Source organism: Mus musculus, chromosome 19 (assembly GCF_000001635.26).
Source record: "Mus musculus strain C57BL/6J chromosome 19, GRCm38.p6 C57BL/6J".
Classification (NCBI taxonomy): Eukaryota; Metazoa; Chordata; class Mammalia; order Rodentia; family Muridae; genus Mus; species Mus musculus.
Window position 1 is genome coordinate 7,660,108 of NC_000085.6, and position 72,089 is coordinate 7,732,196.

The 72,089-nt window shown below is 40.5% G+C and overlaps 1 protein-coding gene and 4 pseudogenes across 3 annotated transcripts; 2 read left to right on the forward strand and 3 right to left on the reverse strand.

The window, feature by feature from the left end:
- On the forward strand, positions 8,162-9,041 carry Gm16437 (predicted pseudogene 16437; annotated as a pseudogene).
- On the reverse strand, positions 12,968-51,203 carry Slc22a19 (solute carrier family 22 (organic anion transporter), member 19). Of its 3 annotated transcripts, none has more exons than NM_144785.2 (10): positions 50,685-51,203; positions 49,526-49,629; positions 33,579-33,733; positions 32,551-32,719; positions 30,956-31,079; positions 23,631-23,746; positions 22,652-22,866; positions 21,748-21,856; positions 14,136-14,339; positions 12,968-13,236 (listed from the first exon to the last, which is right to left on the reverse strand). In NM_144785.2, exons 1-10 carry the CDS (start codon positions 51,084-51,086, stop codon positions 13,179-13,181), a joined length of 1,656 nt encoding a protein of 551 aa, NP_659034.1. In that variant the 5' UTR covers positions 51,087-51,203; the 3' UTR covers positions 12,968-13,178. The 3 variants fall into 3 exon arrangements, with proteins under 3 accessions (NP_659034.1, XP_006526877.1, XP_006526878.1); XM_006526814.3 differs by having other exon boundaries at positions 12,981-13,236; positions 32,551-32,656; XM_006526815.1 differs by lacking the exons at positions 12,968-13,236; positions 21,748-21,856 and having other exon boundaries at positions 14,246-14,339.
- On the reverse strand, positions 35,732-36,908 carry Gm15967 (predicted gene 15967; annotated as a pseudogene).
- Gm15968 (predicted gene 15968) lies at positions 43,596-45,085 on the reverse strand (annotated as a pseudogene).
- Positions 69,263-69,846, forward strand: Gm18544 (predicted gene, 18544; annotated as a pseudogene).

Genomic DNA, 72,089 nt, shown 5'->3' on the forward strand with positions numbered 1-72,089 from the left:
TAGCTTTTACATTATTATACATTTTTCAGTGCAGCACTTAGCAGGTGTCTACACTATTATTTTTAATCTTTATATAAAATTAAACTAGTTTTTAAGGCATTTCACAAATCTGGTGTCATCAGTTATTCTATTCCACCAATTATTTTCTCCATAATAACTTGGAGAGAAGCTGTGTTTGTAACCAAGTCTACCCTCTTGTTGTAGATTAGCTCTAGAATGTCTCCCACAGTCTCATCAGTTGAAAAGGTTAGTATTATTTCAAAAGAACTGATAATTTTCAGGGGGCTCCTTCATGGAGGCAGAAGACTCATAGGTGTGATTTGCAGGTGTTTTATTTGTGAATTTATCTCACTTCTCTTCCTTTCTTTCTTTTCCTCATCTTGTACCCCTTTCCCCTGCTGTGTCTCTCTGCTTCTGTCTCTCTCTGTATTTCTCTATTTCTCTGTATCTCTGTCTGTTTCCCCACACCTGTCTTTTTAGCTGCCATAAAATGGGCAGATTCCCTTCAGCACGCCCTTCTCTTTCTCATCATGTTCTGCCTCACACAGGCACTGAAACAGTGGACTAAAGTGCCATGGAACTGAAGCCAATGGTACAGGATCCTGTCAGGAGCCATCAAGGAAAGGATAAAAGCTAACAGGTGATGTTGTTATCTCGTCTAGGCTCCACCCCACAGTTACCTGGCAACAGCCAGGTGTTTCTGACTCACTATAAAAGTGACTGCTTGCCCCTTTCTAACTCTTTTCTCCTCTTGTTCCCTTACCCTCTTCCCCCTCCCTCCACATGCTTATGGCTGGCCTGTATTCTTCTGCTCCTCTACTCCACCCCTTTGTTCCACACAATACCAGGCCTCTAGCAAACATATCCCTGCCTTCTGATCTTTTTTACAAAACACAAGTGATCTCCCTGAGATGATTTCACCATGGACTGTAGACTGAGGTGTCTTGAGGGTGAGGTAAAGGGACATTTTCAGGATTTCGTTTCTGCTATTGATATGTCTTTCTCATCATTATTCAATTAAATTAATAGACAAACCCCTGGCATTAGCCCACCCTATTGGACAGATTTCCAATTTTTAAAAATTAGGTATTTTCTTCATTTACATTTATGCTATCCCAAAAGTCCCCCATGCCCCCCACCCCCACTCCTCTACCCACCCACTCCCAATTCTTGGCCCTGGCATTCCCCTGTACTGGGGCATATAAAGTTTGCAAGACCAAGGGGTCTCTCTTCCCAGTGATGGCCAACTAGGCCATCTTCTGCTATATATGCAGCTAGAGACATGAGCTCCAGGGTACTGGTTAGTTCATAATGTTGTTCCACCTATAGGGTTGCAGATCCCTTTAGCTCCTTGGGTATTTTCTCTAGCTCCTCCATTGGGGGCCCTGTGTTCCATCCAATAGCTGACTGTGAGCATCCACTTCTGTGTTTGCCAGGCCCCGGCATAGCCTCACAAGAGACAGCTATATCAGGATTCTTTCAGCAAAATCTTGCTAGTGTATGCAATGGTGTCAGCGTTTGGAGGCTGATTATGGGATGGATCCCCGGGTGTGGCAGTCTCTAGATGGTCCATCCTTTTGTCTCAGCTCCAAACTTTGTCTCTGTAACTCCTTCCATGGGTGTTTTGTTCCCAATTCTAACACGGGGCAAAGTGTCCACACTTTGGTCTTTGTTCTTCTTGAGTTTCATGTGTTTTGCAACTTGTATTTGCAACTTGTATCTTGTATCTCAGGTATTCTAAGTTTCTGGGCTAATATCCACTTATCATTGAGTACATATCATGTGAGTTCTTTTGTGATTGGGTTAACTCACTCAGGATGATACCCTCCAGGTCCATCCATTTGCCTAGGAATTTAATAAATTCATTGTTTTTAATAGCTGTGTAGTGCTCCATTGTGTAAATGTACCACAATTTCTGTAACCATTCCTCTGTTGAGGGACAGCTGGGTTCTTTCCAGCTTCTGGCTATTATAAATAAGGCTGCTATGAACATAGTGAAGCATGTGTCCTTCTTACCAGTTGGAACATCTTCTGGATATATGCCCAGGAGAGGAATTGCAGGATCCTCCGGTAGTACCATGTCCAATTTTCTGAGGAACCGCCAGATTGATTTCCAGAGTGGTTGTACAAGCTTGCAATCCCCCCAACAATGGAGGAGTGTTCCTCTTTCTCCACATCCTCACCAGCATCTGCTATCACCTGAATTTTTGATCTTACCCATTCTGACTGGTGTGAGGTGGAATCTCAGGGTTGTTTTGATTTGCATTTCCCTGATGATTAAGGATGCTGAACATTTTTTCAGGTGCTTCTCAGCCATTTGGTATTCCTCAGGTGAGAATTCTTTGTTTAGCTCTGAACCCCATTTTTTAATGGGGTTATTTGATTTTCTGGAGTCCACCTTCTTGAGTTCTTTATATATATTGGATATTAGTACCATATCTGATTTAGGATTGGTAAAGATCCTTCCCAATCTGTTGGTGGCCTTTTTGTCTTGTTGACGGTGTCTTTTGCCTTGCAGAAGCTTTGCAATTTTATGAGGTCCCATTTATCGATTCTCGATCTTACAGCACAAGCCATTGCTGTTCTATTCAGGAATTTTTCCTCTGTACCCATATCTTCGAGGCTTTTCCCCACTTTCTCCTCTATAAGTTTCACTGTCTCTGGTTTTATGTGGAGTTCTTTGATCCACTTAGATTTGACCTTAGTACAAGGAGATAGAAATGGATCAATTCGCATTCTTCTACATGATAACCGCCAGTTGTGCCAGCACCATTTGTTGAAAATGCTGTCTTTTTTCCACTGGATGGTTTTAGCTCCCTTGTCAAAGATCAAGTGACCATAGGTGTGTGTGTTCATTTCTGGGTCTTCAATTCTATTCCATTGGTCTACTTGTCTGCCGCTATACCAGTACCAAGCAGTTTTTATCACAATTGCTCTGTAGTACAGCTTTAGGTCAGGCATGGTGATTCCACCAGAGGTTCTTTTATCATTGAGAATAGTTTTTGCTATACTAGGTTTTTTGTTATTCCAGATGAATTTGCAAATTGCCCTTTCTAAATCTTTGAAGAATTGAGGTGGAATTTTGATGGGGATTGCATTGAATCTGTAGATTGTTTTTGGCATGATAGCCATTTTTACTATATTGATCCTGCGAATCCATGAGCATGTGAGATCCTTCCATCTTCTGAGATCGTCTTTAATTTCTTTCTTCAGAGACTCGAACTTCTTATCATACAGGTCTTTCACTTCCTTGGTTAGAGTCACGCCAAGGTATTTTATATTATTTGTGACTATTGAGAAGGGTGTTGTTTCCCTAATTTCTTTCTCAGCCTGTTTATTCTTTGTGTAGAGAAAGGCCATTGACTTGTTTGAGTTAATTTTATATCCAGCTACTTCACTGAAGCTGTTTATCAGGTTTAGAGTTTTCTGGTGGAATTTTTAGGGTCACTTATGTATACTATCATATCATCTGCAAATAGTGATTGACTTCTACCTTTCCAATTTGTATCCCCTTGATCTCCTTTTGTTGTCAAATTGCTCTGGCTAGGACTTCAAGTACTATGTTGAAGAGGTAGGGAGAAAGTGGGCAGCCTTGTCTAGTCCCTGATTTTAGTGGGATTGCTTTCAGCTTCTCACCATTTACTTTGATGTTGGCTACTGGTTTGCTGTAGATTGCTTTTAGCATGTTTAGGTATGGGCCTTGAATTCCTGATCTTTCCAAGACTTTTATCATGAATGGGTGTTGGATTTTGTCAAATGCTTTCTCAGCATCTAACGAGATGATCATGTGGTTTTTGTCTTTGAGTTTGTTTATATAGTGGATTTCGTTGATGGATTTCCATATATTAAACCATCTCTGCATCCCTGGAATGATGCAACCAAGTAGGTTTACTTGGTCAGGATGGATGATTGTTTTGATGTGTTCTTGGATTTGGTTAGGGAGAAGTTTATTGAGTATTTTCGCATCGATATTAATAAGGGGAATTGGTCTGAAGTTCTCTATCTTTGTTGGGTCTTTCTGTGGTTTAGGTATCAGAAAATTGTGGCTTCATAGAATGAACTGGGTAGAGGACCTTCTGTTTCTATTTTGTGGAATAGTTTGAGAAGAACTGTAATTCGATCTTCTTTGAAGGTCTGATAGAACTCTACACTAAACCCATCTGGTCCTGGGCTTTTTTTGGCCTGCTTCTATTTCTTTAGGGTATATGGGACTGTTTAGGTCATTAATCTGATTCTGATTTAACTTTAGTACCTGGTATCTGTCAAGAAATTTGTCCATTTCATCCAGGTTTTCCAGTTTTGTTGAGTATAGCCTGTTGTAGAAGGATCTAATGGTGTTTTGGATTTCTTCAGGATCTGTTGTTATGTCTCCCTTTTCATTTCTGATCTTGTTAATTAGGATGCTGTTTCTGTGCCCTGTAGTGAGTCTGGCTAAGGGTTTATCTATTTTGTTGATTTTCTCAAAGAACCAGCTCCTCGTTTGGTTGATTCTTTGAATAGTTCTTCTTGCTTCCACTTGGTTGATTTCACCCCTGAGTTTGATTATTTCCTGCCATCTACTCCTCTTGGGTGAATTTGCTTCCTTTTGTTCTAGAGCTTTTAGGTGTGTTGTCAAGCTGCTAGTGTGTGCTCTCTCTAGTTTCTTTTTGGAGGCACTCAGAGCTATGAGTTTTCCTCTTAGAAATGCTTTCATAGTGTCCCATAAGTTTTGATATGTTGTGGCTTCATTTTCATTAAACTCTAAAAAGTCTTTAATTTCTTTCTTTATTCCTTCCTTGACCAAGGTATCATTGAGTAGAGTGTTGTTCAGTTTCCACTTGAATTTTGACTTTCTATTATTTATGTTGTTATTGAAGATCATCCTTAGTCCATGGTGGTCTGAAAGGATGCATGGGACAATTTCAATATTTTTGTATCTGTTGAGGCCTGTTTTGTGACCAATTATATGGTCAATTTTGGAGAAGGTACTATGAAATGCTGGGAAGAAGGTATATCCTTTTGTTTTAGGATAAAATGTTCTGTAGATATCTTTTAGATCCATTTGTTTCATCACTTCTGTTAGTTTCACTGTGTCCCTGTTTAGTTTCTGTTTCCACGATATGTCCATTGATGAAAGTGGAGTGTTAAAGTCTCCTACTATTATTGTGTGAGGTACAATGTATGCTTTGAGCCTTACTAAATTTTTTTTTAATGAATGTGGCTGCCCACATTTGTATTTGGAGCATAGATATTCAGAATTGAGAGTTCATCTTGGAAGATTTTACCTTTGATGAGTATGAAGTGCCTCTCCTGTCTTTTTTGATAACTTTGTTTGGAAGTCAATCTTATTCAATATTAGAATGGCTACTCCAGCTTGTTTCTTCAGACCAAGAAAATTGGAAAATTGTTTTCCAGCATTTCACTCTGAGGTAGTGTCTGTCTTTTTCCCTGAGATGGGTTTCCTGTAAACAGCAATATGTTGGGTCCTGTTTGTGTAGTCAGTCTGTTAGTCTATGCCTTTTTATTGGGGAAGTGAGTCCATTGATATTAAGAGATATTAAAGAAAAGTAATTGTTGCTTCCTATTATTTTTGTTGTTAGAGTTGGCATTCTGTTCTTGTGGTTGTCTTCTTTTAGGTTTGTTGAAGGATTACTTTCTTGCTTTTTCTAGGGTGTAGTTTTTGTCCTTGTATAGGTTTTTTTCTGTTATTATCCTTTGAAGGGCTGGATTCGTGGAAAGATATTGCGTGAATTTGGTTTTGGCATGGAATACTTTGGTTTCTCCATCTATGGTAATTGAAATTTTGGCTGGGTATAGTAGCCTGGGCTGATATTTGTGTTCTCTTAGTGTCTGTATAACATCTGTTCAGGATCTTCTGGCTTTCATAGTCTCTGATGAAACGTCTGGTGTAATTCTAATAGGCCTGCCTTTATATGTTACTTGACCTTTTTCCCTTACTGCTTTTAATAGTCTATCTTTATTTAGTGCATTTGTTGCTTTGATTATTATGTGTCAGGAGGAATTTTTTTCTGGTCTAGTCTATTTGGAGTTCTGTAGGCTTCTTGCAGGTTCATGGGCATCTCTTTCTTTAGGTTTGGGAAGTTTTCTTCTATAATTTTGTTGAAGATATTTGCTGGCCCTTTAAGTTGAAAATCTCCATCCTCATCTACTCCTATTATCTGTAGGTTTGGTCTTTTCATTGTGTCCTGGATTTCTTGGATGTTTTGAGTTAGGATCTTTTTGCATTTTGCATTTTCTTTGTTTGTTGTGCCCAGGTTCTCTATGGATTCTTCTGCACCTGAGATTCTCTCTTCCATCTCTAGTATTCTGTTGCTGATGCTCACATCTATGGTTCCAGATTTCTTTCCTAGGGTTTCTATCTCCAGCATTGTCTCACTTTGGGTTTTCTTTATTGTGTCTATTTCCCTTTTTAGGTCTTGTATGGTTTTGCTCAATTCCATCATCTGTTTGGTTGTGTTTTCCTTTTTTTCTTTAAGGACTTTTACCTGTTTGGTTGTGTTTTCCTGTTTTTCTTTAAGGACTTCTACCTCTTTAACAGTGTTCTCCCATATTTGTTTAAGTGAGTTATTAAAGTCCTTCTTGATGTCCTCTGCCATCATCATGAGATATGCTTTTAAATCCGGGTCTAGCTTTTCCGGTGTGTTGGGGTATCCAGGACTGGCTGAAGTGGGAGTGCTGGGTTCAGATGATGGTAAGTGGTCTTGGTTTCTGTTAGTAAGATTCTTACGTTTGTCTTTCACCATCTGGTAATCTCTGGAGTTAGTTGTTATAGTTGTCTCTGGTTGGAGCTTGCTCCTCCTGTGATTCTGTTAGCCTCCATCAGCACACCTGGGAGACTAGATCTAGTGGCTATTCCTGGTTGTCAACTTGACTATATTTGGAATGAACTACAATCCAGAATTGGAAGGCTCACCAGTGACCTTATCTGGAGGCTTGGAGATAGAAGTTTCTGATCTGGATCTTGGTATGGAGATCTTGAGGCATAGTGGCTATGGATTCCAGAAGATTAAACCTCTGAGTTCAAGGTCATCTGGGATTAAAGGTGTGGTGGAACAATACAAGGGCATTGTATTGTTCTGCTGGAGACAATATAAGGGCATTGGAAGAAGGCAGTCTGGCTCTAGCTCCTTTGCCTTCTTGCTGCGTGGGACTGAGTAACTCCTAGATCCTTGGACTTCCATTCACAGCTACCACTGAACTATTGTTGGGAATTGGGCTGCAGACTCTAAGTCATCAATAAATTCCTTTACTATATAGAGACTATCCATAACTTCTGTGACTCTAGAGAACCCTGACTAATACACTAGCTCTCTCTTGAGTTTCAGTGGTCAGAGTACTCTCTGTAGGCAAGCTATCCTCTTGCAGGGAAGGTGCACAGATATCTGGCATTCAGACCTGCCTCCTGGCAGAAGATGATGGCCTGAAATAGGGCCTGTCCCAGAAGCTGTGTCAATTCTGCCTGTCCCAGAAGCTGTGTAGCTTCTGTAGTCCACACTCTCACTTGTGCAGACTAGTCTCTGAGAGATCCAGGACCAAAGATGGCTCCCCCATGTGCTCCAGAAAAGCCCTCCCGGGCCGGGCAGACACCTCCTCTGGCAGGGAAGGTGCCTGGATGTCTGGAGTTCAAAACTGGGTCTGCCCCAGAAGCTTGATTTTTAAATTCTTAATCATGATTCTATAAGAATTCCTAAAATTATACTAGTAATTTATTAAGCCCTTTATAATAGAACTGCTATTGAAACCTTCTCTGATATGAAAAATGAAATTAGAACTCTGCCAGTCTTCTGTGTCAGGAGTTAATTGCTTCTGAGATATAAAGCTGGCATTTATAACTTAAAATGCATTCCTTAGAGCTGCAAAACTATTAACCAAAGGTCATAAAAAGGAACAAACAATATCTTGTAGGTTCTAGGACAGAAGATAAAATATTGACTAGGTTTATCTATACAAATTTCAATGTTAACTTAGACACAAAAAATTGTACTTTTAGACTTCTCAACAAACCTATGGAGCTAGTGACACATAATGTCTAGCTAAATAACTAGTCTTAATGGAAACACATGTAAATATCTCTGTTGTAAACTTCTTAATCACTTTATAACTTGAATTTATGTTTGAACTTTTAATGAACTTTTGTAAAAAAAAAAAAAAAAAAGGATGGGCAGCTCAAGCCGGCAGGATGGTGGCGGCCACGGGAGCGGGCCGTCTGAAGCGGGCGGCGTCGGCGCTGCTGCTGCGGAGCCCGCGCCTGCCCGCCCGGGAGCTGTCGGCTCCGGCCAGGTTCTACCACAAGAAGGTTGTGGATCATTATGAAAACCCTCGGAATGTGGGATCCCTTGACAAGACATCTAAAAATGTTGGAACCGGATTGGTGGGGGCTCCGGCATGTGGTGACATCATGAAACTGCAGATCCAGGTGGATGAAAAGGGGAAGATTGTGGACGCCAGATTCAAAACATTTGGCTGCGGCTCCGCCATTGCCTCCAGCTCCTTAGCCACGGAGTGGGTAAAGGGGAAAACGGTGGAGGAAGCCCTGACCATCAAAAACACCGACATCGCCAAGGAGCTCTGCCTGCCGCCTGTGAAACTGCACTGCTCCATGCTGGCAGAAGACGCCATCAAGGCCGCCCTGGCTGACTACAAACTGAAGCAAGAGTCCAAGAAGGAAGAGCCAGAGAAGCAGTGAACCCTGGAGACACTCCAGCCAGTCACAGTAGCTGCTTCCTGCCACCCTGCACATCAAAGAAGCTACGCAAAACGCACACTATTCACCACTTGCACAAAATGTGCCGTTGATTACGCCTGATCCCATGTTCCTTTCAGCTTACGTGTGTCCTTAGTGCAGTTAGTGTCTTGATTTAGTTTGTGGCCTGGGACTGAAATCAGCACCGAAGTCTTAAGCTCTGGAGAGTGACAAGGACTTGTACCTGACCTGAGGTAGATTGCCAGCAGAGCGCCTTATGCTGGCTATCTGATAGGATCTATTACTGAGTATTTAGCAGATCTGCATATATATATTATAATAAAAATGTGAGACAATGAAAAAAAAAGGATGGTTGGAACATGTGACCTTTTTTCTAGGAAAGGTACAAAAACCTAGAAATAATGACATTATGTAGCAGAAGGAGGGAGCAAAATTAGAGGAAGAAGGAGAAGACAACAGAGTAGAGTAACTTGAAATTAAAAGCCTTGGAAAGATCAGGAATTCAAGGCCCATACCTAAACATAGTAAAAACAATATACAGCAAACCAGTAGCCAACATTGCCCCCTTCTCACTCTCTTTCTCTAAATGGAGAGAAATTTGAGGCAATCCCACTAAAATCAGGGACTAGACAAGGTTGCCCACTCTCATCCTACTTATTCAATAGAATACTCGGAAGTTCTAGCTAGAGCAATTAGACAACAAAAGGAGGTCAAAGGGATACAAATTGGAAAGGAAGAAGTCGAAATATCATTCTTTGCAGATGACTGGTAGTATACTTAAGTGACCCCCCCAAAATTCCACCAAAGAACTCCTAAACTTGATATCCAGTAAAGTGGCTGGATATAAAATTAATTCAAACAAACCAGTAGCTTTCCTACACTCAAAGGATAAAAAGGATGAGAAAGAAATTAGGGCAATGACACCCTTCACAATAGTCACAAACAATATAAAATATCTTGGTGTGACTCTAACCAAACAAGTGAAAGATCTATATGACAAAAACTTCAAATCTCTGAAAAAAGAAATTGAAAAAGATCTCAGAAGATGGAAAGATCTCCCATGCTCATGGATTGACAGGATTAATACAGTAAAAATGGCCATCTTGCTGAAAGCAATCTGAAGATTCAATGCAATCCCCATCAAAATTCCAATTCAATTCTTTATGAGTTAGAAAGAGCAATTCTCAAATTCATTTGGAATAACAAAACCCAGGAGAGCAAAAACTATTCTCAACTATAAAAGAACTTCTGGGGAAATCACCATCCCTGACCTCAAGTTGTATTACAAAGCAATAGTGACAAAAACTGTATGGTACAGATACAGCGACAGACAGGTAGATCAATGGAATAGAATTGAAGACCCAGAAATGAACCCACACACCTATGGTCACTTGATCTTTGGCAAGGGAGCTAAAACCATCCAGTGGATAAAGGACAGCATTTTCAACAAATGGTGCTGGTTCAACTGGTGGTCAACATGTAGGAGAATGCAAATTGATCCATTCTTATCTCCTTGTACAAAGCTCAAGTTCAAGTGGATCAAGGACCTCCACATAAAACCAGATACACTGAATGTAATAGAAGAGAAAGTGGGGAAAAGCCTCAAAGATATGGGCACAGGGAAAATTTTCCTGAACAGAGCAGCAATGGTTTGTGCTGTAAGATCAAGAATTGTCAAATGAGACCTCATAAAATTGCAAAGCTTTTGTAAGGCAAAAGACACTGTCAATAGGACAAAACGGCAATCAACAGATTGGGAAAAGATCTTTACCTATCCTACAGCTAATAGAGGTCTAATATTTAATATATACAAAGAACTCAAGAAAGACTCCAGAAAACCAAATAAACCTATTTAAAAATGGGGAACAGAGCTAAAGAGAGAATTTGCACCTGAGGAATATTAAATGGCTGAGATGCACCTAAAGAAATGTTCAACATCCTTAGTCATCAGGGAAATGCAAATCCAAACAACCCTGAGATTCCACCTCACACCAATCAGAAGATAAAAACCTCAGGTGACAGAAGATGCTGGCTAGGATGTAAGAACATTCCGCCATTGCTGGTGGGATTGCAAGCTGGTACAACCACTCTGGAAATCAGTTTAATGATTCCTCAGAAAATTGGACATAGCACTGTCTTAGGACCCAGCTATACCACTCCTGGGTGTATACCCAGAAGATGCTCCAACATGTAATAAGGACACATGTTTCACTATGTTCATAGTAGCCTTATTTATAATAGCCAGAAGCTGTAAAGAACCCAGCTGTCCCTCAACAGAGGAATGGATACAGAAAATGTGGTACATTTACACAATGGAATACTGCTCGGCTATTAAAAACAATGATTTCATTAAATTCTTAGACAAATGGATGGAACTAGAACATATCATCCCGAGTGAGGAAACTGAATCAGAAAAGAACACACAAGGTATGCACTCACTGATATTAGCCCCAAAGTTGGGAATACCCAAATTACATTTCACAGACCATATGAAGCTCAAGAAGAAAGGAAGACCAAAGTGTGGATGCTTCAGTGCTTCTTAGAAGGGGGAACAAAATTCTCACAGGAGGAAATATAGAGACAAAGTGTGGAGCAAAGACTAAAGAAAAGACCATCAAAAGACTGCCCCACCTGGGGATCCATCCCGTATACAGTTGCCAAATATGCAAGCTATTGCGGATGCTGGGGAAGTGCTTGCTGACAGGAGCCTGATCTGGCTGTCTCCTGAGAGGCTCTGCCAGAGCCTGACAAATACAGAGGAGGATGCTCGAAGCCAACCATAGTACTGAGTGCGGGGTCCCGGATGGAGGAGTTGGAAAAGGGACTGAAGGAGCTGAGGGGGTTTGCAGCCCCATGAGGTGAGCAACAGTGTCAACAGGCCAGACCCCTTGGAGCTCCTGGGGACTGGACCACCAACCAAAGAGTACACATGGTAGGACCCATGGCTCCAGCCGCAGAAGTGGCAGAGAATGGTCTTGTTGAACATCAGTGGGAGGGCCTGAGGGGGTTCGATGCCCCAGAGTAGGGATATGCCAGGGCGAAAGACAGGAGTGGGTGGGTGGGGGAGCACCCTCACAGAGTCAGGGGGTCGAGGGATGGGATAGACGGTTTCCGGAGGGGAGACCTGGAAAGGGGATAACATTTGAAATGTAAATGAAGAAAATATCCAATAAATGGGAAAAATGAAACAAAAAAAGAGAGAGAACAATTTAGAAATTAAGAGAACACATAGTCTGGTAAGTCCCTCTCCTTTTACTTTTACTTAGAAATAAAGATTAGAATCCTTTTAAAAAGTGTCTCCTTTTTTCCCTCTCTTCCTGAGACTGACTTTCCCTAGCTGACAAGGAGTTAAATAAACTCTCAGCCTTAGAGTGTGGTGGGCGGAGGACCTGTAGAGAAAAGAACAAAGAACCTCTTTACTTAATCCCACCCCCAACACACACACACACACACACACACACACACACACACACACACACACACACACACACACACACAGAGAGAGTTAAGCAGCAGCTGTCAATTTGCCAGAGGCTTGTAACTTCTTGCTTTAAGAGAAACTTAAAGTGAAGATAGGTAAATGTTTTTATAGAAAGCAACCTTAATTTCCAGTGAGACCAAGTCCTGCCCCTCCAGTGCTCTTTCCTCTAGACTGCCTTCAATCGAGAACCAACACTCTGGAGCTTGTCTCCAACAGGAGCCACCACAAACCTTTCCTCCCTTAAGTTAATTTTCTCAGGTATCACAGTAACAATGGCAGATGGCTGACAGACTTTCCCTGGGGACTACACAGAAAGATAACCCATGAAGAACACAGTAGTTGCAACAAAGATCGCCTTGGTGATTTATTGGGGTTACCAACAGGAATTTGAGTAAAAGTTTTTTTTTTTTTTACAGGGACAGGGATGACTCAAAAAGAGCAGCTACATCACTGAAAGTCCCCTCAATACTTTATGCAAGTTGTCACCGTGGTGGCTTTCTGAACAGTTTCTGGGCAGTTCAGTAGCTAAATATCTGCTTTCAAGCTTGGCTGCTCAGTCTTCTCCCACAATACTATTTACTTCTTTAAAAAAGCTAGATAAAGGTCTTCCAGAACCTTCCAAGTTTTGTTTACCTACTGAGTCTCATGAAGTCTCCCTGTACCCTGCTCCCTGCTCTAAGACTTGGAAGATTTCAATTCCATTGAGCTGCCATACATCACAAACATGTGCTGTATACTGAAACTTGACCAGTATCACTGACAATAAAATTTTTGAGTTAATGTTTCTTCAATATATTGTGATTTTATTCAAATTTCTTTATTATAGTTATTTTATACATGACAAACTAGTATAATTTTAATTTAACTCATTATTTATACAGTGACTTATATGGAAAAATCTTGCTAACATATAGGTATAATTCTGGACCACGATATGCTGAATGATATATATTTTTTCATCTTTCTCCTTGATCAGAGGCCGGTTGGAATTCTTTATAATGGTGTCACTTTGGCAACCACATCTTTCTTTGCCTCTTTTGAGCTTTTCCTCCTGGAACAAATACAGCCAACATGGTAAAGAAAAACAAAATGAGAAAGGACACAGAGAAGAGGGATCTTGCTGCATTCTTTAGAGAAAGCTCATTCTTTACCCATCAGCGTTAGGAGCTCCATGACTCTTCACAAGAGGTTGGAAAAAATCGTGCGAATAAAAGACTGAAGTCTCCAGAAACCTTTCTACTTTGCTTATAATGACATTCTTAAATGAGTTTTGGGAGAAAGCCTGGGAAGGACACCAAAGTTTTAAAATTTTCTCTTTTTCCTTTCATGGTCATTTTATAGACCATTCAATTCTTCACTGACATGAACGTTTCATTTCTAGTGGGACCAATATTGTCTGAATCACACAGCAAACATAAGAGTACTTCCCTGAGATATGATCTCATGAGTGTCAGCCTCTTCAGTCTTGTATATAATCTGTAAGTTAGGCACTGACTGTCACATCCCATGTCGATAGAGACTGTTTCTGAAAGCTTACCAGCATTCACTTGGCTGAGGGGGACTTGGTCTGAGGGATGAAATGATATATTTATGTGTGATTGAAATATCTTCAAGGATATGTGCTCTATATTATGGCAAAATAGATAGAAGGCACACAACCTTGTCAAGATATGTTTCACAATGGGTCAGAGTAAAACAAAGGACACACAAACTTGTATTTATCATTAAGTCTTCTAGCACCATATGTTCAGGGCTGGCCCTTGTGATGTAGAGTTTCCAGACACCTATGAAATCCATATAGAAAGGGATGTACAAAAGGTCCCTATGCCAGCGCCAGTGGCCATATGTGAAAAAGCCTAATTGTCAGCCTGCTAGTGAGAATGTGGCCCTGAATTCTCATTTATCTTCCTCAACAAAGTCCTCTAAGGGGAAGGTAGAGGTTTTACTCACTTATTTTCTATATCTTGGATTGAGTCAGGCAGAGGCTGATTCTTGGTCTCAGGAAGAAGAAGGGCAACGAGGCCACCAAGGAAGGGAAGAATCCCATAGATGATCCAGGGCAAGGAAGCAGAGTATGTCGTGAGGATCATAAGTAGAGGAGACAGCGCTCCTCCAGCACTGCCAGCAATTCCAACGACTCCTAAAGCAGTTGCCCTTGGAGCATAAAGCATTAATCAGAAGTAATCTAGCAATTTCACACACATAGAATTTGTGACTTTATATCTCACACTAATTACAAGTCAATGAGCTGTGTAATTGACTTAGGGATGATGGTGACTTATTTTTACCATTCAAACTTCTGTTTTATTTGGTGTTATATTTTTGTCAAGGACAGAGTATTAAGGCACTTGTTTATTACTTATTTTATTTTTTTTTTTAGTTTTATTTATGTATCTTTTCTTTTTTTTTCTTTTTTTTTCCATTTTTTATTAGGTATTTAACTCATTTATATTTCCAATGCTATACCAAAAGTCCCCCATATCCACCCACCCCCACTCCCCTGCCCACCCACTCCCCCTTTTTGGCCCTGGTGTTCCCCTGTACTGGGGCATATAAAGTTTGCAAGTCCAATGGGCCTCTCTTTCCAGTGATGGCCGACTAGGCCATCTTTTGATATATATGCAGCTAGAGTCAAGAGCTCCGGGGTACTGGTTAGTTCATAATGTTGTTCCACCTATAGGGTTGCAGATCCCTTTAGCTCCTTGGCTACTTTCTCTAGCTCCTCCATTGGGAGCCCTATGATCCATCCATTAGCTGACTGTGAGCATCCACTTCTGTGTTTGCTAGGCCCCGGCAGAGTCTCACAAGAGACAGCTACATCTGGGTCCTTTCAATAAAATCTTGCTAGTGTATGCAATGGTGTCAGCGTTTGGATGCTGATTATGGGGTGGATCCCTGGATATGGCAGTCTCTACATGGTCCATCCTTTCATCTCAGCTCCAAACTTTGTCTCTGTAACTCCTTCCATGGGTGTTTTGTTCCCAAATCTAAGGAGGGGCATAGTGTCCACACTTCAGTCTTCATTCTTCTTGAGTTTCATGTGTTTAGCAAATTATATCTTATATCTTGGGTATCCTAGGTTTGGGGCTAATATCCACTTATCAGTGAGTACATATTGTGTGAGTTTCTTTGTGAATGTGTTACCTCACTCAGGATGATGCCCTCCAGGTCCATCCATTTGGCTAGGAATTTCATAAATTCATTCTTTTTAATAGCTGAGTAGTACTCCATTGTGTAGATGTACCACATTTTCTGTATCCATTCCTCTGTTGAGGGGCATCTAGGTTCTTTCCAGCTTCTGGCTATTATAAATAAGGCTGCTATGAACATAGTGGAGCATGTGTCCTTCTTACCAGTTGGGGCATCTTCTAGATATATGCCCAGGAGAGGTATTGCTGGATCCTCCGGTAGTACTATGTCCAGTTTTCTGAGGAACCGCCAGACTGATTTCCAGAGTGGTTGTACAAGCCTGCACTCCCACCAACAATGGAGGAGTGTTCCTCTTTCTCCACATCCACACCAGCATCTGCTGTCACCTGAATTTTTGATCTTAGCCATTCTGACTGGTGTGAGGTGGAATCTCAGGGTTGTTTTGATTTGCATTTCCCTGATGATTAAGGATGTTGAACATTTTTTCAAGTGCTTCTCTGCCATTCGGTATTCCTCAGGTGAGAATTCTTTGTTCAGTTCTGAGCCCCATTTTTTAATGGGGTTATTTGATTTTCTGAAGTCCACCTTCTTGAGTTCTTTATATATGTTGGATATTAGTCCCCTATCTGATTTAGGATAGGTAAAGATCCTTTCCCAATCTGTTGGTGGTCTTTTTGTCTTATTGACGGTGTCTTTTGCCTTGCAGAAACTTTGGAGTTTCATTAGGTCCCATTTGTCAATTCTCGATCTTACAGCACAAGCCATTGCTGTTCTGTTCAGGAATTTTTCCCCTGTGCCCATATCTTCAAGGCTTTTCCCCACTTTCTCCTCTATAAGTTTCAGTGTCTCTGGTTTTATGTGAAGTTCCTTGATCCACTTAGATTTGACCTTAGTACAAGGAGATAAGTATGGATCGATTCGCATTCTTCTACATGATAACAACCAGTTGTGCCAGCACCAATTGTTGAAAATGCTGTCTTTTTTCCACTGGATGGTTTTAGCTCCCTTGTCAAAGATCAAGTGACCATAGGTGTGTGGGTTCATCTCTGGGTCTTCAATTCTGTTCCATTGGTCTATTTGTCTGTCACTATACCAGTACCATGCAGTTTTTATCACAATTGCTCTGTAGTAAAGCTTTAGGTCTGGCATGGTGATTCCGCCAGAAGTTCTTTTATCCTTGAGAAGACTTTTTGCTATCCTAGGTTTTTTGTTATTCCAGACAAATTTGCAAATTGCTCCTTCCAATTCGTTGAAGAATTGAGTTGGAATTTTGATGGGGATTGCATTGAATCTGTAGATTGCTTTTGGCAAGATAGCCATTTTTACAATGTTGATCCTGCCAATCCATGAGCATGGGAGATCTTTCCATCTTCTGAGATCTTCCTTAATTTCTTTCTTCAGAGATTTGAAGTTTTTATCATACAGATCTTTCACTTCCTTAGTTAGAGTCACGCCAAGATATTTTATATTATTTGTGACTATTGAGAAGGGTGTTGTTTCCCTAATTTCTTTCTCAGCCTGTTTATTCTTTGTATAGAGAAAGGCCATTGACTTGTTTGAGTTTATTTTATATCCAGCTACTTCACCAAAGCTGTTTATCAGGTTTAGGAGTTCTCTGGTAGAATTTTTAGGGTCACTTATATATACTATCATATCATCTGCAAAAAGTGATATTTTGACTTCCTCTTTTCCAATTTGTATCCCCTTGATCTGCTTTTGTTGTCGAATTGCTCTGGCTAATACTTCAAGTACTATGTTGAAAAGGTAGGGAGAAAGTGGGCAGCCTTGTCTAGTCCCTGATTTTAGTGGGATTGCTTCCAGCTTCTCTCCATTTACTTTGATGTTGGCTACTGGATTGCTGTAGATTGCTTTTATCATGTTTAGGTATGGGCCTTGAATTTCTGATCTTTCCAACACTTTTATCATGAATGGGTGTTGGATCTTGTCAAATGCTTTTTCTGCATCTAACGAGATGATCATGTGGTTTTTGTCTTTGAGTTTGTTTATATAATGGATTACATTGATGGATTTTCGTATATTAAACCATCCCTGCATCCCTGGAATAAAACCTACTTGGTCAGGGTAGATGATTGCTTTAATGTGTTCTTGGATTCGGTTAGCGAGAATTTTATTGAGGATTTTTGCATCGATATTCATAAGAGAAATTGGTCTGAAGTTCTCTATCTTTGTTGGATCTTTCTGTGGTTTAGGTATCAGAGTAATAGTGGCTTCATAAAATGAGTTGGGTAGAGTACCTTCTACTTCTATTTTGTGAAATAGTTTGTGCAGAATTGGAATTAGATCTTCTTTGAAGGTCTGATAGAACTCTGCACTAAACCCATCTGGTCCTGGGCTTTTTTTGGTTGGGAGACTATTAATAACTGCTTCTATTTCTTTAGGTGATATGGGACTGTTTAGATGGTCAACTTGATCCTGATTCAACTTTGGTACCTGGTATCTGTCCAGAAATTTGTCCATTTCGTCCAGGTTTTCCAGTTTTGTTGAGTATAGCCTTTTGTAGAAGGATCTGATGGTGTTTTGGATTTCTTCAGGATCTGTTGTTATGTCTCCCTTTTCATTTCTGATTTTGTTAATTAGGATTTTGTCCCTGTGCCCTTTAGTGAGTCTAGCTAAGGGTTTATCTATCTTGTTGATTTTCTCAAAGAACCAACTCCTCGTTTGGTTAATTCTTTGAATAGTTCTTCTTGTTTCCACTTGGTTGATTTCACCCCTGAGTTTGATTATTTCCTGCCGTCTACTCCTCTTGGGTGAATTTGCTTCCTTTTTTTCTAGGGCTTTTAGATGTGTTGTCAAGCTGCTAGTATGTGCTGTCTCCCGTTTCTTCTTGGAGGCACTCAGAGCTATGAGTTTCCCTCTTAGAAATGCTTTCATTGTGTCCCATAGGTTTGGGTACGTTGTGGCTTCATTTTCATTAAACTCTAAAAAGTCTTTAATTTCTTTCTTTATTCCTTCCTTGACCAAGGTATCATTGAGAAGAGTGTTATTCAGTTTCCACGTGAATGTTGGCTTTCCATTATTTATGTTGTTATTGAAGATCAGTCTTAGGCCATGGTGGTCTGATAGGATACATGGGACAATTTCAATATTTTTGTATCTATTGAGGCCTGTTTTGTGACCAATTATATGGTCAATTTTGGAGAAGGTCCCGTGAGGTGCTGAGAAGAAGGTATATCCTTTTGTTTTAGGATAAAATGTTCTGTAGATATCTGTTAGGTCCATTTGTTTCATAACTTCTGTTAGTTTCACTGTGTCCCTGTTTAGTTTCTGTTTCCACGATCTGTCCTTTGAAGAAAGTGGTGTGTTTAAGTCTCCCACTATTATTGTGTGAGGTGCAATGTATGCTTTGAGCTTTACTAAAGTGTCTCTAATGAATGTGGCTGCCCTTGCATTTGGTGCGTAGATATTCAGAATTGAGAGTTCCTCTTGGAGGATTTTACCTTTGATGAGTATGAAGTGTCCCTCCTTGTCTTTTTTGATAACTTTGGGTTGGAAGTCGATTTTATCCGATATTAAAATGGCTACTCCAGCTTGTTTCTTCAGTCCATTTGCTTGGAAAATTGTTTTCCAGCCTTTCACTCTGAGGTAGTGTCTGTCTTTTTCCCTGAGATGGGTTTCCTGTAAGCAGCAGAATGTTGGGTCCTGTTTGTGTAGCCAGTCTGTTAGTCTATGTCTTTTTATTGGGGAATTGAGTCCATTGATATTAAGAGATATTAAGGAAAAGTAATTGTTGCTTCCTTTTATTTTTGTTGTTAGAGTTGGCATTCTGTTCTTGTGGCTGTCTTCTTTTTGGTTTGTTGAATGATTACTTTCTTGGTTGTTCTAGGGCGTGATTTCCGCCCTTGTATTGCTTCTTTTCTGTTATTATCCTTTGAAGGGCTGGATTCGTGGAAAGATATTGTGTGAATTTGGTTTTGTCGTGGAATACTTTGGTTTCTCCATCTATGGTAATTGAGAGTTTGGCCGGGTATAGTAGCCTGGGCTGGCATTTGTGTTCTCTTAGTGTCTGTATAGCATCTGTCCAGGCTCTTCTGGCTTTCATAGTCTCTGGTGAAAAGTCTGGTGTAATTCTGATAGGCCTTCCTTTATATGTTACTTGACCTTTCTCCCTTACTGCTTTTAATATTCTATCTTTATTTAGTGCATTTGTTGTTCTGATTATTATGTGTCGGGAGGAATTTCTTTTCTGGTCCAGTCTATTTGGAGTTCTGTAGGCTTCTTGTATGATCATGGGCATCTCTTTTTTTATGTTTGGGAAGTTTTCTTCTATTATTTTGTTGAAGATATTAGCTGGCCCTTTAAGTTGAAAATCTTCATTCTCATCAATTCCTATTATCCATAGGTTTGGTCTTCTCATTGTGTCCTGGATTACCTGGATGTTTTGAGTTAGGATCCTTTTGCATTTTGTATTTTCTTTGACTGTTGTGTCGATGTTCTCTATGGAATCTTCTGCACCTGAGATTCTCTCTTCCATTTCTTGTATTCTGTTGCTGATGCTCACATCTATGGTTCCAGATCTCTTTCCTAGGGTTTCTATCTCCAGCGTTGCCTCGCTTTGGGTTTTCTTTATTGTGTCTACTTCCCCTTTTAGTTCTAGTATGGTTTTGTTCATTTCCATCACCTGTTTGGATGTGTTTTCCTGTTTTTCTTTAATGATTTCTACCTGTTTGGCTGTGTTTTCCTGCTTTTCTTTAAGGGCCTGTAACTCTTTAGCAGTGCTCTCCTGTAATTCTTTAAGTGACTTATGAAAGTCCTTCTTGATGTCCTCTATCATCATCATGAGAAATGTTTTTAAATCTGGGTCTAGATTTTCGGTTGTGTTGGGGTGCCCAGGACTAGGTGGGGTGGGAGTGCTGCGTTCTGATGATGGTGAGTGGTCTTGATTTCTGTTAGTAGGATTCTTACGTTTGCCTTTCGCCATCTGGTAATCTCTGAAGCTAGCTGTTTTAGTTGTCACTGTTAAGAGCTTGTTCTTCAGGTGACTCTGTTAGCCTCTATAAGCAGACCTGGAGGGTAGCACTCTCCCTAGTTTCAGTGGGCAGAGTATTCTCTGCAGGCAAGCTCTCTTCTTGCAAGGCAGGTACCCAGATATCTGGTGTTCGAACCAGACTCCTGGCAGAAGTTGTGTTCCACTCACTAGAGGTCTTAGGATCACGTGTGGAATCCTGTGTGGGCCCTTGCAGGTGTCAGGCGATTCAGCTGGCAAGGTAGCCCGGGGCTCAAGTGGAGTGGAAGGGGTTTGTGCCCCAGATCAAGCCCGGGTAGCCTGCTTCCCTATGTACCGCAGTCTCAAGTTCCCCGCGATTGGATTGGGGCAGGCGCTGTGTTCCACTCACCAGAGGTCTTAGGATCCCGTGGGGAGTCCCGTGTGGGCCCTTGCGGGTGTTGGGCAAGACTCTGCTGGCAAGGTAGCCCGGGGGTCGAGTCTCGAGTCGAGCGGAAGGGACTTGTGCCCCCGATCAGGCCCGGGTAGCCTGCTTCCCTATGTACCGCAGTCTCAAGTTCCGCGCGATTGGATTGGGGCAGGCGCTGTGTTCCACTCACCAGAGGTCTTAGGATCCCGTGGGGAGTCCCGTGTGGGCCCTTGCGGGTGTTGGGCAAGACTCTGCTGGCAAGGTAGCCTGGGGCTCTGTTTATTACTTATAATAAAATATGTTATGAAGGATGAGTTCTACATGTTTTCTGTTATGTTTGTATGCTACACTTTAGCATTCATGTATGCATATATGTGTGTAGGGCCATAGGTATAGATTATGAACTAGAAAAAGTAATTGTGAGAGGGGAAGATAAGGTCTTAAGTAGTGGGAGGGATCTGTAGTATATATGTGACATGAAAGGAAAAGGGGATATTGAGGGAATATAAGTAGGGATGGAGGGATAAGGGGAAGTTAGATGAATAAAAAGATAGTACCTTAAAATGTTATATTGAAACCCAAGTTTTCTATGGAAGTTTAAAGCCCTGTAGCCGCTGCCGCAGCAGCAACATCAGGAAAGGCACGAGGGTAGGTGGTATATCAGTGTGGAAGAAGGGAGTTAGCAAGAGTAGACAGAGATAAGAGAAGACAATGAAGAGTAAATGCCATCATGCCTGCATGAAGTTATAAAACATTAAAAATGTACACAACAAAAGACCAATACAAAATAAAACATTTAAAAAGCTACACTTCTTTAGGCACCTACCTTTTTCTAGGTGACTCCAGCTTGATAGGAGAGCTGTGACTACTGGTACATTGGTCTTAAACTTATCTGGCAAAAGGTAACTTTTCAGGACTTTGAGGCCATTCTTGTTAGCACCACAACTGATTGATTGTTAACAAAAACCCAGCAGTTTGCTCTTGTCCTTTCAGTAAAAGTGAATGAACTGAAAAAAGTCTGCTCTGACCTTGAGTCATACCTGATTATGGTGGGGACTAGCTCATTTGCATGTACAAGAGTACTCGTTATAGAGGCAGAAGAAATTGCTCCTCCTAATGTTGACAAAAATACACGCAGGATCTGCATTTCTGGAGAGAGGAAGACCGGTGAGAGTCTAGTGAGACAGACAGATAAATCTGAGTGTAGAAATGTGCAGTTCTCCAACCCTGAATGGAATATAATTTCATTGGGAGTCTGTGCAGATCTAACATATAGTGAAGGGAGGCTGCAGAGAGGTAGGAATTACCCATGACTACAAGATGAGAAAGGGACCTATCTGTATAGATTGGTTTATGATGAAGAAAAGCTTCTGAAAACAGCTTGGACATTGTTTCTTTGATATTTGCTCATGACATGGAGAGCACGGTGAATGCGGAAGATCATATCCACTTTTTTCTCTTTAGGGTCTCAGAAATCCTTCATGTAGAATGTAGGACTGTCATGGGGAAGATTACAGAGGACCATCAACTCATTCAGATGCACACAGCATTTAAATCTATGTGCAATATTATAGAGTGGAAGGACAGAAGGTCTACAGTGGTGAAAGCTGGGAACTGACTTGATTTAGAATAATGTCTAAAGACTCATGGATAAGGACTGCTGTTGGAAAACTGTCAGTTGGAAAACTATTCATTGGGTCAATTTCTACTCAATTAAGAAAGTCTTATAAGTCCCAACGCCCACATGCTATGTCACAACAAAAAATTATTGAAAAATTGACAATTATTGCACTATCCTAATGGAAAAATATGTCCTCAATGCCTAGACTGCTTACAGCAAATCCACATGCTATCTTTCCCCCAATATTTTAAAGATAGGATCTAAAAAATTCTGAGAAAAAGGATGGATTCATTTTCTTTGCTTATCCTGTGTCCTTTTCTCACCTTGAGGCAAAAATACAACAGCCAGAATGGAGATTCCCAACACAGACATGAAAATCAGTTGCGTCATTCTGCGGCCCATGTAGTTCATTGAAAAATTTCCAAGAACATTGGCTGGGATGCACACCACACCATAGAGACACTGCAGTAGGAACACATTATTGCTTAGGTATTGGATGTTGATAAGCAGGCCCAATAAAGACATCACTGACACAAATCTGTAGGGAACAAAGAAAAATGTCATATCATAAGGCTTGGAATGGTTGTCCCATACATGATAATATAGTTAGCTTAGGAAGCTCATTTTAGTTAAAGTATTGAGGCATCTGTTTTATGGAGAACATGTGGGAGATAATTTCGTAATCACAAAGATATTCTATGATAATGAATGTATCATCACTGTTTTTTTTTTTTTTTTTTTTTTTAAGGGGTTAGGGAATTTTTGTGATACAAGCTGGGTCCATTCAGGATTTTGGAGTTTTTTTTTTTTTTTTTTTTTTTTTTAATCTTGACCTTAATGAAAGTTATAACTTTATATCAGTATATATCCATTGAAATGCATATACTTATGCAGTTGATGTTTGAAAGTTTATTGCCTTTGAAATGGAAACAGACAAATGAAGAAGCTTAGATTCCAAGTTTTCCTCTGGCTGAAGTTCTAAGCAAGAGTTTCTGGTAATGAACCTTCAGAGTGATTGGATAAATTCATCACAGCACACTTTGCTCTGCTGTTATAGCCCAAACCCTTTGGGTCCCTCAGTCTGTAGAAAGTCTTCATCACTTATCTCAAAATTGTTAATGGGAAAATTAATGTCTATACTGTTTTTTGAGACAGGGACTCAGTATATAAACCTTGGGCTGGTCTCCAACTCCATATGTAGACCAAACTGGCCTCAAATTCACATACATCTTCTTGCTTCTGTCTCCTGAGTGTTTGATTAAAAGCTTGAGCTAATACTAATAAGCTCAGTGTGAAGCCTACCTCACAAAGGATAGGAGACAGATCCGCTTGCGAAGGTTAGGTGTACGGAACAAGTCCAGTGGGGAGGGTTTTGTCTGTGCTGCCTCCAACTCCTCCTTCATGATAGTTTTCACAACCTTCAACAACATTGACAAACTGTTGTCACAAAATGGTAAACATTGTGATGCATGTTGGCAACATATAGAGGACTACCTCTCTCTCTCTGTCTCTGTCTCTCTCTCTCTCTCACACACGCACACACAGACAGAGTCTCCTAAATATATGAATCTAATCTGCTTATGGATAACCATAGAAATATGCAACCTCGGGGGGTGGGTGGAGGTCGGGGGCCCTCTAGAATGTACCAGAGATCTGGGAGGTGAGAGACTTTCAGGACTCAAAGGGAGGGACCTTAGATGAAATGCCCTACAGTGGGGAGAGGGAACTTGGAGAACACACCTCCAGTAGACAGGGCATCAGTTGGAGGGAGGGTGTTGCCATCCCACAGCAAAAGACTCTGACCCAAAATTGTCTTTGTCTAAAAGAACTGCAGGGACAAAAATGGAGAAGAGACTGAGGGAAAGGAGGTCCAGTGACTGGCCCAACTTGGGATCCATCTCAAGCCGGGGGCAGGGGGAGGGTCTCCAAAGTCTGGCGCACTGTTACTGATGCTGTGGTGTGCTTACAGACAGGACCCTAGCATGGCTGCTCCCCAAGAGGCCCAACAAGCACCTGACACAGATGCTTACACCCAATCAATGGACTGAAGTCTGGGAATCCTGTGGTTGAATTAGTGAAAGGCTGGAAGAAGTTGAGGAGGAGGGGAGCAACCCCATAGGAAGACCAGCAGTCTCAACTAACCTGAGTCCCCGAGATCTCTCAGATACTGAACCACCAACCAGGCAGCATACACTAGCTTGTACGAGAACCCCTACACATATACAGCAGAGGACTGCCTGGTCTAGCCACAGTGAGAGAAGATGAATTTAACTCTTGAAGGACTTGAGGCCCCAGAAGGTGGGAAGGGCTGGTGGAGTGGGGAGTGGGGACATCCTCTTGGAGACGGGGGGGGGGTGGGGGTGGGGGAGGTGGAGGAATGATGAACTGTTGGAGGGAGAACCAGGAGGGGATAACAACTGGACTGTAAAAATAGATTATAGATAATTTAAAAATAAAATAAAAATAAATAGACATAAAAAGAAACAGAAACAAGAAAGTATTTTAAAATAAACATATAATTACATAATTTATATCCTTTCCTCTCCTTCTTCTACCCCATGGCTTCTATTTCTTTAGTTATTGTTATATACACACACAGAATCTCTTAAATATATGAATTTAATCTGCTCATGGATAACCAATTTGGGGCTTTCCCCTAGGGATTCTCTTCCTCTAAGCATTTCTTAGTTTGCTGCAGATCTTTGTCTACAGTTGAGGCTCCATGGAATTCCCTTCTTACACTGATGAAGAGACTGTAAGAGCAAGAGGAACAGAAAATTTTCTGTGAGATCTTTCCTAAATATGTCAGAGAAGCTACATTCATAAAGTCTCAACATGGTTGTTTAAATGAAACTTGAACAAGGATGACTTCAATATACATGCTAACACAGAAGGGAAAAACCCACTGATTTTTAATGATTGAAAAAAAAAAAACTGTTAGCCTGATCACTGTGATGGACTCCTTTAATCCTAGCACTCAGAAGGCAGAGGCAGGAAGGCAACATGCCTCAACCTCCAACCTTTTCCAAAAGGAAAACAAATCGTTTTAAGAGGATCAACTCTTTGCAGAGAGTATTTATTTTCACTTTGTGGTTATCCTATTTTGAAGCATATCATGGCATGCTATGTCTCTGTGAGTAGCATGTCTAGACTGAAGTCAGAGGATGATATTAGATTAAGTTGTTTGTTAGAGAGATCTGGAAGAGTTTGCTGGTATAGGGTAGCAGAATGCTGTGAACAGATCTAATGGATGATTCTCGTGGGAGGTCAGAAGACTAGAATTCTGATAGAAATGTGAATAGTGGAGATCTGTGTCAGGAGATTTCATGAGATTCCACTGAATATTGTGTTCTGTTCCTGTTGAGATCTGGGCCTGGCTTACCCCACCTGCAATTGCCTGGAAAATCACCCTGCATGGTCCCTGGATTTTGTGAATTCCTCAACCCTTGCCAAGACCTTGCCCTGTCTAGTCTCTACTACAGTTATATTGCCATATTGTTCCTTTGCCCACCCCCATGAGTTCCCTGGTCCCCCACAAGCTGGCTCATATTTAGTAAGAAATTCCATCTCAGGATCAGCTACACTCTTGGCCCTGCTTCCCTGGGCCACCTTCAAGTCATAAGCCCATCTTGAGATTTAAACTAAACCAAAAGGACCTAAGAGACATCTGCAGAACTTTTCACCTAAACACCAGTAGATAAATATTCTTCACAACAACTCTTGGAAATGTGTCCAAAACAGGCCATATGTTAGTGTGCAAAGCAAGCCACAACAAATATAGTAGTATTGAACTAACACCCTTTATTTTATCTGACCACAGCAAGAAACAGCACACAAGATGCACAAATTTATGGGGATTAAATCACACACCGCTGAATGACAAGTGAGTTACTGAAGATAGTAAGACAAAAAAAGTCTCTAGAACTGAACAGAAATCAATACACAGTTTACAGGAATCTATAGGGCTCCACAAAGACAGTCCTGAGAGGAAAGTTTATAGCCTGTAATACCCATAACATTTTTTGAAAAATCCCAGACAAAGAGCTTATAGACTTAAAGCTTTGGAAAAGCAAGAACAACACAAACTCCAAGGAAGTAGATGTGAGAAGTGATTAAGATCAGAGTAGAAATTAGTGAATAGTGTTAAAACAAGAATACAAAGAACAAATGAAACTAAGAGCTGGTCCTTTAAAAAGATAAACAAGACTAATGAGATGCCACTCATGGTAATGAAAAGAAAGAGTTAATGTCTGAATAAAGTTAGAGATGAAAAGGGTGACACTAAACAGACATTAGTAAAATTTAGAAAATCATAAAGACATACTATAAAACAAATATAGCACCAAATTACATAGCATAAGAATGTAGGTGAAATTATAGATGCATATTGCCTACCAAAATTAAAACAAGATAAAATGAATAATTTAAAAAGATATACAAACTGCCAAGGCTTACATGGATTCACTGTAGAATTTCCAATATTCAAAGAAAAACTAATATCAACACCATTCAAATTATTCCATAAAATAAAGGGAAAGGAAGGCTTATGAAGCTTTTTTATGAAGCCAGATGACACCAAAAGCTTCTCAACAAAATAGTGGCCAACAGAATTAAAAAGCATCATGATCAACCTGGCTTCAGAGATTCAGGGATGTTACAACATAGGTAAATTAGTAAATATAATTACATAAAAGAACTCAAGACAGAAATCATATAATTTAATAGAGAAAAAGTGTTCAACAAAATCTAATATCTCTTCAGTATTGAAGTCATGGAGAGGCTAGGAATGGACCATATCTCAATATAGTAAAGGCTAGTATACAATAATAATATATAATACAATAATAATACAATAATAATATATAATACAATATAGTGAAGGTTAGTATATCACTAACCTGTAAATGACTCTGTTGGCTTCTTTTCTATCATTTGGTAAGTATCCTGACTAAAACAACTCAAGGGATAAAGGTTTGTTTTGGATTACAGCTCCATAGGGTCAGAGAACATCACGATAAGGAAGACATGGTATAAGGCATGGAAGACATAGAGGCAGGAATAGGTTGAGAACACTGTACCTGCATACAGGAAGCAGAGAAGGATAAACAAGGAGGACCAATCTATAAAGTCTCAGAGCCCACCAACAGTGGCTTAGTTTATTTAGTAAAGCTCCACCTAAATGTTTCATAACCTTCACGAAGATTGTAACCAGCTGATGATCAAGTAGTGAGACACATGAACCTGTAGGGTACATTTTATACGGAAACCACAAGATGCCCCTGGCTTCCATAAGGTCATGGCCAGCTCATGATGCAAAACACATTTACTACAACTTCAGAAATCCTCGTAATTTAACACTCCCAACATTGTTCAAAAGTTTAAAGCTTCTTCTGGGACTCAAGGTAATCTCTTAACTCTGACCCCCCTGCAGAAACAGAAACAGAGTCTATACCAGCACAGTGGCATATAGCACACATTCCTATTTCAAAAGAGAAGAATAGTGGCAAAGTGAGGAAATAATAGGCCAAAGCCAAGACCAAAAAACCCAGTCAGAAAATATCAAATCCTTTAGCTCCATGTACAATGTCTGAGACTTCAGTTTTAAGGGAATTAGATGGTGGCACACCTCCAGCTATATATCGTTTATCATACACAACTTCTATCTTGAGTTAGTTCCACTCAGTGCATGTGGCTTTTATTGGCAAACAGTCCACAGTTCAGGTTCATGCAATGGCCTATCAAGGTCACACTGCAGTGACTCCAACTCTGCCCCACACTGTCTGGCATCCTCTGATATGTATAACTGTGAAACATAATTTAAAGAACTACTCTATCTTAGATTCTTAGCATCTGCAAAGCCAACACCAATATCATGCTGCCATGTAGTTAGTTACCTGCTAAGGATGAAGCCTGGTCTTGTTGGATTACACTTATATCTGCTTCCATATGTTTGCCTTTAGGGAATAGCTTATCAGGCAGCTGCTTTTGAGGAATAGGAAATCCTATGAACTGCATTATCAGTTCAAACTTTGTACTTTTAAATAAATTTGAATTTTAACAAGTGGGAGTCTTGTGGTATGTAGGGTCTTGCCCCCATGGTGTGTTTTCCACTGCTCTAGATAAGCAGGGCATTCTTTAGCAATCCGTTTCTTTTTTCATAACATGCATAGGTTGCAAAGTTTAAGCTTCTTAACATATTTGCTTCTTGGCAAACTGCTCAATTTTTTCCCTTTTCTACAGCAGACCTGTATAATGCACTAAAGACTAGCCATATGATAGTCAGAAATGGTCTCTTGTTTTACAAAATTCTCCATAAAACATATTCATCAATTATTTTTAAGTTTCCCAGGCTACACCAGAATGGTCTGTTGACCTCAGCTTATACTATGCATACTATTATAGCTCAAAGTTCAAAAAGTCTTCCAGATTTTTCCCACAAATGAGTTTCAAAGGCCTAAGGATTCCATGGTCACGACCATCACAGGGACTCCACTCTTCATAGTATTTTTCTGTTGTGGCATAGGTGCTCCAATAAAAGAAATGTAAGAAAGTAAGGATTTATCTTGGTTCACAGTTTCAGAATATAGTCTTTTATCATGGGGAAATAACGGCAGCAGGAAACTGATGAGGCATCTGATCATACTGTATTTGCATGTGAGAAGCAGAGAACAACGAATGCACATGCTTATCTAGCTTCCTCCTTTTTATGTAATTGGGGATCCAAGCCCAAGGAATGTTGTTGTCATTTTTTTTGGATTTTCTATTACCTCAGTTAACCTAATCAAGTCCCTCCCAAGATCAGTCCCAAGAGGCCAACCTAATCAAAATGTCCAAACAGAACTAAGCCTGGGAACTTATCTCTTAGGATACTCTAGATATTTTCAAGTTTACAATAAAAATTACCACCATACAATTTTATTTAGATTTCTTAACAGAACTAATGCTAAAAACTTATCTAAATATGCTATATATTCTGGTTGTAGGACATAGGAAAATCAAGCTAGAATTGATTTGGAAATTTTGTCCCTGCTGGTTAGCTTTTGCAGTGCTGGAAGGTGCTATGTAGGCTACTCTAGACGGCAATAAAATTACCATCATAATTTTAGTCAGCTGTGGATGGTTAGGCTACATGACTGATCATTTCTTGGCAAGATGTACTCACTGGTATTCAATGACATCACTGTCATGATGGTAAAAAGATAATTTGTGATTGTATTTGAGGCCTTCTAACAGGAAGGTTTTTAATTAATTATTTTATTTATTTACATCCCAAATGTTGCCCTCTTCTGGTCTCTCTTCACAGATTTCTTCTTTCCATCACCCATTCCTTTGCCTCTGAGAGGGTAATCTCTCAGGTATCCTCCCACCGTGGGGCATCAAGTCTCTACAGGATTAGGAGGATTATCTTCCTCTGCTGATATATGCCAGGGGCCTTGGAGCAGCCGTCTATACTATTTGGTTGGTGGCTCACTCTCTGGAAGCTCTTAGGGGTTTAGGTTAGTTGACACTGTTGGTCTTCCTATGGGGTTGCCTTCCCCTTCAGTTCCTTCAATCCATCCCCTACTCTTCCATAGTGGTCCTAACAGGAGGGAATTTATATTGGTGCTTTAAACTCTGTCAAAAGCCCACAACTGTGAATGTCACAGACCTTAGTAGGGGAGCTTATTATACTTATTTTGCTAATAGATATGATATTCTGATAGAATTGCCTTCCAAATGTTTTTGTTCATATCTATAGATGAAGTATTTGGACAGAGGAGCTTCTTTTTCTGTAGTTGGTGACAGTTACTGCAGGATCACAACTGGTCAACGTGCTGAGAATAAGCTACTGTTCAATATTCAGTCATAAATGGGATGTCTATATCACCCTGTCCAAAAGTTCAGGGAACACTGTGAAAGTGAGAGCAGAGAAAAGATCAAAGGCAGTGGAAGGGCTAAGGTGATGTGTAGTGTTGTCTTCTTGACCTCGCATGGCTAATGCATTTTAAATTCTCAGCATCTATACATAAGACCTGCATGAGAGTGGACCATAAACTTCCATAATGGAGAGTAGAGAAGTTCATGAAACCCTGCCTCTCCTTGAGGATTTACAGGTAGTTGCTATTGCTAATGAGGAAAGGCTCACACATTTCTCCTGAGGATGTATTAACAGTTGCTGGGAGACATGAGATACCCATGTGTTAAGTTGCCCAAGCTATTGTAATTAAATCTTCACAATTCATAATGATTCTGTAAGAAAGTTTAATTAATCTTTTTTGATGAGAGAGAGATTAATTAAAGTAGAATTAAAGTAGGAATGTAGTACCACCCACAGAGGATTAGGCCCTTTTACATCAATCCCCGATCAAGAAAAGGCCCTATATACTTACCTAATAGAGGCATATTCTAACTTTAGAGTCCCTCTTCTCAGATAACCTTAGCTTTTTGCCAACTTAAAAACCTCAATAACAAAAAATAATCGGCATAGAATTCAAGAAACAAAATGAAGAAAAACAGAAGTGAGTTTAAATTTTTGAATGAAACATTCTTTTACAGTATTTTCTGTCACCTGGAATCTTGAGCACTAATTTCTACAAACTTATCAAGTTTGTATTTCCTTTGTGCCATAACCAGTTCTCATAGCTCACCTCCAAGGTTAGGGCATCTCCAGAATTCTTTATTCTATTTACGCATGCAGCTTTTTTAAGTTCCTTTAAGCTCTTCTGGGGTTTGTTGGCCATAATCAGCCATCGAGCTGACTCTGACAACCACCTGCTCAAGACATTGGATATAAGATAATTCTCAATTACCTTATACTTTTAAAATCCACATTTATCATTTTAAAAGCAGCATGCATCATTGAACAATTATATTCTTTAATACCTACTACTCATTCAATTATATTAATAAATATAATCTAACACTGTCTGGACCTTCACTAGGAAAACGGGAAATAGCTCATGCATGCCTTACGCTTGTACTCCCAGAGTGCAGACTCAAAGTCAAGTTGGTCTGCTCACTCTTACTTGAATATATATTTACATAGGGTTCACAGAAGTGCAGCATGAGGGACACTTGAATACACATTTTCCAAATCCCTTGGTAAGGTAAACATTTATACCTTATTTGTTCTTATACTAAAAAATGAACCACTGAATAAAGTGCAGTCATTGCTGCTCCTAGCAATCAATGCTTTCTGGCCACAAAAGCAAGCTAACACAATCATCTCTTCTAATCTATAAAATGGGAATGGCAGCTTCATAATTTTGATGGCTATGTTGTAAGGATAAAGTGATATGGAAGAATCTGCTGGAGGGTTCTCATCCACTGTATGGACTCATCTCACTATATTAAGCATATGTAAGCATTTTCTAGTCCTTACTAATAAATATATGCCTCCTCTGTTGATATAGCACATCTTGTCTTTTTTTTTTAAAGTGGAAAGCAAGGGAATCCAAAGAGCCAGGGGGAGAACTGGGCCATTCTGCCTACCACTTTAAACTAGAGAAGTCATGATTTTCTTTCATTAAACAGTTGTAAATATAAACTTAACTTGCCTTTTATTTAATATCAAAGTCACCATAATTTTCAATACATTTCCTTTTGTTTGCAAAGTCACTCATAGAAATACAAGCTACAACAGAGGCAGTCTGATCTTGAAGTGTTTATTACTGTGGATAATTGAGACTTAGTAGCAAAGACATGCAGGAAGATGGAGAACATTCTGGCAAAGATTAATTACTGATTTCTGCCCTTGTGTGTGTTTTCTCTAGTAAATAAAAATAAACTGTGCATGGTGAAATTTGAACCTCAATTAGTATACATTCTTTTTACTGTAAATAGGCCAAATCCAAGTGAACAAAATATGGAACTCACAGATAAGTAGGATTTTCAAATAAGAATGAATGCTTGTCAGAGAATGCAGGTCTTTTTACTCAACATACATATGATTATGATTTTTGTAAAACTACTTATTGCTTATCTTAAATTCAAGTTGAATCCAACTTCCTCAGTTTTATATGACAGAGATACTTGTCATCTTGTCATATAAATACAAAGAGGAGTAAACACTGTCTTGCGTGGACCAAGGACAAATGCATTTCTTTTTTTTTTTCAATACGACTTACATTTTATTTGACTAAATACATTCATGTACTATGACAAATGCATTTCTTATGTCCTGCCTCCATGTTAATTGTCATTCCTGGATTCCATAACCCAGAGCAGGAAAGAAGGCTCATACCTTGTGGGAATAAGGAGTAAGAACATTGGAACAGAAAGAGCCAGCTGGAGATGGTGCCAGTTTCGAAAAGCAAAAGCCAGGCCTCCCAACAGTGTCTGTCCAACTCCTGAGGCAATAAATATCAGTGCCATTACCAGAGCTTGAAACTTAGGACTTGTCCATTCTAATACTGAAAGAAAAGAAAATGAAGTTTGACTTCTAAGAAAGTTGGGAAGGATACCCAGGTTCGACCCAAAGCTTATACAATGCTCATCAAAAGCTTTGACTTACTGAGCGTCTCTCACCTCCCAGGTCTCTGGAACATTCTAGAGGGTTTCACACCTCCTGGCTCCCCTTTCCGCTGGCCCTCAGGGCTTCAGTCCTTTTCTCTCACCTAATACCAGATCAGGTTCCCCTCTCTCCCCCTTCCCCACCCCCCATCCACTTTCCCTCCCCGATCCCTCCTTCCTTCCCCACTTGTGATTGCTTTCTTCTCTCTCCCAAGTGGGACTGAGGCATTCTCACTTGGGCCCTTCAGCTTGTTGACCTTTTTGAGTTCTGTGGACTGTATCTTGAGTATTCTGTACTCCCCCCCCCCTAATATCCACTTATTAGTGAGTACATAGCATGCATATCCTTTTAGGTCTGAGTTATCTCACTCAGGCAGTCTCAATTAATCTGGACTCCTAAGATCTCTCAAACACTCGACCTCCAAACAGACAGCATACACCAGCTGATATGAGGCCCCCCCCACCACCGACACACATACAGTAGAGGACTGCCGGGTCTGTGTTCATTCAGAGATTTTGCACCTAACCCTCAAGAGACTGGAGGCCCCAGGGAGTTTAGAGGTCAGGTGGGGTGGAGGGTGGGGACATCCACGTGGAGACAGGGGCCTGGGGAGGAGGTATGGGATGTGGAACAGTCAAAGGGTGGATCGGGGCGGGGGGAATAAAATTTGGAGTGTAAAAAATAAAAATAAATAAATAAAAAATATCTTAAGCATAAAAACCAACCCCCCCCCCCCAAAAAAAAAATCTTTGACTTACTGAGCAAAGCACTGTTTGTCCTCAGGGTTGAGGAAAAAATCCCTGACAGGAATCGAAGTGAGCAGTAGATGAGGAAGGAGGGAGCAAAAGCTACACAAGTTTCAGTGATGGCCATTTTCAGTAAAGAGCACGTGAAAATGAGCTTCCTCCCAAACCTGAGGAAAAGGAAGGATTTGATTACAGGGACAAGAACAGTTTGTATAAACAACAAAGTCAAGATATTAAAAATGAACAGACATCTTCTGAAGCAAAAAGCTTCTTCCTGCCCAATCTTCTTTTTTAGATGGGGTCTTAGTATGTAGCCCTTGACAGCTTCCTTATTATGTAGTGAAACTTACTAGTAGCCATTGTATGGAGCTTGCTATGTAGCCAAAGCTGTCCTCAAATGTCAGAGACCTGCTTGCCTCTGCATTCCTTGCACGAGCTCTTCTCAATTTCTTACCACTAGCTTTTCATGTGAGTTAAGCCATATACGACAGACTACAAAACTGGAATTTTAATACAAATATGTTGTACTAAATTAAGTATTTAGCCTATCTACTAGCTATTTATTCATTGCTGTGACAAAGTAACAGAAGCTTTTTCCTTTAAAGTCTTAAAGGAAAGACTGGTTTAGGCTCACAGCTTCTGAAGGTGTATGGTGTCAGGAGCGTGTGACAGAGTTCTTCTCTTGGAGTAGAGTTCACACAAAAACCAAAGTGAATATCTCCTGCAACATTAACCTCAAGCCTGGCAATCCTGCCAATCATTTCCCACATCCCCAAATTCCATAATCTTCTAAAACTTCTCCCTCAGCTAAAGAATCAAATATTCAAACACATAAACCTATGGTGTCTAAAGATTTAAATTCAAAAGAGAAACTTTGAAATGAGAATGAATCACCTTTATATAATCACTTATTTCAATCTTTTGATTATTGATTTTATAGAATCTATTGATTATTTCTCGGAACAAAAGTCTTTGCATTCACTATCTTAGATTTTACCTTCTCAAATTTGTATATTGGTATATCAAAGATAACATTATACCTTTCAAAAAAGGATGTCCCTTTTCTACTCTCTTCTCTTTATACTCCTATAACTCATATAAGAGCTTGTGGCAGTCCCATAAATCCACTGAATGCCACTTACCTATAAAACTCTTTTGGTTTCCTTCCTTCTTTCTTTTCTTTTTAAAAAGATTTATTCATTTATTTTATGTTTATGGGTACACTGTAGCTGTCTTTAGATACACCAGAAAGGGCATTGGATCCCATTACAGATGGTTGTGAGCAGCCATGTGGTTGTTGGGAATTGAACTCAGGACCTCTGGAAGAACACTCAGTGCTCTTGCCTGATGAGCCATCTTTCCAGCCCCTCTTTTTTTTTTTTTTAACAGTTCTGATTCTGTCCTCTAACTCATTATTGTATTTGGGTCATTTTCCACTAATTGTCTCTAGAGAAAATTTTAATTGACTGTATTTTTAAATCCAGGTTTCTGTTTTATTCCTTTTCTATTACTGATGTTCCCACACACTGGTTTCCTAGCTGCCATTAGTACTTTGTCCATGTTCTATTTCATTCTTTTACATATATTTTAGATATATCTTTTAGAGTATTTGCCTAGGAAATCTCCCACAGAGACCGTTCTGAGTATGTTTCATTTTGAATAGTGGTGGATGTTCCACCTCAGTTTACTCTGATCTCAAAGTTGGTCTTCAACCGAATAGGCCATACTTCTTTTTTTTTCCTTGACATATCTATGATTTAATTATTCTTATAAAATTGTATTTGATTGTTATAATGTAGAAGATTCTTATAATGTAGAAATTTGGGTTTCAGATTCTTTTTTTTTTCCTTTGACTTTCGACTTTACTGTGGTGTAACAGCCAAGTTTTGTACATAACTATAAATAGCTTTCTCGTGGCAATTCTGAATTTGGGGAAGAAAAGTCAATGACTAGTAACCAGTAGTCCTGTTGCTCTTTCTTACTATGCTACACCCACAGTCACACTATCTATCTCTACTTTCTCTGGACCCTGAAGTAAGTTGTAAGATGCATCATTGGTACTTTAGAGCTTAACACTTGGAGAGGAAAAAAAAGTGGTTTTGTGTAGCCATATCTGAAATTCCAGTTTCCATAAGAAACACGCAGAGTGAAGAGCACCTCCTCTTTCCTGTGCAGGAGGAGCTCACACAAGGTCTCCGTGGTTTTGTGCACACAGGTTACTTGGATTACAATTTTTCTCCTGGTTGGTACTGTGGCTCTGCAGCAGTGACGTAGTCTTCCAAGGACTGAATACATTCAAACGTTGGCCTTTCATCAGGATCCATCTTCCAGCAAAGACTCATCAATTCATGGAGGGATTCTGGACAGCCCTGAGGGCAAGGCATTCTGTACCCTGACTCTACTTGTTCCAGCACCTCACGCTTTACCACTCCTGGATATGGCACTCTTCCTTTTGTTACCAGCTCTGCCTGTAGAATTCCAAATGACTACACATCTGACCATACAGTGCAGCCTCAGGAGCTGTCCACTTGATTGGAAATTTTGCACCTTGTCTTGCTGTGTACTTATTTGTCTTCAGTTAATCTTGCTAAGCCAAAAATCTGCTATTTTGCATACAAGATTTTCTCCTACAAGAATATGACATAAACTCAATGACAATATAAATTGGCTCTTCAGAAACAAACTGCATAGAGTTGAACAAGTTTATCTGTGCTTCTTGAAGGAATGCTTCTGGCATCAGTGTACCTGGCTTTATACTTTTGTACTTCCATTTCATGTTTCCATCCACACTTCACCAAAGCATCCTCGACCTAGTTTAACCTCTAGTTGCAAAGACTCTCAAGGGATTTCCCAAACATCTTTTGCTAGACCTTGAGTCTGGGATTTCACAGTCTGACACACAATTGTTAATTTGTGGCATAATCCATCAGTATGTTCTGTGTAATGCTTCATCAGTTTCTGCAGAGTATCAAACCAAGCTCTGGTTGTGATGTAGAATTCACCATTGTCAAGTTTCCTGATTTTGTAATGCTTTACCCCTTACCTCATCCCAATCACGAGTTGAGAGGGAATAAGCACCTTTAGTAGTTTCACTTTCTCTTACTAAGAATATACCTTGCTGATTCCCAGGATTCAGAAGTAATCTTTTGGCATCTTTTCTCCCCATTTTGCCAAACTACAGTTCTTCTGCCTGAATGGAATCTGCAGGTGCTTCATAATTGCTAGGGATATAACCATTCTTTCTGGTAGCAATTGCTACCCACCAGTCTCCTTCAGTATTGTTAATTATTTAAAATATTTCACCCTTCTTAAAGGAAAGGTATTCTGTAGTTCTAGCTTCATGGAATTCAGGTTGTTATTTTCACAAAAATGTTATTCATTTATTTTGTTTTTGAAATACAATGGCCTGTAACTTTTGTTGACTTTATCAAACTGTCACAAAGAGTGTCCTTTGTCCTATGTTGTCACTGAAGTCTTAAATTTCTTTATATTATATTGTCTAAAGTTTTTATGCATATTTCTTGGGATGTCAAGATAGCTTCTATTTTTGGTGACAGACTGTATTTGCTTACTTTAATATTAGAACTAGTTTGATGTGTAAGTGTAAGATCTCTATATTGTTTGAAAATGGGTGTCACTTCTAGTTACATGATAATGTTCTATTCACACGCATGTTTTCTGGGTTAATTAAAAATAAGATGATAGAGTAAATGCATACTTGTATTAAAAAGTACCAAATATGAAAAGTAAGACCTCCAATAAAAATAGAGATGATAAGAATGAGTTAAAGATCTAAAAGTCAACAAATTCTTTGACTAGATGAAACAATGACATCAGTTAACATACTCTATGTAAGAAAGAAATGATTGAAGAAACTATATTAGGATTGGACAGAATTACAGTTTTAGGAAAAATATTTATCTAAGTTCAGTGGTATCTACCTGTAATTCAATAATTTGGTAAATTGAGGTAGATGGATCATGATTTCAATGTTCCTCTAGTACACAAAGAATTCAAGGCCAGTGTAGATTATACAGTAAGACACTAATAGGAATTCTGTTTGCAGAAATCTTTGTTTCTTACGCTGCAAAGGTATAGGAATTCACATCAGTTCAGGCAGAACAAGCAGTTACAGTTTATCTTTATTAGGAGAATGAGCAAGAGCATGAAGTCCACTTCAGAGTGGATACCACATTAGGCAAGTGATAACAGAAAAGCTTTCCCCTAATACCTGTGTTTGTGTGTCTACTAGATGTCTTTCTTTTGTTACTTCCTAGAATGGTCTGAGATTTCTCCTCCTTGAAAGAGAAGGAAGCTTCTTAGAAACTGTTTTTTTTTATTAGATATTTTCTTTATTTACATTTCAAATGCTATCCCGAAAGTTCCCTATACCCTCCCCCCACCCTGCTCCCCTACCCACCCACTCCTGCTTCTTGGCCCTGGCGTTACCCTGTACTGGGGCATATAAAGTTTGCAAGACCTGGGGGCCTCTCTTCCCAATGATGGCCGACTAGGCCATCTTCTGCTACATATTCAGCTAGAGACACAAGCTCTGAGAGTACTGGTTAGTTCATATTGTTGTTCCACCTATAGGGTTGCAGACCCCCTTCATTTCCTTGGCTACTTTCTCTAGCTCCTCCATTGGGGGCCCTGTGTTCCATCCTATAGATGACTGTGAGCATCCACTTCTGTATTTGCCAGGCACTGGCATAGCCTCACACAAGACAGCTATATCAGGGTCCTTTCAGCAAAATCTTGCTGGCATATGCAATAGTGTCTGGTTTTGGTGGCTGATTATGGGATGGATCCTTGGGTGAGGCAGTCTCTGGATAGTCTATCCTTTCGTCTTAGCTCCAGACTTTGTAACTCCTTCCATGGGCATTTTGTTCCTTATTCTAAGGAGGAATGAAGTATCCACATGTTGGTCTTCCTTCTTGATTTTCTTGTGTTTTGCATCACTATCCCAGCAATCAAAACAATAGGTAGTGAATAATCACAAGAATCAGAATTTAAGGGTAGATCTTTCCCACCTACATGACCTTATTGTTTTAGATACCATCCTATTCTCATTAGTGGTAGAAGACACATTTGCTGTGATCTGAACATGTTCCTCCAAGATTCATATTTTGAAACTTATGGGCCAGAATGATAGTACTAAGAAATTGGATCTTTGAGACTTCATTAATTATGAGAGTAGTGCCTTCATTTATGGGATTAGTAACCTTACAAAGGAGAACTGATGGAGCTCTATGAATGGCATGCCATGTGAAGGCACTGTGTTGGCATCTTCTGGTGTGTGAAAATGTAGCTACTTGCATGATAGAAATGGATGTCTATTTAATGTTTTCAGGCATATATTCCAAATTTGTATACCATAAATTGTGATGACCATTGTCATTAGATGAATTACTATACATGGCTGAAAGTATGATTTTTAGAAATTTGCTTTGAGGCAACTTAGTTCTTTTCTACCCACATTCTTAGCCTTTCCTCCCGGCCCATATCCATTTCTTTCTAGTACCCATCAGTCCTCAGAAGCACTCTCTACCAGAGTCCCCACAGCCTCACACTTGCCTAGCATCAATAGAGGGCAACAGCAACCAAAGAACAAAACACCCATCCTACAAAGAAAAACACAACCATGAGCCACCAAGACCAGTATGCCTCCAAAAGAACCCTATTGCAGTTAGGCTCTGAAAAAAGCAATACAGCTGAAGCCCAAATCAAGGACTTCAAAATAGCAATTACAAAGATATCTAAGGACATTAAAGAAGATATGAATAAATATAAAAATTAAGTCTGTAAAAATTGAACAGTTAAATAAAATAATGAAAATAGAATAAGACATGAGAGTAGAATTTAACAAATAAATAAAATCACTAAAGAAAACCAAAATTGGAATAAAGCTGGAAATTAAATTTAGGATGTGAAATAAAAACCACAAAGGTAGCCAAGCGTGGTGGCACACACCTTTAATCCTAGCACTTGGGAGGCAGAGGCAGGCAGATTTCTGAGTTCGAGGCCAGTCTGGTCTACAAAGTGAGTTCCAGGATAGCCAGGGCTATACAGAGAAACCCTGTCTCAAACAAACAAACAAACACCCCCCCAAAAACAAAAACACCCCCCCCCCACAAAGGTAAGTATTCAGATGATAAGACATGGAAGATAGAAACTCAGGTTGAAGACAAGGAATAAGAAATGGATAGCTTAAAGGAAGTGTTAAATGTAAAAATAGCCAGGAAATCTGGGATAAAACATCTAGGAAATCTGGGACATTATAAAGGGACCAAATCTATGAATAATAGGTATAAAGGAAAGAGAGGAATCTCAAGTTGAAGGCACAGAAAATATTTCCAACAAAATCAGAGAAATGTCTCCACCTTAAAGAAGGAGTTGCCTAGTAAGGTTCAAGAAGTATACAGTACACTAAATACACAGGACCAGAAAAAATATTCCCCATGAAACTTAATAGTCAAAACACTAAATGTACAAAATAAAAAAAGGTTATTAAAAGTGGCTAAAGAAAAAGACTAAGTAACATAGGAAGATGGGCCCATTAGAACACCCCTGACTTCTCAATGGAGAATCTAAAATCCAGAAGGGCCTGGATGAATTTCTACAAACTTTGAGCAACCTCAGATTACTATGCCCAGTCTAGACTACTCTACCTAGCACAACTATTAATCACAATTGATAACCACTATCAGTTGACAAAACTATCAATTACAAATTGAGGAAGAAAAACATTCTGTAATAAAACCAAATTCAAACAATTTCTATCTACCAATCCTACTCCACAGAAGGTTCTAGAAAGGAAACTTAAATCTGAAGAGGTTATCTATCCTGAAGAAGACACAAGGAATAAATAATCCCAGAACTGTAAACCAAAATATGGGGAAACCCCCACATTGTAACAAATAACAGAAACCAATAAACACTGCTCATCGATTACCCTTAATATTAGTGGTCTCAAGTTCCCAATAAAAAGACACAGATTAACATATTAGATTAGAAAATAGATGCCTGACTTTGGATCCTGTTTCCCTAACTGGGCTGCCTTGTTTAGCTTCAGTGGTAGAGGATGTGCCTAGTCCTGGAGCAACTTGATGTGCCAGAGTGGGTTGGTACCCAGGGGGCCCCCTTAACAGAGAAAAACGGGGAGGGGCTGGGGGGAGTGCTATGTGAGGGGGGTTGTGATTGTGATGATTAAATAAATAAATTAATGAAAAAAGAAAACAACGCATATTTCTGATGTGTCCAAGAAACACATCTTACCATAAAGAATAGACATCACCTCATGGGAAAGGGACAGAAAATGCTATCACAAGCAAATGGACCTAGAGACAGGCAGGTATAGCAATATCTGACCAAATAGATTTCAAATAAGAAATATCAGGAGAGATAGGGAAGAATACTACATAGTCACTAAAGGAAAAAAAATCCACCAAGAGGATATTGCAGTTATAAACATTTGTGTAGCAAACACAGAAACACCCTAGTTTATAAAAGAAATACTACTGTAGTTAAAATCACATATTGACCCTCACAAACTGATAGATTGTGACTATAATGACCCAGTGTCACCAATAGTCAGGAAAAAGACTAAACAGAGAAATGTTGTAGTTAAAAATTGTAATAAATCAAGTGGGCATCTACAGGACATTTTACTCAATCACAAAATAATATACTTCCTTTTTAGTTTCTTTTTTTCTTTCACAAAATGCTTTATTCCTCTAATTGCTAGTTCTTATAAACAACTTTGGCAACATCAAAATAACTTTTATTTGGTAAATCAAGCAACCAACTTCACAGAGTAACAAAACAGTAATCTTGACAAATATTTAATACATGTGTAAACAAAACAAAGTGACATTGCTTTAAAAATAGATGGAGCTGTTGATATAAAACAGAGAGCTTCCAGAGACTCAGCTCGCTTTATGTCTTTGTGTTAGAGGCACACTTCTTCTTCTTTTTTTTTTTTTGAGGCTCATCAATTTTTATTTGCACAAGTAATTGTCATAACTATATTTTAAACAAAAATTAAATAATATAAATTCGACAAAATTTATATACATTTGTATTATAATCATTTGTTTACATTATGTTAGTTTGAGATTAGTTATTTTAAAACTATAATTTATGTATTTATAATATATTGCTATGGAGGAAAAGACAAGAAGTTATATATATGTTTGTAATTTCAATGTTGAAAATAAATGCTTTCTAAATGTAACTAGATATTTACCAAACTACATTATGTAGTTTATACATACTATATACATAAATATGAATTTCTAAATTATAAAGATGAAATAAGCCATTATCTAATGGTGGTGATATTATAAAGGAATTTTTACCATTAAAATGTATTTTTACTTAAAATTACTACAATTAATATTTATTTCTTTCATAATTATAAATCTCATTTAAGCTTAGAAGAGGACATTTCTTATGAATATATCAATGGCTTATATACTAGGTTATAGATGCAGATATTTCAAGCAGTTATAGTCCAGTGCAAATATAAGATGTAGAGGCACACTTCTAAGACAGAGACAAAACTCTTGCTAATGATTTCTTCCTCTAGTTCTGTGACTAGGAAACTTAGCTAGATTGCAGAGGGGACAAAGGAGAGGTAAGTCACCTTCTAAGAGAAGAGTAAATGGGACTTCAGAAGCAGGGGACATTTCTAGTCACTCTAAAAATCTTGATATGCTTAATAACTACAAGTGAGGTAGCAGCCATGCAGGCTTAGGAAAAAGCACTGTCATCAGGAGGAAACAGGAATTTACTGAGGAATGGCAAGGTCAGTGGGTCACAACAGTGCAGCAGCAGGTGAGTCCAGTTGGGCAGCACAGGGGTCAGGAGAAGCAGGAAGGCAGGAGCCAGAGCCCTGGGCCTCCCTTAGCAGTAAACAACAGTCTGTCCTCCTCAGGAGCATGCTTTAGTGAAACAGAAAACTACTGCCACAGGCAGGGCTGGAGACACCCAATACAGGTCTAAGAGGGTTCTTACCTTTACCATAGACAGTATAGAAGTCTGCAGACTCATTTTATAAACAGGATTTTCCACCGGAACAAGTGGGACAAATAAACTTTCCACATCTAAAGGAAAGGTATGGGGTAAAAAGAGTGGGATGTAGCAAAAAAAAAAATTCACTGAAAAGACCCATCAAAATAGTAAAGAGGCAGATCACAGTCAACCAATGGTCAAGCACAGGGCAAACAAAAGATACTCACAACCTCTTGTCCCTTAGTCTTAAGAGAGAGGCCAAGGCCTGGGGATAACCTCTTCCCATTTTTTCCATGGAATCTAGGGAAACGTCACTAAACTGAGGAAGGAAAAATGGGAACAGGGATATCTAAGGAACTTGTCCACACTGCCTCTTTTGTTGTTAAGGAATAGGGTCTTGCTGTGTAATTTGGAACTCACTGAAGAGCCCAGGCTGACTCTGAACTCCAGATCTTCCTGCCCCAGTCTCCCAAGAGCTCTTATTACAAATATGTGCTACCATACCCAACAAGATAAGGTACTTTTAGAGAAAGGAGCAGGACTCTCGAGAGTTTTTGAGACCAGTGTCTCTAACCAGCCACACCTAGACTCCTTGAGGGGTGGGCAATGGCAGCTGGTCACCCGGGCTGGAGGACAACAGGTGGCACTGGCCAGGCTCAAGGACACAGCCCTGGAGATTTACAGAAAGAGCTAATGCTACTGAAGTTGTTGAAGATCAATTGTCAGAGGATGCTCTACAGTTCTATGAAAAGTTGTTCCTTCATAGGCTAGTGACCAGCTAAGTAGTATGATAGGCAGGAGAAGGCAAGTCTTCATTTAGGACATGTCTTGCACACAAAATTGCTTCAAGTAAGACTCAAGCAATATTAGTGTGATCAACTTGGAAATTACACACCCAACAAAGGGAAATTATACAGAAATTATAAGCACTTAAATAGGAGACAAGACACAAAGTGTGACTAGGGATCTGGTTTAGTGGCAGAGCCCTTGCGTTTAATCTCTAGCACCAAGGGAAAGCACCAAGGCATCAAATTGCAAGCTTTACATATTCAAATACACACATAGACTGAAAAAAAAACGAAGACTCCGGAAAGGGTTTAAATTCTAGTCACCCTGGTCTGTTTTTTGTGCTATGTCCAATATTATTGGGCGAGTTCCTATTACAGCTTGAGAGTGGAACTAAGTTCAGCCCAAGTCATAAACTGGACAGATGCCATTTTCCCAAACATTTGGTGGTACTGGGTCTTATGCTCCATTTTTTCCTTGAAGGTTAAAAACTGTAGCCAGCACTGGGAGTACTGGTGGCCTTTCCTTTCCCAGTGGCCCCTGTAATGGCACATGTATGGCATCCCAGTTTTGGAGATCTTAAGACAAAATGGACAAACGAGGTTCTCAGTGTGGCACTCCAGCTGGAACAGGGAACCGAACTGCCGGTGGCAGCGCAGACAGGTGGCGTGGCTCTCCCAGGCGTCCCAACTCCTCTGCCTCTCCCGCTCCAAATGATGTTTGGTGTGATTCATAAATTTAACATTTTTTAGAGCTTTTGAGCAGCTGGGGCATTTAAAAGTTTTTTGTTCTGGTTTCCCATCTCCTTTATACTTTCCATAATAAAAGTCACTAAGTAACAGGGTCAAACTTCTTTTCTTGGGATCAAAGTCTCTTGACTTGCTAGACTTGAAAAGTCTGCTTCCACCAATCCACTTTCCTGATGAGGGTGGACAGAGTCCTCTGAAGGAGGTGCCCCATTCACAAGACGGCTCAGAGAGTTGGGAGCATCAAAGGAAGGTGTCCTCTGTTGTACATTCGAGGTGTGGAAGGTACTGGAAAGGGGGCAAAACTGAAGAAAGTGGTTCTACAATCTCAATACTATGTTCAGGCCTCTGTGGATTTATGGAAAAATGGCACATACAAACTTCCTTCCATTCAAATCTCCTGAAAGCTCTGCCTTTACTGGATGATTCTCTGAACTTGAGAGTGTGACCAGAGGCAAACAACACGTTGACGAGCTACTAGGCACAAGCTGTGGTGAATTACTTTTATAATCAGACTCGAGCAAAGGCTCAACAGCAGTAGGCTTATCTGTTGATTTTGATTCAGCTGGAGACGCCAACAAGACAACCACTGCCTCTGATGTGGGGGCAGAAGGAAGGACTTGAAGGCTGCAATCTTTGAGTCGTGGTCTCTCTAAGTTGGTCATGCTTTTTTTTTTTTTTAAACCGTGAACCTGGGGTGACTGTTCAAAATGTTCTAGTTGGCTGGTTGGAAAGTTGAAGTTTCTCCAATAAAGATCAGCTTAGCATCTTCTTTTACATTCTCCAGCCCTACAAAGATCAGCCTGGCATCTTCATCAGCATCTTCATCGAGGGCCTGAATGGGTTCTTATGAACTCTGCTGTGGTTCTGAATCTTGTTCTTCATCATCTAACATGGATGGCTGCTCCATTTCTAATGTGGTTCCCGACAAGTGTGGCCACAAGCCCCAGCACTTCCTCCATACATACTGCCACCGCAGATATACACTAAAACTTTTAATAACTTCAGAGAGTCCAAGTGCTGCAAGTCACATCCTTTTTTGAATGGGTCTCACAAAGTGGTCCTCCCTCCTCCTCCCTAGTGGTAGAGATTGCAGGCAGGCGTTGCTGAGCCCTGTAGTGGGGTCTGCAGCCTCCAGGACTTTAGGTGAGCTGAGCGCCACAGGGGCCCTCGGTGGTGGGAAAGGAATTTAAGGGGAGCAGGCCCAGTCCCGGGATAGGGGGCTTGTGGGAGAGGGGGGCGCATGTGTATGCCTGGAGCTGCCAGGAGAGGGTCCCTGGGCTCCCGGCCTACTCACGCTTACTTCCTGGAGACACGAAGAAGGCCCTCACCCGGCGTCCCCTCCTGGTCACTCCCAAAGAGGTCACCAGCACCACGCCCCTGTCCTTACCTCCCGGCCAGCGTACTTGAGCCTCCCTGGACATCCCGGCTCGTGAGGCACTGAGCTGGAAGCCCCCACACCATGACCTTTTCTTTTCAGTTTCTTGTGGAACCTCTACAAGATGGCCCATATACTCAGACACAAAGCAAATTTCAATAGATGCAAGAAAATTGAAAATTGTTCCTGTCTGAAACAACTGCATCCCATCTGACCACCCTGGATTAAAGCTAGATGTCAACAACAGCAGTAACAGGAACTTTCCATACTCATGGACACTGAATGAGTCACCACTGAATGAAAAAATGGGTCAAGACAGACGTCAACAAGGACAATGATAGCACAGTCACTAAGACCAACAATTAATAAATGGGACCTCATGAAACTAAAAAGTTTCTGCACAGCAAAGGGCACCATCTTTCAGGCAAAGTAGGAACCTACATAATGGGAAAAGATCCCTACCAATTACACATCTGATAGAGGGTTAATATCAAAATATATAAATAACTAAAAAATACCCTTAACAACAACAACAACAACAACAACATCAACAACAGCAACAACAACAACAACCCATTTAAATTAAGGTACAGAACTAAGCAGAGAGTTATTTTTTTCTTCAGGTTTGATTCTTTTTAATTTTTTTTTTTACAGTCCAGTCATTATCCCTCTCCCAGTCTGCCCTCCAACAGTTCCTCATCCCATTCCTCCTCCCCTTGTCTCCAAGAGAATGTTCCCATCCCCCAAAACCCATGCCAGGCCTCCCCACTCCCCAAGGCCTCAAGTCTCTAGAGGGTTAAGCATGTCTTCTCTCACTGAGAAATACCAGAATCTACTGTAGACCTTAAGGAAACAACAAGATACAAATGCAGGTCTTCCCTAGTGTGACAGTTTTAATATTTTAAAAAAGTCTGAATATCTACCATTTTGTAACACATGAATCAACCTATTTCAATTGTCTTCCTTGTCACTCTGCAGATGAGCTGTAGTACCACTTCGTAGTGTTCTGTGTCACTGGCTTCATAACTCATCAAAAATTTCCTATCATAGTTGCTTAATGCATGCATTCATGCTATTCATTTTTCTATACCACATAGAAGAGGAAACAATGAAAAGAGAGAGAAGAGAAGAGAGGGAAGGAGTACAGTGGGAGTGGGAGAAAGAGCTAAACCTAGAACCAGTTTCTACTTCTTCCTTTGTCTCTATATTTTAATCTAATGACACAGAATGAAGGGACTAGCTACCAAGACGTTATTTGCACACAAAGAGCAAAGGAACCAGTAGGTTCTAAGGATTGGAAAACATTTTGAAATAGTCTTGCGGGTATTTAGAAAATTTGGTCTACAGACAAATGGAAAACCCAGCTTACAACTGATGTCCCAAGAAGGAACTATGGATATTACTCCTAAATTGCAGATTTATCTTTGTGGTCTTCTTGTTAGAATTGTAGATGTAGCTCAGGAGAGCCCCATAGAAAAATACATGGACAAATCCGTTATCTTGACTTTTTTAAATACAAGAATCTTGTTCATCAAGTACACTAAAATTCTCATTAAAGATGTGTTTATATGTATGAATTTATATGTATGAATGTGGGAATTTAAAGCAAAACACTGAGATATATGTAAAATTATGTGCATATTACACATAATATGTACCATACATATGACTTTTTAATGTGTCCAACATAATGATTGCTACTTTCTCTGATATAAATACCAGTGCCACTCTTCTAAAACATTACTCAAAATTCTCAGCTTAATGGAATAAGGGATTTGGGAACTAGAAAATAGCATCTTGAGTGAGGTAACTCAGACCCAAAAGGACATGCATGCTATGTACTCACTAATAAGTGGATATTAGCAAAAACAAACAAACAAACAAACAACCCCAGAATACTCAAGATACAGTCCACAGAACTCTGGTAGCACACAGGCAGACATGATACTGGAGAGGTAGCTGAGTGTTCTAATTCTGGTTTGGCAGGTAGCAGAAAGAGTGGGGCCTGGCCTGAGCATTTGAAACCTCCAAGTCCAGCTTCAGTGACACACTTCCTCCAACAGTGCCACACCTACTCCAACAAGGTGACTAAGCATTCAAATCTATGAGCCTATTGGGGGCATTCTTATTTAAATCCCCACAATGTGGATGTTAGTTTTCAAGCTTTCCAAATGCTTTCAATAGCACAGAGCACATAGTAAGGACTGGAGAGGAAGAGAACATGTCCAAAGAAGGGAAATAGAATATACTGTTATGGAGAGACAAAGGGAAAACTATAATAAGAGGATTAAATAGAAAAGGTTATAAAAGAGAAAGGTAAAGGAGGGACTAGGGGAAAGACAAGCAACACTAAAGTACATTAAAAAAATATGTAACCCTACTATTGTAAAAGCTCCCTAAAACACGTACATATGTGAAAGGAATCTAGATGGAGTTATCAAATAATAGGGAGACAATGTTCAAACTAGAGAGCTCATGCCACCAAGGAAACCTCCACTGCCAAGAATGGGTTACATTTTGTTGCGTTGTTAGCAAAGGGGCCTCATGGAAGCCCCCAAACAACACAGAATTGAGAAAGAATCAAGAAAGAGCTATCAGTCTTTCAATCTTGTCCATGTCCAGGCTAGGAGAGGTTTCCTATGTTGTCAAGGTTATTGGTTACTCTTTACAATGATGGTAGGACCCCATTTCTGAAGACTACACTTGTATATATCAGCGAACAGGGAGAAGTCAAACTGGTGTCTAACTAGAAGGTTCATTCCTAAGGATTAGCGTTCAGGGCATTAGAAGGTTCTCCGTATGCTACCCAAGGAGAGAAGCAATCATCACTAGCTCCTAGCTCCAAACCCTATCATCTCTGACAGGGACATGCCTGCAGGATGTGCTGGTACAACAGTGGCACAAATATTAAGGGAGTAACCAGCTACTTTCTGATTGGATGGAAGGCCCACTCCATGAGGTGGAACTCATATCTAAGACTAGTAAAGTGGACCAGTACCCGACACTAGGTAGGTCATAGGGGAATGCCTACTACTATTCTACAAAAGGAACATAGCAATGAAATGATGCCTATAGACATATTGTGAAACCCATAGATCAGTACCTTGCTTAGCCAATACATAGGAGTTAATACAGGGACCCACAACTGGACATAAGCAGAGTGAGAGGCTTTGGAACCCTCATTCCTAAATGGGATGTTTTCATCAGACTTCTACCCTCATGGATCAAGGAACTACATGGAAGGGGATGGAAAGATTGTAAGATACAGAGGGTAGGGATGACTTTAAGGAAACTGTCTTTCAGACACAACAGGACTGATGTACATATAAACTCACAGAGACTGGCAGAATGCACAACACCTGCATAAATTCAAGGCAAGGAATATCTGGGAGAAGTTAGGGAAGGGTGAAATGATCAAAATATAGTGTATGAAAAATTCTTTTCAATTAAAGGAAAAAAACCTACTTTGGGAGAAGAAAAAATAAAAACAACAGGCATATCTTCCCAGCACACTCATTGCACCTTGCCCACATGTCACAGGTATCAAAGGACATCCCACTGTCATGCTTGAGCAGCTAAAACTGCTTCTTCTTCTATTCTCTTGTCACTGTGACTTGTTAAAGGCAATTTCTGAGAAGCATCGGGCCTAGTGACCCAGATCAAGAGTGATAATATTTCACATAACTAGTGAAATATAAATATTTCACTAAAATATTCAAATAGGGCAAATTCTATATGGTAAAACACATATGCTTCATTCCCATAGTGAACTCTTCTTATCTTTCTATGTCATGTTGTTTCACTTCTCTAAACCACATCTTGAATAGCTATGTCTGTGCCCACAGTACAGTTTAAACCTGTAAAACACAGTATATGGACTTTTAAATACTTAACATTTCCATTTGTGTTCAGTGATCTCTAGGCTTAAAGGTACACATACAAGAATATAATTTGCAATGAATCCTCCTTAATGAATAAACAATTTAGATGATGAAAATCTTCATATATAGAGAGAGCTGTAAAGCACAGATACTTACTTGTCTGATAAGTGGCCACCCATGATATATCCTATAAAGATACCAGTCATGTATATAAATTTAGCCACTGAATTCAGTGCCTGAGATCCACACACCAGGTCCCACTGGAAGAGAAGAAAATCAGCATGGCAGTGAAATTTATTCATTTTATTCAACACTAGCTTCCATTTCCACTGTACCAGCCCCTATCTTCCTCTCTAGCTTCATCATCATTTGATTTCTATCATCCAGTTTCAGCTTAAACAAACCTGTTTCCAGGAATCTTCCTGTAATTCTGTAAGCTATATTAGTGATTTTAAACCTGTACTAAAAAATTCTCGAATGGCTGGGAGGTGGCAGCACACGCCTTTAATTCTAGCAGTTAGGGGTCAGAGGCAGGCAGATTTCTGAGTTTGAGGCCAGCCTGGTCTACAGAGTGAGTTCTAGAACAGCCAGAGCTACACATAGAAACCATGACTCCAAAAACTCAAACCAAACCAAACCCCCCAAACCAAAAAATAAGTTCTCAAATATGGCTATATCATGCAGCAATTTGAGACCACTGAAGAACCTTTTGTGTCAGAGAAAATCTGACATGACTACTTTAGGTTTATGTTTTGTGACAATATTGGTGATGGAACCTAGGGCTTTTAATGCTTGGGGAAGTATGCTAACTGTTAGCCACATTGTAGCCATAAAAGAAGGCATAGTGTTCTTTTTTTTTTTTTTTTTTTTTTTTTTTTTTTTTTTTTGGGTAGTGGTAAGAATTGAATCTTCAACCTAACACATGATACACTATAGCCCTGAACCACATTCCTACCCAGACACTGTAGTTTAGTATGGTCTTCCAAATATTTAAAAATTGAAATTAAAACTTAATGATACTAACTTGTCATAATACTTATGAGACTGCATATGAATTATTTGATTAAACTGACTTGGCACAAAAGTTGCTTCCTAAATAATGGCCATTCCTATAATAAAAAAGACAAGGGGAATAAATTAATATCTTAATTTATCTTAATCAAATTTTCAAAAAAATTACTAGATGCATCATAGTAAATGGAGAAATAACTATACTTGCTAAAACATATAAAGGCTATTCTCACAATATGTGCTTTGTTTAGGCTATTGGGAAGATCCCATCATAAAGTCCTGATGGGGAAAGGAATTAACTGACCTGGGTCACTGTGGTGGAGAGGAAGGTGCTTTGGTCATACACCCAGCCATCCACACAGGGCTCTGTGTCTGGCTCTGTTACAGTGGGGAAGGTGCCATTCAGATGAAGGAGATGCCACTGTGGTTGAATATAGCGACGGCATTTATCCGGTCTCAGGTTGGAGTCCAGGGGGATGGAGATCCTCAGGAGGTCATCTTGGCTCAGGATCCTACTGCCATTATCAGAGGCAGTGTCATTGTCAAGGATGGGGACCCAGCAGCGATGACTAGGAATGGCTGCAGTGAAGTTCTCCAAAAGAGTGTGAGGAGCCGACAGGGCATGGCAGATTAACACAAATATCATGTGAAGAATCTGGAACCTCCCCAAGCTGCCAATTTGAATTATAAGGTCCTGAAAGGCCATCTAGGGCAATCTCTATTTTTTTTTCACTAAGACACACTAAATAGATACAGAGCTGTTCTTAATGGGTCCCTCTTCTAAGTAGGTGTTAGGTAAGGAGCTGACTGCCTTAGAGATACCAAGAGGAGTAGCCTGATGATTGGCTTTCTGTAATTGAATCTGTTAAAGGTTTACTTTGTGAGAAAGTCTGGCAGTGCATAGCCTCATGACCACCTGTGGACATTGATCTGCAAATTCTCTGAAAATTCCAGAGTTAACTTACTATGTTTCATGCAGTCCTTAACAGAACATGTAGTTTTCCACAATCCAAAGTGAAGTGGTTTTCATTTTTCTACTTCATGGAAGTATTTTTTTTTTTTTTTAGTACTGAATTTGTGCAAAAGAATTAATGAAAACCTTTAGAAGTTAAAATTTGGAAGTGAAGTATTGTGTTTGAATGATAATTCCCAGAAGGTTACTATTTGGAAAGGATTAGGAGATCTGGCCTTTGGAGAGATGTGTCACTAAAGGCTTCAGAATCTGGCTGCCATTCCCATGCACTCTTTCTGTTTCCTCTTTGTGGATGAGATATGAGCTCTCGGATGCTGCTCCAGTGTCACACTTTCCTGCCTACTGCCACGCTGCTTCCCACTATGATGGTGATAGACTCTTATTCCTCTGGAACTGTAAGACCCCAGTTAACCATGCTTTCTATAACTTGCTTTGGTCAGTTATTTTGTCACAACAATAGAAAAATAACTAATACATGGAATGTGCATGTCTTCATCTTTGCTTCAGGTTAATTCATGCCATTCATTCCCATTATAATTACATTACCCAAACTGATGGAAGGACCGACACAGAAGAGGGTGAAAGTGCAACTTTAATTTTTTCAAATTCTTTTTTTAAAAAAATTAGATATTTTCTTTATATACATTTCAATTTTCAAATGCTATCCCGAAACTTCCTGATACCCTCCCCCCCCCTGCTTCCCTACCCACCCATTCCTGCTTCTTGACTGGCATTCCCCTGTACTGGGGCATATAAAGTTTGCAATACTAAGGGGCCTCTCTTCCCAGTGATGGCCGACAAGGCCATCTTCTGCTGCATATGCAGCTAGAGATATGAGCTCTGGGGTTACTGGTTAGTTGATATTTTTGTTCCACCTATATGGTTGTAGACGCCTTTAGCTCCTTGGGTGCTTTCTCTAGCTTCTCCATTGGGGGCCCTGTGTTCCATCTTATAGATGACTGTGAGCATCCACTTCTGTATTTGCCAAGCACTGGCATAGCCTCACATAAGACAGCTATACCAAGGTCCCTTCATCAAAATCTTGCTGGCATATGTAATAGTGTCTGGGTTTGGTGGCTGATTATGGGATGGATTCCCAGGTGGGGTAGTCTCTGGATAGTCCATATTTCATCTTAGCTCCAAACTTTGTCTCTGTAACTCCTTTCATGGGTATTTTGTTCCCTATTCTTTTTTTTTATATTTTTATTAGGTATTGTCCTCATTTACATTTCCAATTCTATCCCAAAAGTCCCCCATACCCCGTCCCCCAATCCCCTTCCAACACACTCCCACTGTTTGGCCCTGGCATTCTCCTGTACTGGGGCATATAAAGTTTGCATGTCCAAAGGACCTCTCTTTCCAGTGATGGCCGACTAGGCCATCTTTTGATACATATGCAGCTAGAGTCAAGAGCTCCAGGGTACTGGTTAGTTCATATTGTTGTTCCACCTATAGGGTTGCAGATCCCTTTAGCTCCTTGGTTACTTTCTCTAGCTCCTCCATTGGGGGCCCTGTGATGCATCCAATAGCTGACTGTGAGCATCCACTTCTGTGTTTGCTAGGCCCCGGCATAGTCTCACAAGAGACAGCTATATCAGGGTCCTTTTACCAAAATCTTGCTAGTGTATGCAATGGTGTCAGCGTTTGGAGGCTGATTATGGGATGGATCCCTGAATATGGCAGTCTCTAGATAGTCCATTCTTTTGTCTCAGCTCCAAACTTTGTTTCCTTAATTCCTTCCATGGGTGTTTTGTTCCCAATTCTAAGAAGGGGCAAAGTGTCCACATTTTGGTCTTCGTTCTTCTTCAGTTTCATTTGTTTTGCAAATTGTATCTTATATCTCACTATACTAAGTTTCTGGGCTAATATCCACTTATCAGTGAGTACATATCATTTGAGTTCTTTTGTGATTGTGATTTCACTCAGGATGATGCCCTCCAGGTCCAACCATTTGCCTAGGAATTTCATAAATTCATTCTTTTTAATGGAGTAGTACTCCATTGTGTAAATGTACCACATTTTTTGTATCCATTCCTCTGTTGAGGGGCATCTGTGTTCTTTCCAGCTTCTGGCTATTATAAATAAGGCTGCTATGAACATAGTGGAGCATGTGTCCTTCTTACCGGTTGGGACATCTTCTGGATATATGCGCAGGAGAGGTATTGCGGGATCCTCCGGTAGTACTATGTCCAATTTTCTGAGAAACCACCAGACTGATTTCCAGAGTGGTTGTACAAGCTTGCAATCCCACCAACAATGGAGGAGTGTTCCTCTTTCTCCACATTGTCTCCAGCATCTGCTGTCACCTGAATTTTTGATCTTAGACATTCTGACTGGTGTGAGGTGGAATCTCAGGGTTGTTTTGATTTGCATTTCTCTGATGATTAGGGATGTTGAACATTTTTTCAGGTGCTTCTCAGCCATTCGTTATTCCTCAGGTGAGAATTCTTTGTTTAGCTCTGAGCCCCATTTTTTAATGGGGTTATTTGATTTTCTGGAGTCTACCCTCTTGAGTTCTTTATATATATTGGATATTAGTCCCCTATCTGATTTAAGATATGTAAAGATTCTTTCCCAATCTGTTGGTGGCCTTTTTGTCTTATTGACCGTGTCTTTTGCCTTGCAGAAGCTTTGCAGTTTCATGAGGTCCAATTTGTCAATTCTCGATCTTACAGCACAAGCCATTGCTGTTCTGTTCAGGAATTTTCCCCCTGTTCCCATATCTTCGAGGCTTTTCCCCACTTTCTCCTCTATAAGTTTCACTGCCTCTGGTTTTATGTGAAGTTCCTTGATCCACTTAGATTTGACCTTAGTGCAAGGAGATAGGAATGGATCAATTCGCATTCTTCTACATGATAACAACCAGTTGTGCCAGCACCATTTGTTGAAAATGCTGTCTTTTTTTTCACTGGATGGTTTTAGCTCCCTTGTCGAAGATCAAGTGACCGTAGGTGTGTGGGTTCATTTCTGGGTCTTCAATTCTATTCCATTGGTCTACTTGTCTGTCACTATACCAGTACCATGCAGTTTTTATCACAATTGCTCTGTAGTAAAGCTTTAGGTCAGGCATGGCGATTCCACCAGAGGTACTTTTATCCTTGAGAAGAGTTTTTGCTATCCTAGGTTTTTTGTTATTCCAGATGAATTTGCAAATTGCTCCTTCTAATTCGTTGAAGAATTGAGTTGGAATTTTGATGAGGATTGCATTGAATCTGTAGATTGCTTTTGGCAAGATAGCCATTTTTACAATGTTGATCCTGCCAATCCATGAGCATGTGAGATCCTTCCATCTTCTGAGATCGTCTTTAATTTCTTTCTTCAGAGACTTGAAGTTTTTATCATATAGATCTTTCCCTTCCTTAGTTAGAGTCATGCCAAGGTATTTTATATTATGTGTGACTATTGAGAAGGGTGTTTTTTCCTTAATTTCTTTCTCAGCCTGTTTATTCTTTGTGTAGAGAAAGGCCATTGACTTGTTTGAGTTTATTTTATATCCAGCTACTTCACCGAAGCTGTTTATCAGGTTTAGGAGTTCTCTGGTGGAATTTTTAGGGTCACTTATATATACTATCATATCATCTGCAAAAAGTGATATTTTGACTTCTTCTTTTCCAATTTGTATCCCCTTGATCTCCTTTTGTTTTTGAATTGCTCTGGCTAGGACTTCAAGTACAATGTTGAATATGTAGGGAGAAAGTGGGCAGCCTTATCTAGTCCCTGATTTTAGTGGGATTGCTTCCAGCTTCTCACCATTTACTTTGATGTTGGCTACTGGTTTGCTGTAGAATGCTTTTATCATGTTTAGGTATGGGCCTTGAATTCCTGATCTTTCCAAGTCTTTTATCATGAATAGGCATTGGATTTTGTAAAATGCTTTCTCTGCAGCTAACGAGATGATCATGTGATTTTTGTCTTTGAGTTTGTTTATATAGTGGATTACGTTGATGGATTTCCGTATATTAAACCATCCCTGCTTCCCTAGAATAAAACCTACTTGGTCAGGATGGATGATTGTTTTAATGTGTTCTTGGATTCACATAGTGATAATTTTATTGAGTATTTTTGCATCGATATTCATAAGAGAAATTGGTCTGAAATTCTCTATCTTTGTTGGATATTTCTGTGGTTTAGGTATCAGAGTAATTGTGGCTTTATAGAATGAGTTGGGTAGAGTACCTTCTACTGCTATTTTGTGGAATAGTTTGTGCGGAACTGGAATTAGACCTTCTTCGAAGGTCTTATAGAACTCTGCACTAAACTCTTCTGGTCCTGGGCTTTTTTTTTCGTTGGGAGACTATTAATGACTTCTTCTATTTCTTTAGGAAATTTGGGACTGTTTAGATCGTTAACTAGATTCTGGTTTAACTTTGGTACCTGGTATCTGTCTAGAAATTTGTCCATTTCGTCCAGGTTTTCCAGGTTTGTTGAGTATAGCCTTTTGTAGAAGGATCTGATGGTGTTTTCGATTTCTTCAGGACCTGTTGTTATGTCTCCTTTTTCATTTCTGATTTTATTAATTAGGATGCTGTCCCTGTGCCCTCTAGTGAGTCTGGCTAACAGTTTATCTATCTTGTTGATTTTCTCAAAGAATCAGTTCCTCCATTGTTTGATTCTTTGAATAGTACTTCTTCTTTCCACTTGGTTGATTTTGCCCCTGAGTTTGATTATTTCCTGCCATCTACTCCTCTTGGGTGAATTTGCTTCCTTTTTTTCTAGAGTTTTTAGGCGTGTTGTCAAGCTGCTAGTGTCTGCTCTCTCTAGTTTCTTTTTGGAGGCACTCAGAGCTATGTGTTTCCCTCTTAGAAATGCATTTATTGTGTCCCATAACTTTGAGTATGTTGTGGCTTCATTTTCTTTTTTTCTTTTTTTTTTTTTTTGGTGGGTATCGTGTATTTATTTATTTATTTATTTATTTATTTATTTTTATTTTTATTTTTTTTCCATTTTTTATTAGGTATTTAACTCATTTACATTTCCAATGCTATACCAAAAGTCCCCCATATCCACCCACCCCCACTCCCCTGCCCACCCACTCCCCCTTTTTGGCCCTGGTGTTCCCCTGTACTGGGGCATATAAAGTTTGCAAGTCCAATGGGCCTCTCTTTCCAGTGATGGCCGACTAGGCCATCTTTTGATATATATGCAGCTAGAGTCAAGAGCTCCGGGGTACTGGTTAGTTCATAATGTTGTTCCACCTATAGGGTTGCAGATCCCTTTAGCTCCTTGGCTACTTTCTCTAGCTCCTCCATTGGGAGCCCTATGATCCATCCATTAGCTGACTGTGAGGATCCACTTCTGTGTTTGCTAGGCCCCGGCATAGTCTCACAAGAGACAGCTACATCTGGGTCCTTTCAATAAAATCTTGCTAGTGTATGCAATGGTGTCAGCGTTTGGATGCTGATTATGGGGTGGATCCCTGGATATGGCAGTCTCTACATGGTCCATCCTTTCATCTCAGCTCCAAACTTTGTCTCTGTAACTCCTTCCATGGGTGTTTTGTTCCCAAATCTAAGGAGGGGCATAGTGTCCACACTTCAGTCTTCATTCTTCTTGAGTTTCATGTGTTTAGCAAATTATATCTTATATCTTGGGTATCCTAGGTTTGGGGCTAATATCCACTTATCAGTGAATACATATTGTGTGAGTTTCTTTGTGAATGTGTTACCTCACTCAGGATGATGCCCTCCAGGTCCATCCATTTGGCTAGGAATTTCATAAATTCATTCTTTTTAATAGCTGAGTAGTACTCCATTGTGTAGATGTACCACATTTTCTGTATCCATTCCTCTGTTGAGGGGCATCTAGGTTCTTTCCAGCTTCTGGCTATTATAAATAAGGCTGCTATGAACATAGTGGAGCATGTGTCCTTCTTACCTGTTGGGGCATCTTCTGGATATATGCCCAGGAGAGGTATTGCTGGATCCTCCGGTAGTACTATGTCCAATTTTCTGAGGAACCGCCAGACTGATTTCCAGAGTGGTTGTACAAGCCTGCACTCCCACCAACAATGGAGGAGTGTTCCTCTTTCTCCACATCCACGCCAGCATCTGCTGTCACCTGAATTTTTGATCTTAGCCATTCTGACTGGTGTGAGGTGGAATCTCAGGGTTGTTTTGATTTGCATTTCCCTGATGATTAAGGATGTTGAACATTTTTTCAAGTGCTTCTCTGCCATTCGGTATTCCTCAGGTGAGAATTCTTTGTTCAGTTCTGAGCCCCATTTTTTAATGGGGTTATTTGATTTTCTGAAGTCCACCTTCTTGAGTTCTTTATATATGTTGGATATTAGTCCCCTATCTGATTTAGGATAGGTAAAGATCCTTTCCCAATCTGTTGGTGGTCTTTTTGTCTTATTGACGGTGTCTTTTGCCTTGCAGAAACTTTGGAGTTTCATTAGGTCCCATTTGTCAATTCTCGATCTTACAGCACAAGCCATTGCTGTTCTGTTCAGGAATTTTTCCCCTGTGCCCATATCTTCAAGGCTTTTCCCCACTTTCTCCTCTATAAATTTCAGTGTCTCTGGTTTTATGTGAAGTTCCTTGATCCACTTAGATTTGACCTTAGTACAAGGAGATAAGTATGGATCGATTCGCATTCTTCTACACGATAACAACCAGTTGTGCCAGCACCAATTGTTGAAAATGCTGTCTTTCTTCCACTGGATGGTTTTAGCTCCCTTGTCGAAGATCAAGTGACCATAGGTGTGTGGGTTCATTTCTGGGTCTTCAATTCTATTCCATTGGTCTACTTGTCTGTCTCTATACCAGTACCATGCAGTTTTTATCACAATTGCTCTGTAGTAAAGCTTTAGGTCTGGCATGGTGATTCCGCCAGAAGTTCTTTTATCCTTGAGAAGACTTTTTGCTATCCTAGGTTTTTTGTTATTCCAGACAAATTTGCAAATTGCTCCTTCCAATTCGTTGAATAATTGAGTTGGAATTTTGATGGGGATTGCATTGAATCTGTAGATTGCTTTTGGCAAGATAGCCATTTTTACAATGTTGATCCTGCCAATCCATGAGCATGGGAGATCTTTCCATCTTCTGAGATCTTCCTTAATTTCTTTCTTCAGAGATTTGAAGTTTTTATCATACAGATCTTTCACTTCCTTAGTTAGAGTCACGCCAAGATATTTTATATTATTTGTGACTATTGAGAAGGGTGTTGTTTCCCTAATTTCTTTCTCAGCCTGTTTATTCTTTGTATAGAGAAAGGCCATTGACTTGTTTGAGTTTATTTTATATCCAGCTACTTCACCGAAGCTGTTTATCAGGTTTAGGAGTTCTCTGGTAGAATTTTTAGGGTCACTTATATATACTATCATATCATCTGCAAAAAGTGATATTTTGACTTCCTCTTTTCCAATTTGTATCCCCTTGATCTGCTTTTGTTGTCGAATTGCTCTGGCTAATACTTCAAGTACTATGTTGAAAAGGTAGGGAGAAAGTGGGCAGCCTTGTCTAGTCCCTGATTTTAGTGGGATTGCTTCCAGCTTCTCTCCATTTACTTTGATGTTGGCTACTGGTTTGCTGTAGATTGCTTTTATCATGTTTAGGTATGGGCCTTGAATTCCTGATCTTTCCAAAACTTTTATCATGAATGGGTGTTGGATCTTGTCAAATGCTTTTTCTGCATCTAACGAGATGATCATGTGGTTTTTGTCTTTGAGTTTGTTTATATAATGGATTACATTGATGGATTTTCGTATATTAAACCATCCCTGCATCCCTGGAATAAAACCTACTTGGTCAGGATGGATGATTGCTTTAATGTGTTCTTGGATTCGGTTAGCGAGAATTTTATTGAGGATTTTTGCATCAATATTCATAAGAGAAATTGGTCTGAAGTTCTCTATCTTTGTTGGATCTTTCTGTGGTTTAGGTATCAGAGTAATAGTGGCTTCATAAAATGAGTTGGGTAGAGTACCTTCTACTTCTATTTTGTGAAATAGTTTGTGCAGAATTGGAATTAGATCTTCTTTGAAGGTCTGATAGAACTCTGCACTAAACCCATCTGGTCCTGGGCTTTTTTTGGTTGGGAGACTATTAATAACTGCTTCTATTTCTTTAGGTGATATGGGACTGTTTAGATGGTCAACTTGATCCTGATTCAACTTTGGTACCTGGTATCTGTCCAGAAATTTGTCCATTTCATCCAGGTTTTCCAGTTTTGTTGAGTATAGCCTTTTGTAGAAGGATCTGATGGTGTTTTGGATTTCTTCAGGATCTGTTGTTATGTCTCCCTTTTCAGTTCTGATTTTGTTAATTAGGATTTTGTCTCTGTGCCCTCTAGTGAGTCTAGCTAAGGGTTTATCTATCTTGTTGATTTTCTCAAAGAACCAACTCCTCGTTTGGTTAATTCTTTGAATAGTTCTTCTTGTTTCCACTTGGTTGATTTCACCCCTGAGTTTGATTATTTCCTGCCGTCTACTCCTCTTGGGTGAATTTGCTTCCTTTTTTTCTAGGGCTTTTAGATGTGTTGTCAAGCTGCTAGTATGTGCTGTCTCCCGTTTCTTCTTGGAGGCACTCAGAGCTATGAGTTTCCCTCTTAGAAATGCTTTCATTGTGTCCCAAAGGTTTGGGTACGTTGTGGCTTCATTTTCATTAAACTCTAAAAAGTCTTTAATTTCTTTCTTTATTCCTTCCTTGACCAAGGTATCTTTGAGAAGAGTGTTGTTCAGTTTCCACGTGAATGTTGGCTTTCCATTATTTATGTTGTTATTGAAGATCAGCCTTAGTCCATGGTGGTCTGATAGGATGCATGGGATATTTTCAATATTTTGTATCTGTTGAGGCCTGTTTTGTGACCAATTACATGGTCAATTTTGGAGAAGGTACCATGAGGTGCTGAGAAGAAGGTATATCCTTTTGTTTTAGGATAAAATGTTCTGTAGATATGTGTTAAGTCCATTTGTTTCATAACTTCTGTTAGTTTCACTGTGTCCCTGTTTAGTTTCTGTTTCCACGATCTGTCTATTGATGAAAGTGGTGTGGTGAAGTCTCCCACTATTATTGTGTGAGGTGCAATGTATGCTTTGAGCTTTACTAAAGTTTCTTTAATGAATGTGGCTGCCTTTGCATTTGGAGCATAGATATTCAGAATTGAGAGTTCCTCTTGGAGGATACTACCTTTGATGAGTATGAAGTGTCCTTCCTTTTCTTTTTTGATAACTTTGGGTTGGAAGTCGATTTTATCCGATATTAGAATGGCTACTCCAGCTTGTTTCTTCAGACCATTTGCTTGGAAAATTGTTTTCCAGCCTTTCACTCTGAGGTAGTGCCTGTCTTTTTCCCTGAGATGGGTTTCCTGTAAGCAGCAGAATGTTGGGTCCTGTTTGTGTAGCCAGTCTGTTAGTCTATGTCTTTTTATTGGGGAATTGAGTCCATTGATATTAAGAGATATTAAGGAAAAGTAATTGTTGCTTCCTATTATTTTTGTTGTTAGAGTTGGCAAATTGTTCTTGTGGCTGTCTTCTTTTTGTTTTGTTGAGGGATTACTTTCTTGCTTTTTCTAGGGTGTGTTTTCTGTCCCTGTATTGGTTTTTTTCTGTTATAATCCTTTGAAGGGCTGGATTCATGGAAAGATAATGTGTGAATTTGGTTTTGTGGTGGAATACTTTGGTTTCTCCATCTATGGTAATTGAGAGTTTGGCTGGGTATAGTAGCCTGGGCTGGCATTTGTGTTCTCTTAGTGTCTGTAAAACATCTGTCCAGGCTCTTCTGACTTTCATAGTCTCTAGTAAAAAGTCTGGTGTAATTCTAATAGGCCTGCCTTTATATGTTACTTGACCTTTTTCCCTTAGTGATTTTAATATTCTACCTTTATTTAGTGTATTTGTTGTTCTGATTATTATGTCGGGAGGAATTTCTTTTCTGGTCCAGTCTAATTGGAGTTATGTAGGCTTCTTGTTTGTTCATGTTCATCTCTTTCTTTTGGTTTGGGAAGTTTTCTTCTGTAATTTGTTGAAGATATTTGCTGGCCCTTTAAGTAGAAAATCTTCATTCTCATCTACTCCTATTATCCGAAGGTTTGGTCTTCTCATTATGTCCTGGATTTCCTGGATGTTTTGAGTTAGGATCTTTTTGCATTTTGTATTTTCTTTGATTGTTGTGCCGATGTTCTCTATGGAATCTTCTGCACCTGAGATTCTCTCTTCCATCTCTTGTATTCTGTTGCTGATGCTTGCATATATGGTTTCAGATTTCTTTCCTAGGTTTTCTATCTCCAGCATTGCCTCACTTTGGGTTTTCTTTATTGTGTCTACTTCTCCTTTTAGGTTTTGGATGGTTTTATTCAATTCCATCACCTGTTTGGTCGTGTTTTCTTGCAATACTTTAAGGGATTTTTGTGCTTCCTCTTTAAGGTCTTCTACCTTTTTAGCAGTGTTCTCCTGTATTTCTTTAAGTGAGTTATTAAAGTCCTTCTTGATGTCCTCTACCATCATCATGAAATATGCTTTTAATTCCTGGTCTAGTTTTTTGGGAGTGTTGGGGTGCCCAGGACTGGGTGGGGTGGGAGTGCCGCGTTCTGACTATGGTGAGTGGTCTTGGTTTTTGTTAGTAAGATTCTTACGTTTGCCTTTTGCCATCTGGTAATCTCTGGAGTTAGTTGTTGTAGTTGTCTCTGGTTAGATCTTGTTCCTCAGGTGTTTATGTTAGCCTTTATCAGCAGACCTGGGAGACTACCTCTCTCCTGTGTTTCAGTGTTCAGAGTACTCTCTGCAGGTAGGCTGTCCTCTTGCAGGAAAGGCACCCAGATATCTGGTGTTTGAACCTGCCTCCTGGCAGAAGTTGTGATCCACTCACAGAGGTCGTAAGATCCCATGGAGGGTCCTGTGTATACCTTATAGGTGTCCGCAGACTCCATGCATAAGGTACCCCTGTGTTGGCATGGACCAGAAGGGACTTGTGCCCCTGATTAGGCCGGGTTTTCTGCTTCTCTAATTAATGCAGTCTCAGGTCCTGTGTGATTGGATTGGAGCAGCAGCTGTGTTCCACTCACCAGAGGACTTAAATCTCGTGGCGGGTCTTGTGGGTAGCTTACGGGTGTCAGCCGATTCCATACCCTAGCTACCCCGGTACTGGCAACTTTGACAGTTGCCAAAGCTACCCCGGTACTGGCAAATTGACAACTTTCTAAACACATCTCCAATAGCACATGCACTACTATCAACAAATGATAAATGAGACCTTATGAAACTAAAAAGTTTTTGTAAGGCAAATGACACCACTGTTAGGACCAAACTACAGTCCATAGAATGGAAAAAGCTCCCCCTGCCCCCAAGTCCACATCTGACAGAGGGCTGATATACAAAATATATAAAGAACTAAAAAAACTAGACATTGGCAAACCAAATAATCTAATGAAAAATATGGGGTAGAGATCTGAACAGAGTGTTCTCAACAGAGGAATCTCTAATGGCCAAGAAGAACTTAAAGAAATGTTTAGCATCCTTAGCCATCAGGGAAATGCAAATTAAAACTATTCAGAGATTCCATCTTACACCTGTGAAAATTGATAAAATCAAGGACACAAGTGACAATTCATGCTGGCGAGGGTGTGGAGCAAGGGGAACTCTTCCATTGCTAGTGCCAGTGCAAACTTTCTCAACCACTACAGAGATCAATATGGTGAATCTAAGAAAATTGGGAGTTGATCTTCCAGACCCAAGTATATGTCTCCTGATCATATACTCAAAAAACACCCCCCCATACCACAAAGACCCTTGTTCAATGTTCATAGCAGCATTATTCATAATAGCCAGAAATTGGAAACAACCTAGATGTGCCTCAACTCAAGAATTGATAAAGAACATAAGGTATATTATTTGCACATGGAGTATTGCTCAGCTGTCAAAAAAAAAACCATCACGAGATTTGCAGGCAAATGGATAGAACTAGAAAAAATATCATTCTACATGAGGTGACCCGTGGGATGTAACCCATGCCAGGAAGTTTGGTAAGGTAGAGCAGGTTGACACCTCGATTGGCACACACTTGAGACTTAGGTGACTTCCCGCTCCCTCCCAGACTTCTGGCCTGGAACATGCGCCATGCTCCTCACACAAAAGGAATGTGTCCTATTGTCACATAGGCTTCAAACTGAGTTCTGCATGCTGAGGTACCTAAAACCCCCTACCCCCAACCCCCGAGGGCTTAGCCAATAAGCTTTTCTTCCCAGACATTCCTCCCTGAAAAAGGTATTTAATCTCAGGTCCACCATGAGAAGAGGGTATGGTACGTTATGTATCCATTTTCTGTCATGAACAACCAATGAATTGTTTAGAACCATGGACTGTCTTTTTCATCAAGATCTGCCATGGGAAGCCACGGAGAAGGCATTGGACTACAGAGTTGTAGCTTAATTCTCCCATAGAAGGCCTCTCTGCGCTCCCAGCCACAACCACCTCCAAGCCAGCCTCCAGCAAGCTAAGGACAATCAGTGCTGGGACAAGTTTGGGAGTTCTTTCCCATGCCCCACCCTAGGCTAGATGCCATCTCTTCATTCCTTGGGCCTGGACTCCGTTCTCAACTATTCCTTGACTTCCAGTGGTGCCTGGATGTCCAAGAGTCAGAGAACCCCATGACTCTGGTCTCACCAGCCTGGGGATCCCCAAATCAGCTCTGGCTTCCCCAAATCTCAGACTGTGCTTTTTTGCCCCTGGAGCTGTGTCTTGTTGCTTCCCCACAGCCCAGCTCTAGCCACAGCAATGTCTGTGGGACAAGAACAGTAAAAAAGAGACTGTGCCCAAAAAAGGACCTACAGCAACCCAGATCCAAAGAGACAAATATGGTATGTACTCACTTCTAAGTGGAAATTAGCCATAAAGTAAAGTATAACCATCTTACAATCCACAGACCTAAAGAATGTAAATAACAAGAATGGTTCAAGGTGGGTGGGTAGGGTGGGTAGCCATGTGAATCTCACTGAGAAGGGGAAACACAATAGACATTGCGGATGGGTGGGGAGAGGGGACTGGGTAGGTGTGGGAGTGGAAACAGGAGTGATCAGGTGTGGAAAGGATGGAGGGAGATAGCACTGAGAGAGACAATTGGAATGGGGTTGCATTTATGGGATAAGCTAGAAACCTAGGGCAATGGAAACTTCCAGGAGTCAATGAGGGTTGATTTAGCTAGGACTCTCAGTAATGGAGATATGGATCCTAACTGGCCATCTCCTGTAACCAGGCAAGACTTACAATGGAGGTATTGGGACATCAACCCCAGCCACAAAACCAACCTACATTTTGTCCTGTCTATAAGTTGTGCTGTGGTAAAGGTGGCACAGAAATTGTGGGGTTGGCCAACCAATGACTAGTCTAGCTCATATAGCCCTTCTTGAGACCCATGCTAAGAGAGGGAGCCCATCCATGTTGCCCAGACAACCAGGATCCAGAGCCTGGAGAGCCCAAAGACCAATGATAAAATCAAACAGGATGACATTTTAAAAAAAGAGTTATTTACTATATTTATGTGAGTGCACTGTAGCTGTTTTTATACACACCAGAAGAGGGCTTCAGATCCTGTTACAAATGGTTGTGAGCCCCACCATGTGGTTGTTGGGAATTGAACCCAGGACCTTTGGAAGAGCAGTCAGTGCTCTTAACCATTGAGCCATCTCAAAGTGTAGAACAGAGACTAAAGGAAAGGCCACCCAGAGACTATCCCGCCTGGGGATTCATCCCATATACAGTTACCAAATCCAGACACTATTGTGGATGGCAAGAAGCACATGCTGAAAGGAGCCCGATATGGCTGTTTCCTGAGAGGCCATGCCAGAGCCTTACAAATACAGAGGCGGATGTTAACAGCCAACCATTGGACTGAGCATGGGGTCCCTAATAGAGGAGTTAGAGAAGGGACTGAAGGAGTTGAAGTTGTTTGAAATCCCATAGAAAGAACAACAATATCAACCAACCAGACCCCCACCCCCCGAACTCCCAGGAACTAAGCTATCAACAAAGGAGTACACATGGCTCCAGCTGCATATGTAGCAGAGGATGGCCTTGTCATGCATCAATGAAAGAAGAGGTCCTTGGTCCTATGAAGGTTGATAGATGCCCCAGTATAGGTGAATCAAGGGTGGGGAGGTGAGAGTGGGTGGAGGAACATCCTCATAGAAGCAGGAGAGAGGGAAATCTGGAAAGGGGATAACATTTGAAATGCAAATAAAGAAAATATCCAATTAAAAGAAAAAGAAAAAAAAGCATTGAATTGATTCCTAACAATATTGTACTATACTCATAGATTGGTATCTAGCCCAATTGTCTGCAGAGAGGCTTCACACAGCAATTGATGAAAACAGATGCAGAGATCCACAGCCAAACTTTAGGCGGAGCTCGGGGAATCCCACTAAAGAGGGAGATGAAAAAGTTTAGAAGCTAGAGAGGTCAAGGATACCCTAAGAAAACCCACAGAATCAACCAATCTGAGCCCAGAGTGGCTCACAAAGACTGAACCCCCAATCATGCAAGCATGGGACTGACCTAGGCCTTCCTCACACATGTTACAATTGTGTAGCTTGATCTTTTGTGGGACTCCTAAAAGTTGACACAGTAGCTGTCTCTTATTCTGTTGCCTGACCTTAGGATCCTTCCCCCACTACTAGACTGCTTTGTCCAACATTAATAGAGGAGGAGTAGCCTAGACTTACTGCAAGTTGGTATGCCATGGATAGTTGATATCCATAGAGGCCTGCCCTTTTCTGAAGAGTGGATGGGGAGGGGTCAAAGGCAGGTGAGGGGAGTGACTGGGAAAAGACAAGGGTGGAAAACTTTACCTGGGATGTAAAATCAATAAAATTAAAAAAAAATATATACATTCTTCCCTCATGCCTCTGCTTATGGAAATATCAAGTTTGTCTCTGAGACTATTGCCCTGCCAGCAGCAATCAATACAATCAATGCAACCTTTAAATATAATTGAATTGAGTCTATGGTCTTTCCCCAAGGGTCAGAAACTCCAGAACATGTTTTTTTTTTTTTCTTTTAATTTATTTTTTATTTTATTTGTTGTTGTTGTTTGTTTGTTTTTTGATGAACTTTTTTTGGCTTTATTAGTGTAGTTGTTCATTACTATCTTATATGGGTCATTTTATTAGGAGGGTCCCAATAAAAACCCCCATTCCTTGTGAGTCTCAGTTTTCCTGGCCAGGGAGAGGTTTGAGGGGAGGTGCCCCTGACAAGTGTTTCCGGATGCTTGCTGTTCGCCTCACCGAGCACAGAGGTCTGCAGTGACTGCTGTTCTCCTGTACAGCAGAACAGATATAGCCCTTCTGACACTCCTGGAAGTCTGTGCTGAGTTCAGTTCTGGTTCTGGCTGAGGATGGCAAGTCCTGTCGGGAGTCTTCTAACTAAGAAAGATGGGCCCTTTCTGGCGAGCCTTCTTCTGGATAAGAGGGGTAAGACTTTTTGGAAGGACTCTTTTGGATCAGGAAGAATATGCCTTCAGCAGTCCTCCAGTACTTATTTTGGATGGACATACAGAGGGACCAGGTTTGCTAGTTCTGCTCTCATTAGAGATCTGGTTTTAGTTTTTTTTGAAGGAATATCCAGCGAACTTTCTCCCTTCCTTCCTTCCTTCCTTCCTTCCTTCCTTCCTTCCTTCCTTCCTTCCTTCCTTCCTTCCTTCCTTTCTTTCTTTCTTTCTTTCTTTCTTTCTTTCTTTCTTTCTTTCTTTCTTTCTTTTCTTCCTGGTGCTGGTATTTTATTTCTTTGTGTACATTAGGCCATGAATTCGTATGGAATGGGCTCCAACAGCTCAGGCCCTTTTCCGTTAGTCCTCACAAAGTGTGCTTCTCTGGGTGGTGCAGGCTGGTGCTTCAGCTGCACCCAGGTGCCCTTCTCTTTGGCTTCCTTTTTCTTCTGGTTGTTCTCCTTCACCCGCTCCAGGAAGCTGTCTCTGCTCTTTGAGTGCTTGATGTGCTCAATCCGCACATTGATCCTCTTGGACAGAATTTTGCCCTTAACTTGCTTGTTGACAATGATGCCCACCGCATGCTAGGTGACATTGTAGACTCTTCCGGTTTTGCTGTGGTAGCACATACGGGGCATTCCTTTGTGAACAGTGCCCATTCCCTTGATGTCTACAATATCACCCTTCTTGTAGATTCACATGTATGTGGCCAAAGGAACAACGCCATGTTTCCTAAAAGGCCTAGAGAACATATACCAGGTGCCTCTCCTCTTTCCCTTTGTGTTCGTCATTTTGGCGAGTTACTGGAAGATGGCTGTGGCGGCCGAAAGGACGCCAGTGAACTTTCTGAGTGAGTGAATGAATTCAGTAGCAACTCCTGTCAGACTAGTTTTGCCCAGGGGGATATTTAGTTGATTTCTCAATTTTGCTATTGGTACGTCTGTTTTTTCCCTCCATTGATTAATTAATTAATTAATTAATTAATTAATTAATTAATTAACTTTTCATGCTGATTATAGCCCCCCTCTTCTCCTAGTCCCCCCTCACACAGCCCCTCCCCCCATTTCCCCCTTCATCTCCAAAGACAAGAAAGTCCCCCATCCTCCCAGGTATCAACTCATCCTGACACCTGAAATCAATGCAGGACTAGCCAATCGTCTCCCATTGAGGTCAGACAAGGCAGCCCAATTAGGGAAAAACAATCCACAGGCAGGCAAAAGAGTCAGGGTAAGTCCCCCATTCCAGTTGTTGACAGAGTAGCATGAGGACCAAGCTGCATATCTGCTACATATATGCAGGGGGCTAGGTCCAGCCATTGTATGCTCTTTGGTTGGTGGTTCAGACTCTGAGATCCTCAAGGGTCCAGGTTAGTTTACTCTGTTGGTCTTCTTGTGGAGTTCCTATCCCATCTGGGTTCCTCAATCCTTCCCCCAACTCTTCCACAAGACTTTTTGAGCTCTGTCTAATGTTTGGCTATCAGACTCTGCATCTGTTTTGGTCAGCTGCTGAGTGGAGCCTCCCAGAGGACAGTTATACTAGGCTCCAGTCTGTGAACCCAGGATGACAGATACAAATACAGTCTGAGGCTCAAAGGTAGTTGAAAGAGGAACACAGGCCTCTAATATGTCCCTATTCATCCTCTGAGGATAGCTCAGCAAAATACCCTCAAATTGACAGGAGTTGCTACTGAATTCATTTATTTCTGTGTCGTATAGGGCCCCAATGTATCCAGGCCAGCAGTGACAAATACAGCTGTTAACAGTGTCTTCACATGGTGTTCAATTGTAACAAGGCTTTGACCAATAAAGAGGAAACTGTGTGCTTGGACACCAAGGCAAGCATTGTGACTTGGAAGTGCACAAATGTGTTTCTGATCACCGAATGAATGATACTGTATGCCTCAAGGAAATAGGAAGATACATATATTTGTATATGTATGTATATGGTTCACTGATACTGTTGATTTTCCTATGAGGTTGCTGTCCCCTTCATCTACTTCAGTCCCTATCTCTTTTATAGGGGTCCCCGACCTTAGTCCAATGGCTGGCTGTATCTGCATCTGTCTCAGTCAGCTGATGGTAGAGTCTCTCAGAGGACAGCCATGCTAGGCTACTGTGTGTAAGAACAACATGGTATCAGTAACAGTGTCAGGGAGTTCCCAGAGACTAAGCCACAACCAAAGAGCATATGTGGGCTGGTCCCTGGCACATATTTAGTAGAGGACTACCTTGTTTGGCCTCAGTGGGAGAGGATGTGCCTAATCCTGTAGAGACTTGATCCCTTAGGGAACAGGGATGCAAGGTGTTGTGAGATGGGGAGTAGGTGGGTGGGTGGGTGAGGGGTGTGAGTGGGGTGGGGGAGCACCCTCTCAGATGCAAAGGGAAGGGGGATAGGGTGAAGAACTCTTGGAGGGGGACCAGGAAAGGGGGCAACGGTTGGAATGTAAGTAAATAAAACAACTGAAAAAAAAGAAAAGAAAGGAAAAGGGGAAAAATAAAAGAGTATTCTGGTATGAACTGTGAGTTGGAAATTGATGAATGTGGATCCCAGACAAGTGTACATGGTACCACATGTCACCTTGGGGCTCTTGAGGCTTAATTCTATGACCATGCACCTGGATTCCTTGGAGACCAACGTGAAGTCAACTTTAATGAATGTGGATGGAGGAAACAATTCTTACTGCGACTAAACTGATACTGAATTCACAGGGACACACTGTGAGACTTTGATGTCTCTATTGGTATTTCTATTTTGTATTTTCTTGCCTTCTGGATGAAATGAGGGATGTTAGGCTGCTTCCTGCACTGTGTGTGGTTTAATGAGAACTCTCCCTGTCTCTGTCAGCTTTCCCAGATTTTGCCACTTGGTGGCACCCTCAGTATGTCCATTGTTTCTTCTCTAGTCATAACAAACTATCCCTGGAGTCATCCCTTTGACTCAGATTCTCACTTGCTCCACAATATGAGACCTGTGAAAGGTCTTATGTGGGGTCATATTTTCTTTCTTTCTTTTAATATTTCTATCTTTCTTTTTATTTTTATTAATCATTCCATTTGTTTACATCTCAAATGATATCCCCTTTCCTGGCCCCCCCTCCATAACTCCCCCATCCCATATGTGCCCACTCTCCCCGCCCCTTTGTCTCTATGAGGGTGATCCCCAACCCACGCACCTTCTCCTGCTCTATATCTCCATCCTTCCCCTATGCTGGGGTATCAAACCTCCACAGGACCAAGGGCCTCCCTTCCCACTGATGTCAGACAAGGACATCCTCTGCTACATATGTAGCTGGAGCCATGGATCCCCCCCCCCTGTCCACTCCTTGGTTGGAGGTCTAGTCCCTGGGAGCACTGGGTGGTTGGCTAATCAACATTGTTCTTCCTATAGGATTGCAATCCCCCTCAGCTCCTCCAGTCCTTCTGTCAGCTCCCTCACCAGGGTCCCAGAGTTTAGTCTGATGGTTGGCTCCAAGTACCCACATCTGCATTACTCAGTTGCTGGCTGAACTTCCCAAGGAACAGCCACACCAGGTTTCTGTCACCAAGTGTCTCTTGGCAACAGCAACAGTATTGGGGTTTGGTGTCTGCAGACAGGATGGATCTCCAGGTGGGCAGTTCCCTGATGGCCCTTCCTACAGTCTCTGCTCCATTTTTTGTCCCTGTATTACCTTTGGACAGGAACATTTCTGGGTTAAAAACTTTGAGATGAGTGGGTGGCCCCATCCCTCACCTGGGGGCTATGCCTATCTACTGGAGGTGGTCTCTACAGGTTCTATCTCCCCTTCACTGCATTTCGGCTAAAGTCATCCCTGTTGGGTCCTGGGAGTCTCTTGATTCCCTGGCATTCAGGACCCTCCAGTGGCTAACCCCAGTTCCTCATTCCTCACTGCTACATATTTTTATTCAATTTCCTGACTTCTGTACCTCTCTCCCATCCCCTCCAGTACTTGATACTGCCCTCCTTATTTTCTCCCCTTCTTCTCTTCCTCCAAGGAATTCCCTTCTCTCCACCTCCTGCCATCATTCCATTCCCCTCTCAAAGCATGACTGAAGAATCCACACCCTGGTCTTTCTTCCTCCTAAGCTCCATATGGTCTGTGGTTTGTATTGTGGGCATTGTGAGCTTTTGGGCTAATATCCACTTTCAGTGAGTATAAACCAGATGTGTTTTTTTTGTGTGTGTATCTGGGTTATTTCACTCAGGATGATATCTTCTAGTTCCATCCATTTGCCTTTGAATTTCATGAAGTCATTACTATTTATTTTTTTTTGGGGTGGGGGTTTTGAGGCAGGGTTTCTCTGTATAGCATTGGCTATCCTGGAACTCACTCTGTAGACCAGGCTGGCCTCGAACTCAGAAATATGGCTGTCTCTGCCTCCCAAGTGCTGGAATTAAAGGCGTGTGCCACCACTGCCTGGCTTCATGGCTTTTTTTTTTTTTGCCTTTTTTTGAAGTCATTGTTTTTAATAGTCAAGGAGAACTCCATTGTGAAAATATACCGCATTTTCTGTATCCATTCTTCTGTTGAGGGACATCTGGGTTGTTTCCAGCTTCTGGCTATTATATATGAGGCTGCTATAAACATAGTGGAGCATGGGTCTTTGTTGTATGTTGGAGCATCTTTTGAGCATATGCCCAGTAGTGGTATAACTGGGTCATCAGATAGAACTAGTTCCAATTTTCTGAGGTACCACCAGATTTATTTCCAAAGTAGTTTTACCAGCTTTCAGTCCCATCAACAATGGAGGAGTGTTCCTCTTTCTCCACATCCTGGACAGCATCCACTGTCACCTGCATATTTTATGTTTGTCATTCTGGTTGGTATAAGGTGGAGTCTCAGAGTCGTTTTGATTTGTATTTCCTAGATGACTAAGGATGTTTCTTTAAGTATGCTTCAAAAAACAGTATAATTGGACCAGTCTGTGCAGTCTGGGCCACAGAAGCAACAGAGCTTCTTGGACAGGGTCTCTTTGGGCCTTCATCCTCAGCCAGGAGGCAGAGCTGAGAACCAGACCTCTGTGCACCTTCCCTGCAAGGGAGAGCTTGCTTGCAGAGAGTGCTCTGACCACTGGGACTCAAGAGAGAGCTGGACTCCCAGGAGTGCTGACAGAGGCTAACAGAATCACAGGAGGAACAAGCTCCAGCCAGAGACGGCTAGAACATCTAACATCAGAGATTACCAGATGGTGAAAGGCAAATGTAAGAATCTTACTAACAGAAACCAAGACTACTCAGCATCATGAGAACCCAGTACTCCCACCACAGCAAGTCCTGGATACCCCAGCATACCCAAAAAGCAAGATTCAGATTTCAAATCATATCT

What these genes read in the sequence shown, in the direction of transcription:
- Slc22a19 (NM_144785.2), bottom strand. Translation starts at nt 51,086, where the DNA reads ATGGCCTTTCAGGACCTTATAATTCAAATTGGCAGCTTGGGGAGGTTC. An exon ending in TCTCCACCACAGTGACCCAG is followed by an intron (nt 49,630 to 50,684) that starts GTCAGTTAATTC and finishes CTTCTCTTCCAG; the next exon opens with TGGGACCTGGTGTGTGGATC. An exon ending in ATCCAAGATATAGAAAATAA is followed by an intron (nt 13,237 to 14,135) that starts GTGAGTAAAACC and finishes TATTTGTTCCAG; the next exon opens with GAGGAAAAGCTCAAAAGAGG.